The sequence below is a fragment of the Oryx dammah genome, unplaced genomic scaffold (assembly GCF_014754425.2).
Source record: "Oryx dammah isolate SB20612 unplaced genomic scaffold, SCBI_Odam_1.1 HiC_scaffold_25, whole genome shotgun sequence".
NCBI lineage: Eukaryota > Metazoa > Chordata > Mammalia > Artiodactyla > Bovidae > Oryx > Oryx dammah.
Window position 1 is genome coordinate 65,952,674 of NW_024070209.1, and position 72,089 is coordinate 66,024,762.

General features: G+C 41.5%; 1 protein-coding gene across 1 annotated transcript; it reads left to right on the forward strand.

Annotated features, from left to right (window-relative positions):
- The first annotated feature begins 13,750 nt into the window (after positions 1 to 13,750).
- PLEK (pleckstrin) lies at positions 13,751 to 41,912 on the forward strand. The gene is made up of 10 exons (XM_040224110.1): positions 13,751 to 13,823; positions 14,329 to 14,530; positions 25,486 to 25,641; positions 25,872 to 26,053; positions 27,814 to 27,905; positions 30,126 to 30,310; positions 31,978 to 32,082; positions 37,862 to 37,945; positions 38,778 to 38,847; positions 40,206 to 41,912. Exons 2-10 carry the CDS (start codon positions 14,489 to 14,491, stop codon positions 40,340 to 40,342), a joined length of 1,053 nt encoding a protein of 350 aa, XP_040080044.1. The 5' UTR covers positions 13,751 to 13,823; positions 14,329 to 14,488; the 3' UTR covers positions 40,343 to 41,912.
- The last annotated feature ends 30,177 nt before the right edge of the window (positions 41,913 to 72,089 follow it).

Consider the following 72,089-nt stretch of genomic DNA (forward strand, 5'->3'; position numbering starts at 1 on the left):
TAAAAAGCCTCTTGATGAAAGTGAAAGAGGAAAGTGAAAAAGTTGGCTTAAAGCTCAACATTCAGAAAATGAAGATCATGGCATCTGGTCCCATCACTTCATGGGAAATAGATGGGGAAACAGTGGAAACAATGTCAGACTTTATTTCGGGGGGCTCTAAAATCACTGAAGATGGTGATTGCAGCCATGAAATTAACAGACGCTTACTCCTTGGAAGAAAAGTTATGACCAACCTAGATAGCATATTGAAAAGCAGAGACATTACTTTGCCAACAAAGGTCCATCTAGTCAAGGCTGTTTTTCCAGTGGTCATGTATAGATGTGAGAGTTGGACTGTGAAGAAAGCTGAGCCCCCCAAAATTGATGCTTTTGAACTGTGGTGTTGGAGATGACTCTTGAGAGTCCCTTGGACTGCAAGAAGATCCAGCCAGTCCATTCTGAAGATCAGCCCTGGGATTTCTTTGGAGGGAATGATGCTGAAGCTGAAACTCCAGTACTTTGGCCACCTCATGCGAAGAGTTGACTCATTGGAAAAGACTCTGATGCTGGGAGGGACTGGGGGCAGGAGGAGAAGGGGACAACAGAGGATGAGATGGCTGGATGGCATCACTGACTCGATGGACGTGAATCTGAGTGAACTCCGGGAGTTGGTGATGGACAGGGAGGCCTGGAGTGCTGCAATTCATGGGGTCACAAAGAGTTGGACACGACTGAGCGACTGAACTGAACTGAAGGTCTAAAAGTCTGGTATCTGATGTCAGCTTCTACAAAACCGAGGAGACAAACTTGTAAACTCGCACATAGGTGAACCTCAGACTCTTCCTTGGTTTTGACACCTCCATTTAGGTTGAGTACTAGCAGCATTCTGATACTGAGAAGAATAAGTTTTTAGAAGTTTAAACTAAAAAAATTAAAACATCAAGGTGAAGTCATGACTTACATGTAATAAAGTGAAAACTTTATTTAGCTCATGAATTAAAGTGGGAACCAGCCCGATATCACAACTGGTTCAAAGAAGAAGTCAGAGACAAATTCATATCGAGGAAAGGAGTGGGAAAGTCAATTTACAAATGGACAGAAAGTTGGCTTTTTCCCTGGGGAGTGGAGCGGGGTTGAAACTCCATTACAATTCATTTGCGTGTTCATAGACAAGAATTGTTTGCATTGCTATCAGTTATCCACAATTTATAGGGTTGTAAAATAATTCAAATACAAGGAAAAGCACAAACTTCATAGAATTAGAGAACCTGCAAAGTTGCGCCGTAAATGATGCCTAGTTTTCCACTGGAGACACACAATAATCTTTTTTGTTTATTCCAAAGTCTTAACATTTCCTTACACCAATAAAATATACTAGAAGAATTGTTTCCAAGGTATTGATCCAGTGTGGGAGAATTAAAAGGAATATGGTTCACTCATGTCTGACTCTGTGTGACCCTATGGACTGTAGCCTGCCAGGCTCCTCTGTCCTTGGGATTCTCCAGATAAGAATACTGGGGTGGGTTGCTATACCCTCCTCAAGGGGAACTTCCCAACCCAGGGATTGAACCCATATCTCCTGCATTGCAGGCAGTTTTTTTTTTTTTTTTTACCACTTTGCGACAGGGGAGGTCCAAAAAGAATACAGAAAGAGACTTAAAAGTAAGCCTAGACACACACACATAAAAAATATATTAATAGAAAAGGTTCTAATTGTGTGATCTGGGAATGGCATCTACAGAGTAGCGGGCATGTATGTGCTAAGTCACTTCAGTCGTGTCTGACTCTTTGTGACCCCATGGACTGTAGCCCGCCAGACTCCTCTGTCCATGGGATTCTCTAGGCAAGAACTACCAGAATAGAAGATTTGCTAAATATTCTGGCAAGAGAAGTACTAGGACGTCATTGATCCAGACAGTTCACCCTATTGACCACTAGGGGTAGCTAAGCAAGCATAAGGACCTCTGGCAGGAGGAGGAGAGGCCAGAATGGTGGTATCTAACACACCCCCGGCAATGTTCAGCTGATGAGCAAGCTTGGGATGCTCCTTGGTGCCAAGACATTTTTACCTAGTCCAGGGCCTGGCACACATGGTAAGCATTCAATACAAAGTCCTTTAAAGGAATTACTTGGAGCGCAGGGGATGTTTTTACACTGTAGGCATTCAAGAGACAGATTTTGGAGAAAGGATTCTTTAAGACCTCTGGTGATATTAGGACAAAGAGAGAAAACATTATAAATTAGAAATCAGTGCATTAATTAAGCCAAAATAGATACATGTAGCCATGAAATCCGACTTGTTAAATTTATGGTGTGTTGCCTGTATAAACACCTAAGCAGCAAAATACTTGTTTCAATGCAGATGTGGCAAGTCATCCTTTTATTTGTTTCTGTTTTACTTAGATGTCATCAAATGCCAACTCTTCCTCTTCTATACCCCCAGAAAACCTTTCTACTAATTTTTTTTTTTTTTTTACTAATTTTGGTGCAGTGAGAAACTGATGGCAAGTCACCTATAATTTTAGGGAACGGATTAGGGTAAAATGAAAAGTGAAAAGTTAGAGGAACAATGACTGCTGGTGAGGAGAAGAGGGAATCAGGAAGCCCTTAGGAAACCCCAAGAACAGATTTTCTTCCTGCCCTTGACTTTCCTGGCTCCTCGCATGCCTTCTGTGGACATCTGTCAGATTTGCCTGCCTAGGGGCCCTTCACTCTTCTACTATTAATACTAGATTAATATTGATTTTACCCTGGGGATGAGTCCCTCTCCCAAGGCACTGTCCTGATGGGGCTGCTCAGATGACTGAAGGGTCAGCTCCAAGCCAAGCTAGGCCAACCAAAGGCGAGGGGCCCTGAAAACTCTTGCAGAGCCTGAAAACCACAAGTTCTTTCAGTTTAGTGGTTCAAAGAGACGGTCCCATTACCTCTTGCTTCTTAGAATCTCACAGCTGTCCAGTTTTCTGTCCTTTCAAAGACTGGAGTCTTTATTTCTTCAAGTCCATGAGCCACCCCACACTCTTCTAAGTAAGTTCCTATTTGCCTGTATAAGCCAGAGTTGGTTTCTATGTGACTGCAGCCAAAGAATGCTAACTGATATAATAGGGAAAGTGAACTAGTCAAAAATTTAGTCCGGTGTTACTTCCATAATCCCAGCTGAACTTATCATTGAAAAGGACTAGCCATAAAGAAACGGAGACTCCTTGAAAATGAGGCATTGCTAACATTTATGGGCACCTATTATGTTCCATACACTTTTCTAATCATTTACAAGTATTCTTACTTAAGAATACTTAGATAAAGAATGCTTACATACGAATGATCCCATTGAATAGATGTTATTATTCCCATCTTACACATGAGAAAACTGAGGCATAGGTGATTAATCCAATGTGGTCATTTTCACATAGCCAGATTAACATTCTCAAAGTTTGTTTTATAGAATATTAGTTTTCCAGAGTGTATTAGTTTCCTAGGGCTGCTGAAACAAAACACCAGAAACAAGGAGACATATGCAGGGGTTAAGTCAGCCGCCTGTTGCTCTGGTTAAGCCATGAGAAAATCACCATGGGAAAAGAATAAAAGCAAAATGTAGCAATACAGCATAACCCAAGTAAAAGTACACTGGGTCGATCAGTTGAGTCATGCCCTGCTAAGCTAAGGCAAAACATACGGTAGACCTTGGAATGCCTGGTCAGCGCAAGTTCAGAACACTGCTTGTGCACACACTAAGATGCTTTTCCCAAGGCATATGCAGGTCTGTGACCTCCAGCTAGGTGACAGCCTTTGTACAAGAAAATAACAAAGATTAGTTTAAAGTAATCAATAAAATGGGAGACGTGACTGGGGACACAGAGGCTGACTTCATCCTAACACAACAGATACTTTCTGCTTGCCAAGACACTAAATAAAAGTGATGTATTTCCGAGGAACAGGGCTCTTGATCCAAGAGGTCTTGAGTCCCTCGGTCCCATCTTTAAAACTTTAATTCTGTCTCTAGTTTCTTTTCCCCCTTGAACTGTGCGTTGACCACATTCGATCCCTACCTGCTGTGCTGGCTGCAGCACGTGGCGCCCAACGTGGGGCTCGAAAGTGAAGGAGAACGAAACTGAAGTTGAAATATCCCCGCACGACCCTGAGGAAGAGTGGGGTGAGGCCTCTGAAAATCCCCCTTTGCGGTAAATAACACTCCCTCAGGCATTGAAACCGGAGTTAAATACGGGAAATTCAGAGAGCTCAGAACAACCCTGACTGTATATATGCCTCTTAAGGCAGTGAAAGCAGGGGGAACAAAAAATAAGTGAGCGCTGGCTATTGGAGCTTTTACAAACCGTTGAGAAACATTGCTCACGGTTCCCTTCTCTCGGTACTTTAGATTTAGGAAAGTGGGAGAAGGTAAATAACGAATTAGAGACACTTCTTTACAAGGGAGTGCCCTTGCCTGTATTTAGCTGGTCAATTTGGATGCTGATAAAACCTATTTTTAGAACCTCTTCAGACCCCAGAAAGCTCAGAAGGAAGGGAGGATGAAGGTGAAAATCCATCAAAGGGAGAACCTGAAAATGCAAAGCCCGAGGGGATAGAAGAAAAAACGCAAGAGGCTCTGAAGGCTACAGTTCCTTCTGCACATTTGTTTGGGGAGGACGAATTTCCTTTACCTCCTCTTCCTCCCCCTCCTGTCTTAACTGCTGGAGTGACTCAAGCTTTTCCTTCCTTGCCACGGACCCCTCTTTCTGTCACCCCTCCAGAAAGGTATTTGGTGGGCTCGACGTGAGGGTGACTTGGACGCTATGTCTATGGCATTTCTAGTGACAATTCATGAACAGATAGCTCCTGGGAAAGATCCTAATAATCCTAATGGGGTGTATGAGGCTGTACACAAACAGATTCTCTTCAAAATACTAAAAAAACTTAAGCACTGTTCAAAATTATGGAGTAAATTCTCCTTTTACCTTAGAAATAGTGCAGTGACTAGCTGAGGGTTCCCATTTGATTATGGTGGCTCATGACCCAGCCAGACAGATTCTCAACTCTTTTAATTTTTTTTTTTTTTTGGTTTTTTAAAAATTAATTTATTTTAATTGGAGACTAACTACTTCACAATATTGTAGTGGCTTATGCCATATGTCGACATGAATCAGCCATGGGTGTACACGTGTCCCCCATCCTGAACCCCCCTCCCACCTCCTTCCCGATCCCATCCTTCAGTGTCATCCCAGTGCACTGGCCCTGAGCTCCCTGTCTCATGACTGAACATGTACTGGTGATCTACTTCACATACGGTAATGTACATGTTTCAATGCTATTCTGTCATATCATCCCACCCTCGCCTTCTCCCACAGAGTCCAAAAATCTGTTATCTCTGTGTCTCTTTTGCTGTCTCACATATAGGGTCATTGTTACCATCTTTCTAAATTCCATGTATATGCATTAATATGCTGTTTTTATTAGTGTTTTTCTTTCTGACTTACTTCACTCTATAATAGGCTCCAGTTTTATCCACCTCTTTAGAACTGATTCAAATGCGTTCTTTTTAATAGCTTAGTAAAAGACCCTGATGCTGGGAAAGATTGAGGGCAGGAGGAGAAGGGGACGACAGAGGATGAGATGGTTGGATGGCATCATTGACTCAATGGACATGGGTTTGGGTGGACTCTGGGAGTTGGTGATAGACAGGGAGGCCTGGTGTGCTGCGGTTCATGGGGTTGCAGAGTCAGACTGAGCGACTGAACTAAATTCCATTTTGTATATGTACCACAACTTTCTTATCCATTTGTCTGCCGATGGACATCTAGGTTGCTTCCATGTCCTAGCTGTTGTAAACAGTGCTGTGATGAATATTGGCGTACACGTGTCTCTTTCAATTCTGGTTTCCTCAGTGTGTATGCCCAGCAGTGGGATTTCTGGGACATATGACAGTTCTATTTCCAGTTTTCAAAGGAATCTCCACACTGTTCTCTATAGTGGCTGTACTAGTTTGCATTCCCACCACAGTGTAAAAGGGTTCCCTTTTCTCCATACCCTCTCCAGCATTTATTGTTTGTAGACTTTTTGACAGCAGCCATTCTGACTGGAATGAGATGGTACTTCATTGTGGTTTTGATTTGCATTTCTCTGATAATGAGTGATGTTGAGCATCTTTTCATGTGTTTGTTAGCCATCTGTACGTCTTCTTTGGAGAAATGTCTGTTTAGTTCTTTGTCCCATTTTTTAATTGGGTTATTTTTCTGGTATTGAGCCTTATGATCTGCTTGTATATTTTTGAGATTAATTCTCTGTCAGCTGCTTCATTTGCTATTATTTTCTCCCATTCTGAAGGCTGTCTTCTCACCTTGCTTATAGTTTCCTTCATTGTGCAAAAGCTTTTAAGTTTAATTAGGTCTTATTTGTTTATTTTTGCTTTTATTTCCACTACTCTGGGAGGTGGGTCATAGGGGATCCTGCTGTGATTTATGTCAGAGAGTGCTTTGCCTGTGTTTTCCTCTAGGAGTTTTATAGTTTCTGGTCTTACATTTAGATCTTTAATCCATTTCAAGTTAATTTTTGTGTATGGTGTTAGAAAGTGTTCTAGTTTTATTCTTTTACAAGTGGTTGACCAGTTTTCCCAGCACCACTTGTTAAAGAGATTGTCTTTTCTCCATTGTATATTCTTGCCTCCTTTGTCAAAAATAAGGTGTCCATAGGTGTGTGGATTTATCTCTGGGCTATTTTGTTCCATCAATCTATATTTCTGTCTTTGTGCCAGTACCATACTGTTTTGATGACTGCAGCTTTGTAGTATAGTCTGAAATCAGGCAGATTGAGTCCTCCGGTTCCATTCTTCTTCCTCAAGATAGCTTTGGCTATTCGAGGTTTTTTGTATTTCTATACAAATTTTGAAATTATTTGTTCTAGTTCTGTGAAAAAGAGCATTGGTAGCTTGATAGGGATTGCATTGAATCTATAGATTACTTTGGGTAGTATACTCATTTTCACTATATTGATTCTTCTGACCCACGTACATGGTATATTTCTCCATCTATTTGTGTCCTCTTTGATTTCTTTCATCAGTGTTTTATAGTTTTCTATATATAGGTCTTTTGTTTCTTTAGGTAGATTTATTCCTAAGTATTTTATTCTTTTCATTGCAATGGTGAATGGAATTATTTCCTTAATTTCTCTTTCTGTTTTCTCAGTATATAGGAATGCAAGGCATTTCTATGTGTTAATTTTATATCCTGCAACTTTACTATATTCATTGATTAGCTCTAGTAATTTTCTGGTGGAGTCTTTAGGGTTTTCTATGTAGAGGATCATGTCATCTGCAAACAGTGAGAGTTTTACTTCTTTTCCAATCTGGATTCCTTTTATTTCTTTTTCTTCTCTGATTGCTGTGGCTAAAACTTCCAAAACTATGTTGAATAGTAGTGATGAGAGTGGGCACCCTTGTCTTGTTCCTGACTTTAGGGGAAATGCTTTCAGTTTTTCACCATTGAGGATAATGTTTGCTGTGGGTTTTTCATATGTGGCTTTTATTATGTTGAGGTATGTTCCTTCTATTCCTGCTTTCTGGAGGGTTTTTGTCATAAATGGATGTTGAATTTTGTCAAAGGCTTTCTCTGCATCTATTGAGATAATCATATGGTTTTTATCTTTAAATTTGTTAATGTGGTGTATCACATTGATCGATTTGCAAATATTGAAGAATCCTTGCATCCCTGGGATAAAGCTCACCTGATCATGATGTATGATCTTTTTAATATGTTGTTGAATTCTGTTTGCTAGAATTTTGTTGAGGATTTTTGCATCTATGTTCATCAGTGATATTGGTCTGTAGCTTTCTTTTTTTGTGGCATCTTTGTCTGGTTTTGGTATTAGGGTGATGAGTAGAGTTTGGCAATTTACCTTCCTCCGCAATTTTCTGGAAGAGTTTGAGTAGGATATGCATTCAGTTCAGTTCAGTTCAGTCACTCAGTTGTGTCCGACTCTTTGCAACCCCATGAATTGCAGCACACCAGGCCTCCCTGTCCATCACCAACTCCTGGAGTTCACTCAAACTCATATCCATTGAGTCGGTGATGACATCCAGCCATCTCATCCTCTGTCATTCCCTTCTCCTCCTGCCCCCAATCCCTCCCAGCATCAGAGCCTTTTCCAATGAGCCAACTCTTCGCATGAGGTGGCCAAAGTACTGGAATTTTAGCTTTAGCATCATTCTTTCCAAAGAACACCCAGGATCAATCTCCTTTAGAATGAACTGGTTGGATCTCCTTGCAGTCCAAGGGACTCTCAAGAGTCTTCTCCAACACCACAGTTCAAAAGCATCAATTCTTCAGTGCTCAGCTTTCTTCACAGTCCAACTCTCACATCCATACATGACCACTGGAAAAATGATAGCCTTGACTAGACGGACCTTTGTTGGTAAAGTAATATCTCTGCTTTTCAATATGTTATCTAGGTTGCTCATAACTTTCCTTCCAAAGAGTAAGCGTCTTTTAATTTTATGGCTGCAGTCACCATCTGCAGTGATTTTGGAGCCCCTCAAAATGAAGTCTGTCACTGTTTCCACTGTTTCCCCATCTATTTTCCATGAAGTGATGGGACCAGATGCCATGATCTTCATTTTCTGAATGTTGAGCTTTAAGCCAACTCTCTCACTCTCCCCTTTCACTTTCATCAAGGGGCTTTTTAATTTCTCTTCACTTTCTGCCATAAGGGTGGTGTCGTCTGCATATCTGAGGTTATTGGTATTTCTGCTGGCAATCTTGATTCCAGCTTGTGCTTCTTCCAGCCCGTGTTTCTCATGATGTACTCTGCATATAAGTTAATTAAGCACGGTGACAATATACAGCCTTGACGTACTCCTTTTCCTATTTGAAACTAGTCTGTTGTTCCATGTCTAGTTCTAACTGTTGCCTCCGTTAGCTCTTCTCTAAATTTTTGGTAGAATTCAGCTGTGAAGCCACCTGGTCCTGGGCTTTTGTTTGTTGGAAGATTTTTTGATTAAAGTTTCAATTTCTGTGCTTGTGATGAGTCTGTTAAGATTTTCTGTTTCTTCCTGGCTCAGTTTTGGAAGGTTATACATTTCTAAGGATTTGTCCATTTCTTCCAAGTTGTCCATTTTATTGTCATATAGTTGCTGATAATAGTCTCTTATGATTCTTTGTATTTCTGTGTTGTCTGTTGTGATTTCTCTATTTTCATTTCTAATTTTGTTGATTTGATTCTTCTCCTTTTTTTATTTGATGAGTCTGGCTAATGGTTTGTCTATTTTATTTATCTTCTCAAAGAACCAGCTTCTAGTTTTGTTGATTTTTGCTATAGTCTCCTTTGTTTCTTTTTCATTTATTTCTGCCCTAATTTTTATGATTTCTTTCCTTCTACTAACCCTGGGGTTCCTCATTTCTTCTTTTTCTAGTTGCTTTAGGTGTAAAGTTAGGTTATTTATTTGATTTTTCTCTTGTTTCTTGAGGTAAGCTTGTATTGCCAGGAACCTTCCCCTTAGTACTGCTTTTACTGAATCCCATAGGTTTTGGATTGTCTTGTTTTCATGTTCATTTGTTTCTATGCATATTTTTATTTCTTCTGTGGTTTGTTGGTTATTCAGAGAAGTGTTGCTTAGCCTCCATATGTTTGTATTTTTAATAGTTTTTTTCCCTGTAGTTGACATCTAATCTTGCTGCAGTGTGATCAGAAAAGATGCTTGAAATTATTTCAATTTTTTTGAATTTACCAAAGCTGGATTTATGGCACAGGATGTGATCTATCCTGGAGAATGTTCTGTGTGCACTTGAGAAATGGGTGAAATTCATTGTTTTGGGGTGAAATGTCCTTTAGATATCAATTAGGTCTGACTGGTCCATTGTGTCATTTAAAGTTTGTGTTTTCTTGCTAATCCCCATCATTTCAGATCAATTGATAGGCAGTGGAAATTGGGGGAAAACTCAAGATCAAGTGCTTATGGAAGATCAGGCTGTAGAACAAATGAGGTGATACTGCATAAGAGCCTAGGAGAAAACAGAGGTTAAAGGACAGGTTTTCTTTACTTTAAGAGAAGACCTCATCTGCCCAGAGAGACAATCTCTGCTGGGACAACTTCTTATTAGTCTGTCCAGACCTGTCATCAGAGCCAATTTGAACATTCTCTGGTGTAATTTTTAACTATGCTACTATGCTACTATGACTACGAAAAGAAAGATGGCAGTTTTGATACTGAGTGGCCATGATATTCTTTAGACTCCAGAGAAAACTGGTTAAAATGATGTCTTTTTGAAATTGCAAAACTGGTTCTTCTTGCACATGTAATTAAAATAAAAATGTTGGCTTGTTGAAATATTTTTTTGGAGCACCAATTCTGCCTGAGAAACAAAAACAGGTCTAGGCAAAAACCTAAAGTTAAATCTTATCATGTCCTTGGGATGCACAGCCCACTCTATCTGGGACTCCAGCCATGAACAAATCGGTGGAACTCAAACCAAGAAAAAGAGAAGGGGCAAAGAGACATTTTAAATATCAAGCAGAAAACTATGAGATCTCTGTCTATACAGCTATCAAAATTTATGTGTCTCAGTGTATGTCTTTGTCCTTGGACAAAATTGCTAAAGGCTGTTTGGTCAATGAGCTCTATTTAATTGGCCTAAAGAGAAATAAGTGCTTACAAATCAATTCTAAATTCAAAAAACTTAAACTAAAATGAATTTCAGACTTGTGTAAACTGGGAAATATTCACTATTGAATTGATGCCTGGTATTAATGTTTATTTATTGACTTTGTGAAGATGTTTTTGCAAATGACATAGCTTTGAGTGGTTTATATTTACCAATCTACAGAATGATGATATAAGGTACAGTTCATGGTTGCTAAAGGAAAGTAAGCTATGTTTTTAATAAAAAGGTATAAGGAATGGAATTACATTCTATTAACAAAAAAGGAAGTACAGCTGAACTTGCATGTGGCTGTTTTCTGAATGGGCAAATAGAGTGATGAATACAGAAGTGTAAAAAAGGTTTGTGGCAAGTGAAAGAGTTTTGTGCATGATACAAGTTTCTTAAGACATTAAGCTGCCTTTGAAATCTTTTATTGTTACTTTGACTCAATGAATAACTATTGTTTAACAATGAATTTAAACTGGTACCAATCTGGAATTTGATTTTCTTTTCCTGTTAAAAAAAACAAAGTCTTCTTGGAATATGGCTTTTGATAACAGACTATGTACATTTCTTTGTCTTTAAGTGATTCATATTTGCTTTTAAAATCTTTTGTTACTTTGATAAAATGAATGTGTTATTTCACAGTGATCTATGGAGACTATGACACACATAGATAAAGCTCATTCTGCTTATACAAAATTAACCCCTCATCAGGAAATTTAAAATGGGTAAACAATGGCTATAAACCAAACAGTCAGGGCTATGGGAAATCCAAGATGGCCGCTTGGCTTTTCCCGGCTCCCTGACAAACCTTACTTTTATTTGATAGGATAAAGCCTTTCCTGGCTGTGGGGTTAATAATCTCACAATGAAAAAAAAAATGATTAAAATACATTTTCTGCAATCTCCAGTGATCAGAGCACCCACTTTGCTGGATAGGTCATACAGACACTGGCAAAAATTCCATGAGCTCCTTGGAGACCATTACTTTCACTGATGTCCTTTGTTGTCAGGCAAGGACCATAGAACTGGTTACATGAGATTAAACAGACTGCTGAATATGAATACAATTTTCATGACTTTTTGTCTGACACATTACTGGCTTCTAATCTTTGTTTTCAGATATAAAAAAGCTTTTCTCCTCGAGTCACTGATGGTTTAAAACAACTTAGTGATTTACACCTGTGGGCAAAATTAAAACATTTTTCTTTTCTCTCAGCCTCATCCCTCCAGAAATTGAATACACATGAGTTCTGAACAGCTTCATCAAGGTAAAAAAGACTGTCTCCAGACATATACAAAAATCTCAGAGTATACTGGGGAGCCCAAACTCATATAGATGAGATTAACAACAGGTTGGTGGATTTAAAAAATGCAATGCTACCCTTAGAAGATGAAGTACCATGTCTTAAATTATAAATATATTTAAAGTGTGATTGGAACATTACTACTTTCGGTGTAACCCCCCAGGAATATAACCAATCTGAACACTCCTGGGAAAAAGTTAGACGGCACTTGCAGGGCCATATAGCTGACAACTTTCCTCTAGGTATTAAAAAGCTACAGGCAAAAATCATTGGCATGCAGCATGGTTCTCTTAGACTATTAACAGGTATAGATAAACTTCAAGGAATAGCAGAGAGCCTTAATTCATTGAGTCTTCTTGATGGATCAAAGGCATCGGAGGTGGTCTTACTGAAACACTAGCTATGTTTTGCTGTTTGTTGTTTTAGCTATAATCTTCTGTTTAGTCCTCAAATACATGCAAAAATCCCTCCAAGAACTAATGAAGAAAGAAATTGTGAGAGCAACACATCTTCTGCTACAAAAACAAAAAAGGGTATATGCAAGGGTTACTAGTCAAGCCACCTGTTGTTTTGGCTAAGCTGTGAGAAAATCACCATGGGAAAATAATAAAAGCAAAATATAGCAATACAGCATAACCCAAATAAAAGTACATTGGGTTGATCAGTTGAGGTTGTCATGCCCTGCTAAGCTAAGGAAAAACATAGTGAGGACCTTGGAATGCCAGGTCAGCATAAGTTCAGAACACCGTGCACACCCTAAGATGTTTTCCCAAGGCATATGCGTGTCTATGTACAAGGAAATAACAAAGATGGTTTAAAGTAATCAATAAAATGGGAGACGTGACCGGGGATACAGGAGGCTGATCACTTCATTGTAGCACCACAGATACTTTCTGCTTGCCAAGACATCAGTAAAAGTGATGTGGCACTGAGGAATGGGGCCCTTGACTCAAGAGGTCTTGAGTTTTGTTTTTCCCAAACTGTGCATCAACCACTTTTGATCCCTAACTGCTGTGCTGGCCGCAGCAGACATAAAACACCAGAAAATGATCATTTCACAATCCTGGAGGTTAGAAGGCTGAAATCAACTGGCAGGGCCATGTTCTCTATGACTGCTGTAGAAGAGAAACTTGCCTGCCTCTTCCAGCTTCTGGTATTTGCTGACAGTCCTTGACATTCTTTGGCATGTAGAGATATCACTCCAATTCTGCCTTTGCTCTCACATAACTGCTTTCTTTTTTTGTGTCTCTCTCCTCCTCCTTTTTTTTTTTTTTTTTTTTGATGTGGCCATTTTAAGAGTCTTTATTGAATTTGTAACAATATTCTTTTTTATGTTTTGGTTTTTTGGCCACAAGGCATGTGGGATCTTAGTTTCCTGATCAGAGATCAAACCTGCACCCACTGCATTGGAGGGTGAAGTCTTAATCATTGGGTGACCTGGGAAGTCCCCTTACTCTTCTTTTCAAGGAAACCAGTCATGCTGGATTAAAGGCCAACCTACTCCAGTATGACCTCATCCTAACTAATTACATCTTCAATAACACTATTGCCAAATAAGGTCGCATTCTGAAGTACTGGGCATTAGGACTTTTTTTTTGTGGTTGAGGGTCATTTTTAGATATTCATGCTAAATGTGTTTTTGAGTTTTTTTTTCAATTCAACTTATAACAAGAATGTTGATAGAAATTGCTCAAAAAAAATTCTGTGGTCAAATGAATTTGAATAACATATTTTAAACACCATGACAGTAGGATTCTTGGCTGTAGTACTTGTGGGTGTGTGTGTGGGGGGAGGGGGATCTTTAATTTGTACAGCTTCTCAGACATGTTTGAGTACTGGCTTCTTTTTACTGTGGGATTAACATTCTGTGTGACAAATGCTTCTCGCGCCAGATAGGAGACCCAGCACCCTGGTAAGGACGCTCCCTACTCTTCTGTCCCTTACCTGCTGTGTATCCTCAAGACAACTCTTTTATTCTCTGAGCACAAGTGTCCTTACGTCTTGAGAGTTTTACAAAGGAACAGTATACTGTCCCCTATGGGTTTCTTGTAACAGCTACATTAAATGAGGTCGGCTGAAACACACCTAAGAGAATACCTGGGACAGACCTTCACTTAATAGTAGTTGCCTTTATGTTCAACCAGACAGTTTTGAATTTCTTGGCATTTTTATTAAGCATTTTGAGGCTTTCAGGAATAATTCCTAAGCCAGGACAATTTCCATGAGTAGGACTTTCTTTTTCACTTTCGCCTTCGTTTCACCATTTTTATCCCTTTAGGAGAACGCTTTCCTTTTTGGTAATAAAAATTGACCCTCAGGTAAATATTCAACCCAACTGTACTTATGGTAAGTCTCCAGCATTAGCAAAGAATGGGTTGTTTCAAGCTGCAGTTCCTTATTCTGATCTTCCACCCCAGTTAGGAGAAGAGGATGTGATCACGAGATCGCCCGCAGAGGGGAAATTGTGAAAGAGACCTCACTCTAGAAAAGCAGCCCACAACTGCACCAGCTCTCAGAGGAGGGTGAGCTTCTGAGACGACTCATCTGTGAGGGCACCCGGCTGTCTGTCCATCCGACATGGAGCCAAAGCGTATCAGGGAGGGCTATCTTGTGAAGAGGGTAAGCTAAGCATCACCTGTGATGGTGACCCTGGGCATGGTTGGGGGGAGGATTGGGGTCCAGCTTTACACTCTCTACCGCTGAAATAGGAGAGTACTGCAGGTTGTGGAAGGTTGTGGGGAGAAGCCAGTATGCATTCCACTGCCTTCTGGTTCTTAAAGGTGGAAGGTTCCACCCCAGGTGTCAGCATAGCTTGATTATGTGGGACTTAGAATTCCAGAATGCAGGGTCTGGAAATCCTTCATGATTTAGAACATCCTTTTCAAGAGTCATGCATGTGTGTTATGCCAGAAGACTCAAACTCTTCTGCTATAGAGGTTACTAGGAGAAACTACTCATTTGTTAGTTGAATTCTTCCTCCCCGCTTTTAATTTTTTTGGAAAGGAAGAAGAAGCGAATGATTAAAGATGAGCTGATATAGTGATACAGTAATGGTAGCTTATTTATCTTTTTTTATTGAACTGAAATCTCTTTATTTGCAGTTCTTAGTGAATTTGTATAACATGTTGTTAAGACGGTAGGTAGATATACCATTTTAAAGGTTAGAAAATAGAGACAGGAGTTTACTCAAAAAAGCTTAGTTTCACTGGTTAAGCATCAGGAAACTGAATTTCATTAACACTGCTGGTTTATGTTCTGATGGTGGGTGTGTGCTGTGTCACTGTGAATCTTCCCAGGAGGTTGAGTTCTCACGTAGGCTTGTTTGCATCCTGTGGACAACATCTTTATGAGCAAGTAACTCACACTGACCCAAGTGAGCTCAGGGTGTTAGAAGTGAACCGAATTCAGTACATTCCTTTAGAGGCACAGTTTTTTAATTGATGGAGTGCATAGTGGGACTTTGTTTAGGCCATTCATGGTTTAACCTGAATTTTAGCCTGAAGTGTTCTACTAAGAGGGGGTCAAACTGCTCACATTGCTGCCTGATTCCGTTCTGATTTAAATCTAGAAGGGACCTTAGACCATCTGACCTCATTCCCTCATTTCCACAAGAGTAAGCTGAGACCCAGAATCTGGTGACTGCTCAAAGTCACATGGCTGTGATAGTGTTGGGATCAGAAACTCACTCCCCGTCTCCTGGCACTGAGCCTGTCTCCAGTAAATTTCAGAGTAAACCCAATTAGGGTTCGTAATGTGTCTGTGGTTGTGAGAGTTACAAGTAGGTTCCGGAGAATAAATGAGCCCTCAGCTGGTATTCTGTCTCATTAGCCATATTTTGAAACATCCTTTGGAAAAGATGCACATATATACACAGAGGTGTATGTAGATACTTTGCTGCTGCTGCTGCTGCTGCTGCTAAGTTGCTTCAGTCTTGTCCGACTCTGTGCAACCCCATAGGTGGCAGCCCACCAGGCTCCCACCATCCCTGGGATTCTCCAGGCAAGAACACTTTGCAGTAGGCCCTAATAATCTCTTTGAGAACCAGTAATAATTAATGTTGCTATTTCTTTCCTGCTCGCTTAGGCTAGTATCCTGACAAGAGCAGGTGAATGGAAACATTTTCTGCAAAAGTTTTCTGTTTGTTTTTAAAACAATTTAAGCATCTTGTAATTAAAATTGCTCTTATATTGTATACTTGTATTTTTAACTCTATAAATTAGTTTCTCAGAAAGAGTAAGTGACTTGCCCATATCCAACAACTGATAAGAGGACGAGACCTGGGATTCAAACCCAGGCTTGCCTAACTGCAAAGCCTACCACCATCTCGTTGATCCCAGGCAGCCTTCTGAAAGGCAGGTTTCCCCCAGCTATAGGGAGGTGAGATGAACTTTGCAGAGCCAGAGTGGGGCCTGGACAAATTGGACTGTGAGCAAGAGTGTGTGCAGTGACCTCAACCTCTCTTTGTCTCTGATTAGGGGGTTACTATAAGCATAAACATATTTTAGAGGTCCTTGAAAGTATACCACTGATTTGAATATGTTTGTAATCATAGCTTAAAAGAAGAGAGAGGAGCAGGTTATATGCAACCAATAACTTAGACTCCACCAAGTCACCTCCCAAACTAACCTCATTTCTACACAATTTATGGAACCAACTTTGTTTCTATGACAACCATTCCAGCCATCATGTTGAATGGCAGGACTGATCCAAAGAGTGTATTAGGAATTCAGATGGCCTGTGAGGCTGGGGAAAGCACAGGATAGGAGTGGTGAGAGAGAGGACAAGGGACTTTTTAAGGAAAGAAAATGGCTGCAAAAGATGGAAGCAGAAGGAGAAAAGCCGGGGGCAAAACAGAGAGCAGGACTCGATGGTCTCCACCCAGCAATTCTTCCAAACCTTGTCTTCCAGATGCCATGAGATAATCCCCTATGATCTGCACCCATTGAATTATCATTGTCAGAGTGTGGCCCTTACCTTGTAGCAGGAACAGATCTAACCATTTAATGCACTTTATGTACATATAATGGGTACAACTATTACCTTTACTTTATGGAAGAGGAAACTAAGATCTGACTTTCGTGGATTGTAGCCTGCCACGCTCCTCTGTTCATGAGATTTCCCAGGCAAGAATACTGGAGTGGATTGCCATTTCCTTCTCCAGGGGATCTTCCTGATCCAGGAATTGAACCCACGTCTTCTGCATAAACAGGCAGATTCATTACCACTGAATCACCAGAAAGTAAGGTACAGAGAGGTAAAGGGCCTTGCCTAAGGTCACACAGCTGTTAAGTGGCAGAGCTGGACTGGAACCCAGCAGTGTGATCCTAGTGTCACAGAAAGCCATGCCTAACCATGTTTTATGTGGCCCTCATGGGCTCACACTGCAGTGATTTTCTTTTCCTAAGTGCTGTTGTTGTGATGGGTGGTACCCAGGAGAACCTTAGGCCAGAATGACTTCACAGTATTGCCTACAAAACTGTGTTATCTTATCTGCCTATACGGTTACCATTTTTTAAGCATCTACTATAAGCTATATGTAAGTTATCAGCCCTTTAAGTGTATTATCTCATTTAATTTTTATAGTAATGGGAAATTGGTACTGTATTATTTTCATTTTACAAGTGAGGAGACTAAGGTTTGGAAAAAATGAAATAACTTGCCTATGGTCATATAACCCAGAAGAGACAAAGTTGAAATTTGCACCTAAATCCCTAAGACCCCAGAAACCATGCTGTTAAACATTTGTGTCATCTCTCTATTGTTAACATAATATGTTTTCATTGAGAAACTGTCCAACCTGGAAAAGTTTATTTATATAAAAAAATATGCTGCTGAACAAATTAGTTTCCTTGCTTTCAAAGTATTCAAACAGGAACAAAATGACCATTGATCTGGGACATTACACCCGTGATGTCATGGATCAGACTGGATGACTAAATGATGCAATCTGACACGACTGAAGCGACTTAGCAGCAGCAGCAGCAGTATGATGTAGCAGAAATAAGGACTTCATTGACTGTAACACCAAACCTAAAATAACATTTCCCACGAGCATGGGAGAATAGACAATACTGACTCACAGTTCTGCTTTAGTTCAATACGTAGTTTTTGACCATCAAATAGTTTTCCTTTGAATTCTAGCTGTATGTCAACATGGGAAAAGAGAAGTTTGAGGAAAAGGAGAAGTGAAGGGAGGTGTCTGGGAGGGGGTTCCACACAAAATCAAGCTTCTCCACCTTCAGCAATGAGTCATGACTTCTTTCTGTGAAATTGCCCATGTGTAGGAAGGCCCCTCTCAGTTTGTGCATTATCACACTGACCTGGAGTTGCAGGTCAAGGTCACTCTCTCCCCGGTTAGACTATGAGCATTTTGAGAGTAAAGATAGCATTTTATTCTTTTTTTTTTTTTTTTACCACAGTACAAAGGCAAATGTCTGAAATGTACAGGCTGCTTTATCATCATTTGTAGAGAAACCAATTAACAGGGCAAAGGCTAATAGAGTTTTGGCAAGAAAATACACTGGTCATAGCAAACACCCTCTTCCAACAACACAAGAAAAGACTCTACACACAGACATCTCCAGATGGTCAATATCAAAATCAGATTGATTATATTCTTTGCAGCCAAAGATGGAGAAGCTCTACACAGTCAGCAAAAACAAGACTGGGAGCTGACTGTGGCTCAGAGCATGAACTCCTTCTTGTCAAATTCAGACTTCAAGTGAAGAAAGTAGGGAAAACCTCTAGACCATTTAGGTATGACCTAAATCAAATCCCTTACAATTATATAGTAGAAGTAGCAAATAGATTTAAGGGACTAGATCTGATAGACAAAGTGCTTGAAGAACTATGGATGGAGGTTCGTGACCTTGTATAGGAGGCAGCGATCAACACCACGCCCAAGAAAAAGAAATGCAAAACGCAAAATGGTTGTCTGAGGAGGCCTTACAAATAGCTGTGAATAGAAGAGAAAGTGAAAGTGAAGTCGCTCAGTCCTGTCCGACTCTTTGTGACTGGGCTCCTCCATCCATGGGATTCTCCAGGCAAGAATACTGGAGTGGGTTGCCATTTCCTTCTCCAGCAGATCTTCCCAACCCAGGGATTGAACCCAGGTCTCCCGGATTGCAGGCAGATGCTTTAACCTCTGAACCACCAGCTCAAATTGAATAGGAGAGAAGGGAAAGGCAAAGGAGAATAGGAAAGATATACCCATCTGAATGCAGAGTTCCAAAGAATAGCAAGGAGAGATAAGAAAGCCTTCCTCAGCGATCAATGCAAAGAAATAGAGGAAAACAATAGAATGGGAAAGACTAGAGATCGCTTCAAGAATATTAGAGATACCACGGGAACATTTCATGCAAAGATAGCCTCAATAAAGGACAGAAATGGTGTGAACCTAACAGAAGCAGAAGATATTAAGAAGAGGTGGCAAGAATACACAGAAGAACTATATAAAAAAGATCTTCATGACCCAGATAATTACTATGGTGTAATCACTCACCTAGAGCCAGACATCTTGGAATGCGAAGTCAAGTGGGCCCTAGGAAGCATCACTATGAACAAAGCTAGTGGAGGTGATGGAATTCCAGTTGAGCTATTTCAAATCCTGAAAGATGATGCTGTGAAAGTGTTGCACTCAATATGCCAGCAAATTTGGAAAACTCAGCAGTGGCCACAGGACTGGAAAAGGTCAGTTTTCATTCCAATCCTTAAGAAAAGCAATGCCTAAGAATGCTCAAACTACTGCACAATTGTACTCATCTCACATGCTAGCAAAGTAATGCTCAAAATTCTCCTAGTTAGGCTTCAACAGTACGTGAACCATGAACTTCCAGAAGTTCAAGCTGGATTTAGAAAAGGCAGAGGAACCAGAGATCAGATTACCAACACCCGCCAACATCTGGAGAAATATAGCTGAGACTAGGAATTGGGGCAGAAAGCAAAGAACTAAAGAGCCTCTTGATGAAAGTGAAAGAGGAGAGTGAAAAGCTGGCTTAAAATTCAACATTCAGAAAACTAAGATCATGGCATCTGGTCCCATCAATTCATAGCAAATAGATGGGGAAACAATGGAAACAAAGACAGACTTTATTTTTTTGGGCTCCAAAATCACTGCAGATGGTGCCTGCGGCCATGAAATTAAAAGACGCTTACTCCTTGGAAGAAAAGTTATGACCAACCTAGATAGCATGTTAAAAAGCAGAGACATTACTTTGCCAACAAAGGTCAGTCTAGTCAAAGCTATGATTTTTCCAGTAATCATGTACGGATGTGAGAGTTGGACTATAAAGAAAGCTGAGCCCCAAAGAACTGATGCTTTTGAACTGTGGTGTTGGAAAAGACTCTTGGGAATTCCTTGGACAGCAAGGAGATCCAACCCGTCCATCCTAAAGGAAATCAATCCTGAGTATTCACTGGAAGGACTGATGGCTGAAACTGAAACTCCAATACTTAGGCCAGCTGATGCGAAGAACTGACTCATTTGAAAAGAGCCTGATGCTGGGAAAGATTGAAGGCAGGAGAAAGGGACGACAGAGGATGAGATGGTTGGATGGCATCACCAACTCAATGGACATGAGTTTGAGTAAGCTCTGGGAGTTGGTGATGGACAGGGAAAGCTGGTGTGCTGCAGTCCATGGGGTCACAAAGAATAGGACATGACTGAGTGACTGAACTGAGCTAAACTGTAGAGAAACTAAAATGTCAGGGGTTCATATTATAGTAACTTAAAAAATTTCTAATGAAGTCATTTTTAGACATTCATGTTAAGCAGGTTTTGAGGGTCTTGTGTGGGTTGTTTTTTTATTGTTATTCTTGCAGATGAGGCCCAAATGTTTAGATGAGGATAAGGAATTAGAAGACTAAAGGCACAATAAGGACAACAGGTTTTTGGAACAGATGTGTAGCATCTGAGGATTGAAAGAAATGTGAAGTATTTTGCTAAGTATTGAATTGAAGTTCTCATCTGTGGCCTGCATTTCTTTTACTAATCTGTTCACAAACATGCTAGAAGACCTCTTGTGCCAGGGAACTCACTAATTTGACTTTCTCCCGTAAGTTATGCAACAAACTGTTTTTTTTTTCCTGAAACTTTCACCTGCTGGGACTTCAAAACAATTTAGTGTTTCACACCTCTGAAGACAGCCCTCATCTACTCTGTCTGTCCCCTTTTGAGCCCAAACTTGTGAGTTCCAATAATTCCCCAAGAGAGATGCCATTTTCTCTCTCTCTTTAAAAAAAATTTTCATTGGAGTATAGAACAGGCTTCACTTCATCTGTAACTTCGAGGTTTCCTGAGCTCAGTTTCATTCTCCAGTTATATCTATATGGTTAGTCAATCAGTCGTGTCTGACTCTTTTGTGACCCCAAGGACTGTAGCTCTCCAGGCTCCTCTGTCCATAGGATTTCCTAAGCAAGAATATTGGAGTGAGTTGCTATTTCCTTCTCCAGGGGATCTTCCCAACCCAGGGTTCGAACTAGTGTCTCTGGTGTCTCCTGCACTGCAGGTAAATTCTTTACCCACCGAGCCACCAGGAAAGCCCTGAGGTATATCTATAAACAGAATTACAGAGACTAAGTAGGTTTTATTGGGTGCTTATTATGTTCTGGATATTGCCCTTAGCAATTTACATGGATTATTTTAGTTAATCTCCCAATCATCCTAAGAAATATGTAGTAGCATTATTTCCATTTGCCAGATGTAGCAAATGAGGTTTAAACAGTCCTCAAGGTCACATTCCTAGAATGAGGCAGAGCTGGGATTTGAGTTTGGGCCACCTATCTCCATGGTCACTACTGGTTAGGCTTCATTTAAAGTTAGAACTTTTCTTACTTTCCTATGCTTCTATTTATATAGCCCACAATTGACTTCACTCATTTTGACATCCCACATCAAAGTGCTGACTCATAGAGCTTCTTTTTGTCCTCCACATGCCAATTTCCCCAAATCTTCATATATTTTATAAATCTTTTAAAAAGACATATTAAAGAACAAGATTATATTTTATTTAATTTGCATTTGTTTGAATGCTGTGGAAGCAGTGCATTTTTACATTTCCTGGACCCAGATGTTTCTTCTCTTGAAAATTGCCTGCTTATATCGGTTGCCCATCTAAAAAAATTGATAGGGTTTGTATATTTCTTATTGATTCTAAAGGGTTAAAAATATGTTAAAGATATTAATCTTTAATTATATGATAATTTGTTATAAATATCCACACCTTTTAATTTGTTTTTCAGTTGTTCAGCATTTTTGTTGTTATTGTTGCTGTTTATTCATTTGCTTTCTTACTGTACAAAAATTCAATTTTTTTATATGGTCAAGTATCTTGACCTTTAAGTTTTCTTCTTTTGGTGTGATTCAGTGTCAGACTTTTATGCACAAAACTAGCCATTTCCATGGTGATGTACAGTGACTCACTTGGAAACTTTAAATTTGATTCAACACCTAAAACCTGCTGGTTCTGACATGTAATTGTATAGATTTTGGCCTATAATGGAAGAAAGCTGACATGTGCCACATACATATTTATTTATAAGTATAAACCTTATATATGTACAGTCTCATAAAACATGTCTTTTATATGTGATCATGCTATGATGTGATTTATGATTTAGATATGTTTTATGATTGATGGAGTCATAGTCAGACATGACTGATTAACTAAGTACACACACACACACACACACACACATACACACACATGATTTTATACACACACACGTATATATGAGGTTATATATATATATAGCTGGCTAAGTGACCTAAAAATTGATTTAGATTCCAATATGACTGAATGGCAACCCACTCCAGTTTTCTTGCCTGGAAAATCCCATGGACAGAGAAGCCCTGTAGGCTACAGTCCATGGGGTCACAAGGAGTCGGACACGACTGAGTGACTTCACTTTCACATGACTGAAGTTTATGTGAGACCCAGAATGGAGATAGCATCTAAGAGGAAGTAGAAAGAACATAAAGTTAGGTGTCAGGAGACCTGGATTCTAATTTTGGTCTCACATTAACTGGTCGAGTATACCAGGCCCAGTTACTTAAACTAGCTTCAACTTTCTTACTTGTGTGATGAGGGTGATGGTAGATGATACTAAAAGTCTTTCTAGCATGGACACTCTGTGATCACACTTCAGGGTTCGCTCTTGTGTGAGCACCAAGAGAGTTAAGGACACAGAAGGGTAAATACAGGGATCGTGGAGGGGAGGTGCTGTCAGGTTACTCAAGGGAGATGCAGAGAGTGATGACCCAGAATTCCATCATCCTAACCTAACTAACCACTACCAAGCCTGGAAGAAAGTCCCCGCTTTATAAGCTCTCTGGGTTTCTCTTGCTTTTACCAAAATCAGCCTCCTCAATGAAGATAAAGGCCCCGAATCCCAAATGACACCCTCCTCTGAGTGAGCAGACAGACCCTGAGGCTACATTTGAATTAGGAGTGCACAAGCTCATTTTGAACAGTTGGCTGCATAGTAGTTTTATTTAAACTGTCTACAGAAGGAATGCAGTGTTGGCTGACTTCTCATTCTATGCCAGTTCCAAGGTCAAAAGCCCTGAGTGACGCTGGCATTTAAATCTTTGATAGGTGTGAAGTAGAATCTAAAATTTGAGCCTTGACAGGCATTTCAGCAGTCATCTGGTCCAACTTCTACTCCTAGCTCTGCGAATAGATCTTTTACTAGTTTCAGATACTTGATTTTTTTAGACTTGTCTATATATTTCCCTAAAAGCACATCCCAAATTTTAATATGTAATGTCTGACCTTGCCCATTTTTATTTTAAAGGGAAATATCCAGTGTTAGCATGAATAGTTATTCTGCCTGTACAGAAAAGAGATAGTGTGTTTTAATTAGTGTCATATTGTTAATTTATTTATTACTTTTCCCCAATTATTTTGAAAAATTTCAAACTCACAGAGAACTGGGAAAAATAGTGCAATTAGCTATATACTCTTTCCCTAGATTTATTAATTGTTACTGCGTGGCTACGTTTGCCTTATCACTCCATATTCCTATATAAATATATACACATATTTTTTTGCTGAGATATTTGACAATAAGTTTCAGACATCTTGCTCCCTTGTGTCTAAGTGTATCAACATATATATTCTAAGAATTAGAACATTCTCCACAGTTTTCCTAATTGAATGTACCATATTGCTCTCCTGCCAGCCATGTATGGGATTTTCCAGTTATCATCTTTGTGAAGTCTTGCTTTTCTTAATCTTTCAGAATGTTAGCCGCTCTAGTGCGTGTGCAGAGGTATTTCATTGTGGTTTTAATCTGAGTTTCCCTGATCGATTGTGATATTGAACATATTTTCAGAGTCTTTTTGGATACCATCTCTAATGAAATGCCTCTTCCAGTTTTTTTCCCATTAAAAAATAGATAATTTGTATTTTTTCTTATTGATTTGCAGGAGTGTTTTATATTCTGAGTTTCTCTCCAGTAGATGTAAAACAGAAAGACATTTGATTGAAATCATTTCATGTGTTGGAATAGTGTCTGACCTAGCCCATTTTTTTTTAAAAAAGGGAAATAATCCAGTGTTAGCATGAATAGTTATTCTGCCTGTACCGAAAAGAGATAGTGTGTTTTAATCAGAAACTTTTTTTTCGTTCAGTAACTAAAGCAAAGGAAACACTTGGACCGGCAAAATGATAGTTCCATGAGTATTTATCTTCACTGCATAAATAGTCTTCCTTTTGGGCAACTGGACCTTTATATAGAGGCTCTTGGTATTTTAAGATAAGCAGAAGGATCTTCTGGGAACTGGTTGATAATTCCATTTTTGTGATAGTCATGACAGGGTGACAATCAGGAGTTAAAAGACGAGAGACAAAGAGCCCTCTTCTCTTCTTTTTCGAAAGTCCTCCTAAAGTGCAGACAAGAAAGAGAGACTTCCTAGTCAGAATGGTTATCTGTTACTAAAGGCGCAGTTGGCATCAACCCAAACTGAAAACTTTTAAAGTAAGAATTGACATGATAGCATCATGCTGGCATCAGACACCATTCTGAAAGTGATTTTCATCCCTCTTAAGCCATGCTTATACACAAGGCTGTGCTCTGAGTCTCTTCTTGACATTCATACCCAGATAAAATCTGATTAGACCAGGAAGTAAGTGGAGCTTCCATGCTGCCATTAATGGCTCTTTTCCAGTGAGTCCAGCTTCAAGCACCAGCTACTATGCAGTCTGAGCTGGCACTTGAGGTAGATTCTTCTGCCATCCTTAAGCTGAACTGAAAACAAGGGGCAGGGTTAGGAGCAGAAAACATACCGCAGAAAGTCAGTCTGAAATGCACAAGAAGGAGAGTGGAGATCCTACCATATTCCCTTGGTAATGGCCCAGGAGAGGCTTATGGGCTAATGATAGATGTGTATACATTTTATATTAAAAATTTTAAAGAAGTACCAGAAGAATGGCATTCCCCTTCTCCCCTGGTCACACACATGTGGATCGCCTGTGTCCACACTGGCCAAAGTTAGGCTGTTCACCGAGTCCTGTGGCATCTACAGAAGAGCTTTAGAAAACATCCTTACCCGAATCTTTCTGTTGGTATCACAGGGGAGCATGTTCAACTCTTGGAAACCCATGTGGGTTCTATTGTTAGAAGATGGAATTGAATTCTATAAGAAGAAGAGTGACAACAGCCCCAAGGGAATGATTCCCTTGAAAGGAAGCACTCTGACTAGCCCTTGTCAGGACTTTGGAAAAAGGATGGTGAGTTGATGTCATTAACTGTGATGAATACCTTGTCAGGCGCTGACCTCTGCATAGCCTACAAATTGAGCTCCCTGGGCCAGTCCCTCTCCCCACCACTCATCCTGAACCCTGGGCATTTGGGTCTTTCTTGGCTAAGCATTTCCAGAATAGGGTTGGCTCAACTCCTGTGCTTCATAAAGGCCCTCACCCCCTTGAAAGGAGTCTAATGGGATGTGTTTTGATTTCAGTTTGTGTTTAAGATCACTACGACCAAACAGCAGGACCACTTCTTCCAGGCAGCCTTCCTGGAGGAGAGAGATGCCTGGGTTCGGGACATCAAGAAGGCCACTAAATGCATTGAAGGAGGCCAGAAGTTTGCGAGAAAATCCACCAGGAGGTCCATTCGACTGCCAGAAACAATTGACTTAGGGTGACTTTCTATGTTTACTTTCCTTCACTCTTCCTTCCTTCCACCCCACTCCTTGAGGCAATCTCACAGCAGACCCTACTCCAAGGCCTGCTTTGGGCACCTTTGAAGGCTGTGCACACCCTTACCAGTCCTTAGTACTTTCACTTGATGTATTAAGATGTTTACCTGGCTCTGAGGGAGTGGTCATGGCGTCTCCAAAGCCTAACAGCTGAGGAGAGGAGGCTTGGGAATTCCCTCATGTCTGTGTAATCTTTGCAGAGGGAGGCACAGGGAGAAGGAGAGAGAGAGAAAAAGGAGGGAGGAGAGAAAGAGATAATAAATCATTGCATTTATATAGTAGCTGTAGTAAATTACTCTTAAAAGAAAGCTTTGGGATCTATAGATAGGAAAAGATGGGAGCTATGTGTTCAAGCAGGTAAGGTTTTTCAAGTTTAAGTTCACATATTCAGCAGGAGTGAATATCTCTCCTAGGCAGAAACCATTTGTGGGCCAACCTAGCTTAGTGACCTCTGATGTTGACTGGTGATAGTTGACAGGTGATAGTTGTTGCCTAAAGATTAATATCACTTAAGTCCCTTTCTTTAGGAGTCTTTATTTTTTACCGGTTTTTGCTTTTATGTGGCACGTACCCTGTAACAGGAGCTCTGCCAGGAAGAATTTCATATTGACTACTTACAGCATCTATCCAGGATTCTGTTTACCAAATGCAGAGAGTCCCTAGGAAGAGAATAGAAAAAGCTCCATGCACACTTAATGCAGGATTTGGCAGGTCATAGGAGTTTGATGAAGTTTGTACATTGAGCTTAGAGAGAATGAGTGCTTTCTCTCACCAAGAAAGCTTTCTGGTAAAGACCCAAGAGGAGTGGCCTAGTCCAGCTGTAGCTGCTGGGTGGGTGGTCCAGTGACAGCATTTCTGGCCACAACTGTCAGAGCTAAGTGGGAATGATGTTTCTGCTATATGGAGCCACAAGACACACAAAATTGTTGCTTGCATTTTTTCTGATAAGGCTATCGTTATTATTCAAGGACAAAAATGAGAACATCTCACTATTTTGTTTTATCTCTTACAAATTTTAGGATAAAGAATAAGTTTAGTCAAAACATTCACTTTCTTGGGACTTCCGTGATGGTCCACTGGTTAAGACTTCACCTTCAAATGCCAAGGGTTTGATCCCTGGTTGTGGAGCTAAGATACCACACGCCTTGCAGCCAAAAAACCGAAATGTTAAAAAAAGAAGCAATATTGTAACAAATTCAATAAAGACTTTAAAAATGGTCCACATTAAAAAACAACAACAACAACAAAACACTTTGACCCCTTGTCACTCCCCCCTACACCCCACCAAAACACATTCACTTTCTTGGAGTCAAATGTCTACACCAGATGGTCTCTTAAAGGGCACAAAGAGCTGGGACATAAGTATTGAGGCCTGAGAACCTTTAATCTTTTGACACCTAACTGGGGACAACTCTCCATCTCACATACTAAAAGTTAAATCAACAGAATTTAGTGAATTTAAGAGCTATTAAATACCTTCCCAGTACATTTTGCTGAATGCCGTGCAGGTCACAGAGTTCATGCAAGTATGAGCTCTGCCTTCTAATGACCTTCTTATGATCCAGTGGAGAGATTAGGCTCAGGTTTCACCTGGGGACGGGGAAGCTTGTACTCAGGGCCAGCCCCTCCAAGCTGGCGAGTCCCAGAGAGGACTGGCTATACTGAACTGCTCCTGCTCATCCATGTGTTTTCATCTGTGCAGTGCCTTGTATTTGTCCATGAAAGACACTGAAAAAGGAGTAAAAGAACTGAACCTAGAGAAGGACAAGAAGATTTTCAATCACTGCTTCACAGGTAAAAGGCTTTGTGGGTCTGATGTGGGGCTTCTGGGGCAGGCAATATGGAGGTCTCCCTCAGCCTTGAGTGTGTGTAGGGGGATGTGGAGCGAGGTGGGGAGGGGGGGTTGGTGTCATGGAACACAGACCGATGTACATTCCCCAGCATGGAAAGAGAAAGAAAGGTAGGCCCATACTTTGTGGTTCAAGGTAAAATTTTAGAAGTTCTAGCTATATCAATCAAAGGGTCATTTTTTGCCAGAAAATGGCAGGATGTTGAAATAGACACAGAGTTGAGCAAGATGATAAATAGGAATCAAGACACCTAATGTTAGATTTAAGTGACAAATTAGGGATGTCTGAGGCTGAAGGCAATGGCACCCCACTCCAGTACTCTTGCCTGGAAAATCCCATGGATGGAGGAGCCTGGAGGGCTGCAGTCCATGGGGTCATTGAGGGTCAGACACAACTGAGCGACTTCACTTTCACTTTTCACTTTCATGCATTGGAGAAGCAAATGGCAACCCACTCCAGTGTTCTTGCCTGGAGAATCCCAGGGATGTGGGAGCCTACAGGGTCGCACAGAGTTGGACACGACTGAAGTGACTTAGCAGCAGCAGCAGCAGCAAAGGCTGCATAGTGTTTTGTTGGTGTTCAGTTGCTAAGTCATGTCTGACCCTCTGTGACCCCATGGACTGTAACATGCCAGGATCCCCTATCCTTCACTATCTCCCAGAGTTCGCTCAAATTCATGTCCAATGAGTCATTCTTAAAAGAGGTCTGTACTTACCTCCCTACCTCTTTTACAGGGTCACTGCAAGGATTAAAAGCAGAAATGCAGTATTAATTAGTTTTTCCTTCCAGAGAAAGAAAACTGGGCAAAGCCTTTTGTATATGAAATTCATGAAAGGTGCTCTTATCAACTAACTGCTTGCATTCTTGTTTCAAAGATGGTATACCTTACTGCTTTGATGACCTGGGGCCTGTTAAGTTGGCTCTTTGGTTGGCTATATTTGTACAGTATATATTGTAGAGCACAGGGAAGTATACTCAGTATTTTGTAATAATGTATAAGTATATTTAATAACATAAATATATATATAATATATATAAATGTTTGAAAGAAATGTGTTTTATTTATTTACTTTTATTGAAGTATGGTTGATTTACAATATTGTGTTAGTTTTAGATGTATACATACACACACACACACACACATATATTCTTTTTCAGATTCTTTTCCCTTATACGTTATTACAAAATACTGAGTATAGTCCCCTATGCTATACAATAGGTCCTTGTTGGTTGTACAAAATATTTTTACTACAGAGCTTCATTGTAGCCTGCTAATAATCCAGTTGGTGGGTCAATTTCATTTTATTCTCCTCACAGTCCTCCCTTGATTCAGAAGGCTGATTGAATGACTTCTGAATGACTTTGCTAGACCCTGCAAAGGTGTGACATTTGATGTCAGGAACTGCATAAATTCTAAATTAGGACATACACATACTAGCACATGTTGTTTTCTGCTTAAAAACTTGCAACAGCTCCTCATTGCCAAATTCTTAATGTACCATCAAAGCTCTCCCCACCCACCGCACGTCTTCCTCTCTCTCCTCTTTTGTCTCCTTTCCACCAGCCCGGCTCCCACCAGCCCCCAGCAGGGATCCTTCATGCCTGTCTGAGTCTGTTCACACTGCTGCTCCCTCAGCTCTTGCTCCCCTCTTGGCCTCTGCCTAAGCAAATGCTTGATAAACGTTGTCACTTCCTCTGTGAAACAGTACCCATTGCCCCACCCACCCCTCCACGCCTTTCTGCAGATCTGACCCAGTAGCTTCACTGCGCTGACCCCACAGCAAGGCACTTGTTACAACACTTACTCATTACCCAGATCTTCCTTTTAGACTCCCCCCGGGGGGGGCCTCTCCAATAGCCATTACTGAACTTAGCTCTCAGCAGAAGTTCTGGGTCATTAATGGAAGAAATGAGTGGGTTAGTAAAAAGCAACTTCTTTACACATGCATTGCTCCTTAAGGAGCATGTAGATTTTTTTAAAACTGTTTACATGGTTCCTTTTGTTTCCAGTATCTATCTCAATAATTTCATTTTTCCTTTTTGGAGTAACAGGGAAGATGAAACAAGTAAGACACCTGAGTGCTCTGCAGCTCTCTAGGGGAAACTGTCTGTGCCTTGTTCTTTGAAAAAGAGAGTTAACCTTCTTTCTGATGGTCCCATCCAGGTAACTGTGTCATTGACTGGCTTGTTTCCAATAAATCTGTTCGGAACCGCCAGGAAGGCCTCGTGATCGCCTCCTCCTTGCTCAACGAAGGGTACCTGCAACCCGCTGGAGACCTCTCCAAGAATGCGGTGGATGGGACTGCTGAAAACCCTTTCCTGGACAACGCTGATGCCTTCTACTACTTTGTGAGTGAGGGAACTACCCATCTACTCCTCCGGGCAGGAGGGTTGACCTGGGTGGGTTCTAGGTTGATTTCAGTTCATATCTGCTGGTGTAAAAGAAAGCACCTATCCCTATAGCTTTGGTCCATGTCCTTGATTTGACAGCTGTCCCTCTCCATAATGCCTATCACATCCAGTAAGTTAGTCTAAAGGAAAATACTGTTTACCTTAATAGTTTTCTTTATTTTTGTTTAAAAATTTGCTATATTTATTTCTATTTTAAGCAAGAATTTCTTTTGTAAAAGCTTATTAGGTGGGGCTTCCCACCTAATGCCAGGTGGGGCTTCCCTGGTGGCTCAGTGGTAAAGAATCTGCCTGCCAATGCAGGAGATGAGGGTTCATCGCTGGGTTGGGAAGATCCCCTGGAGAAGGAAATGGCAACCCACTCCAGTATTCTTGCCTGGGAAATCCCAAGGACAGAGGAGCCTGGTGAGCTACAGTCTATGGGGTCATTAAGAGTTGGGTGTGACTTAGGGACTGAGAACATGTCAGGCACCCATTTAGTCAAAGTCGATCCAGTAGTGGAAGGAAAAATAACCGGCAAAATTATGGCCCCTGGGAGTCCAAAGATACACTGAAATATGTGACTCAATACAAAGTATGTTCATCCTTATTCCTTCCCTCTGTCATCATGGGTACCTCCAGTGGCATGCTTCCCACACACTGGGAAACACTGTATGGTACAACATGGACTTAATCTTGGGTCACATGAACATCTGGCAACAGTGGATTTCTAGGGGGATTCTGGCAATTTTATTTCTATTTGGGGTCAGAGCACAAAAGTAAGGAAGCTACTTATAAAAATGAAGTGAATGTACCAAAGAGAGTTTCATTTCACTTTGGGGAAGTTCCTCTGTCAGAATTTTTTTTTTTCTTTTCAGAATTTCAACCTGGTTGTTTATAGCTATTTAAATGTAGGACTCTAAAAAAAAAAAAATGTAGGTCTAAAAATACCGAGCACAGTGGCTTGTGTGATTCATTGGTCTCGTTTAGCTGAGCGAGGCCCAGTTCCTGCCTGAATTCAAAGGATGTGGCTGGACCTGAGCTCTTGGTTTCTTAAAGCTGGGGAGCCGAGTGGCAGGGGGCATATGGAGGTTATGTTGTATGCACAGTGTCTTATAAACCAGCCAGCTCACTTTCAGTGGTGTGGCCATGAGGTCCCCAGAGAAGGAAGGCTTTGAAGGGAGAGATGTGCTGAGCTAGACTTCCAATACAGCTTGGGGAACCCAGGAAAATGAAAGTATATTGACAAGATCATACTTGCATGGAGACAAGGGAGCATCTAGCAACAAGAAATAAACATCTAGATGGGACTTCCCTGGTGGTCCAGCAGTCAAGACTCTGTGCTTCCACCGCAGGGGGTTCTGGTTTGATCCCTTGTCGGGAAACTAAGATCCCACATGCTGCATGGTGCAGCCAAAACAAAACAAAAAAAAAAAGAAGAAGAAATAAGCATCTAGAAATAAGAAAAGTGGGGAGGGGAAACAAACTAACCAAGGATAACCTTTAACATTCAGGTTGGGATGTGAATCACAGAAGGAGTGGCTAGAGGGAAGAGGGAGATGAAGGTGGTATAATTAGCACTATGCCTAAGACTGGAAAAATAAACTGGTTCTTTGGTTCCCCAACAGCCAGACAGTGGGTTCTTCTGTGAAGAGAATTCCAGTGATGATGATGTGATTTTGAAAGAAGAATTCAGAGGAGTCATTATCAAGCAGGGATGTTTACTGAAGCAGGTGAGTGGTCACTATATTCTACCCTAGGCTTTCTCCTTAACCAGGCCCTTTGTATTTTATAGGATCAAATGGTGTTTTGTATTCTATAGGATCAAATGGTATTTTGTTTGTTTGGTGAATAGTCAGCTAGAGAATGAAACTGATCTAGTGAAAGAGAGACAAATAATTAAGTAGATGATCAAAGTGGCATTAGGTCAGGAGGATTGTGGCAGGCAGGGCAGAAGCACCTAAAAATAGGGAAATTTCTATCAATGTTTCAGGAAAATGCTGACCTTTTCATTAGTTGGAGGATATCAGTTGGCAAAGAGATGCCATCGAAAAGACAGAGATGTTTCACAATGAAAGTTCTTCCATTGGCCTATCCTTCCTCCCTACAAAGTAACCAGGAAATAGAAACAAGCTGCACCCAGAAGAGAAGCATCATAAACCACTGAGAGCAAGGAAGTACCATTCCAGACTGTGGTAGGTCACAGTGAGACCATAGCCAGGCCAACTCTGCAGGAGCAGCAACAGATGAAGGTCAAGTCCAGTCAGAGGGCATAGGCTCAGTCATTAGCAGGTATCATCAGGTACCGGCCACTGTCAGTCTGGGAGACAGGGGCTGGGGTGAGCTGAAGAGCTCTGGTCAGTTACCAAGTGCAAAAGCATGGGACACCAAGAGGTAAGAGAACCCAATGGCAGGAGCTGAGTGAGGAAGCCAGGGTCAGCACCTGGTAGAGAAGAAGCAATTGGAAAACAGGAATATTCAGAGTGAAACAACTGATGCTAGTATATGTTGTCATAGAAGCCTAAGTTGCTTTATGAGGCCAAGGTCTTGCCCCTTGTGATTGTGCCATGCACTGTCTCAAAGGCACTGCTCTGTATATGTTAATAAAAGAGAGGATCTGGCTGCTGCAAGATTTCTGTGCATTGTGTACAGACCTCACGGGACTGAGAGATTTGACTCACCTCATGATAGAAGCCTGAACTTCTGAGTAAAGAGGGAAGAACCAAAGCGGAGCATGCATTTGCTTTTAAAAAGGAGAACTTTGGGTTGACTAAGTATAGATAGAGAGTTTTGAGTTTCACTAGAAGTAGAGCATTAATGTGGAAAACTTACCTTCATATTATATTTTGAGAGAACAGGGTTCTAAGAAATAAAAAAGCCATAGTTTTAGAAAGAATTCCGGACTATTCTAATAACTTCTATGCCCACTGACTAGATTAAAGAATGAGCAAAGGAGCAGTGTCGCCTTACACAGGGTAGGTTCTGGAGGTTGACCGTAGGCAGAGTTTGCACATCACCTGCTTCCTCACTGGTTCTGAAAAATGTTTGTATGTATATGGCTCTGATCATAGGCTGTTAAGGCAGGAGTCACTTGGAAAGGAGTTTCACTATTTCCTTATGATATCTTCTATAATTCTATGCTACTATCAGCCATGAATGACTTTTGTGGACTTCGTTGATCTGACAAGCCTTAATTTAGAGTGGATCCCTGAGAAAACTGAACATGAAGGTTGAATAGGGATAGATGAAGTCCAGGCTGGACTGGAGTGAGGTCTGGGCAAAGGATGCAATGGAGATGTTGGATGGTCAAAAGTCGGCTGAGGGTTGTGGTATGAGTGTGTTGAAAGTAGTGGGACTAGATGTAGGCTTACTCTTCTATTTGTCTTCATCTTCTTTACATGGCCTTTGATAGGTACAGGTCAGCCTTCAATAGCTCAGGTGGTGTATATTTGAATCCTCCAGGGATCTGTTAAAATTGCACCCCAGGCCAGTTAAATCAGAGTCTCTGTATGTTACAGGTCCCCAAGAGATTCTGGTGTGTGGCCAATGTAAAGAATTACAGAGCTAACCATTTTCTTAAAAGTTAGTTCATCAAAATATTATCAAAATATCACTGTTTAAATAGTCATAAACCTCCTTGTAACATGAAGAAAACAATATTTTTTCATTCAGGAATTTTGTTCTTTTTCAATATTCCCCCCACCTCTAATTTTTGGGGGAGGGAGAGGGAAGAAAAACCTCTTCTACTTGAATTGATAGTCCCCCTTTAATGCTTCCCATCCCTCATCTCAGTGGTTTATAATCCTAGCTCATAGCAGGTTCATCTGAGAGATTTTTGAAAGTCTTTTTAAGTACCAAAAAAACTAATCAACCCTATGGCTTCTGTTGTGACTTAGCCCACGTTACCTGGTAGAAGCCTTATCTCAAAAAAGGGCACCTGTGCTCCACACTTCATAGGTGGGAAGTAGATGCATCCACTTGGGGGTCATCCCTACCCTCATTCTACCCCCTTCACTGGTTCCAGAGGCCTTAATTCTGTTTGGGGGACATAGCCAGTTTGAGGATGAATGATACTGGATTATATTCAGCATAATCCTTTTTATATAATTCATTCTGTGACTACGCTGAATAAGATACCTCATTTCTCAACCACATGTAGATTCTTTGATGAGAAAGGACAATGTATTATACATATTTTTCTTGTATCTGCTGCAGAGTTCAGCATCCTTCTTAGTCTGTAATAGACAACAAACATTTTTAGAGTGAATTAAGTTGAATGTAAGTACACCCGTTCCTCAGTACCCACAGAGGACTGGTTCTACGACCCGCCATGGATACTGAAATCTATTGATGCTCAAGTCCGTTATATAAAATGGTGTTGCACAAAGAAGATGTTGACAGAGCAGCAACAATTCTTGGAAACCCCTGCTGTGCATGCATTCCTTAAAGTGCCTCAGGAAACACTCATCGTGTGCCAGTGAGGACCTCAAGACAACGTGGTAGTTGGCCAGGCCTGGCTGATTTCACAGCCTCCTGTGCCTTCCTCTTCCACTGACTCCTGAGTACTTGATACTCACCCAGTGATTGTGTAAGAGAACATGATTTGCGTGCCTGTAGATCTGGAGAAAATGGTGTGGGGCAGCAACCTTAGTGTTCTTAGCTTATGGGTAACATCAATTAAGGCAAAGAGCAGGGACTCATAACAAGAAATTTAGAAGCTGATGCTTTGCAAAAGCCATATAATATTGCAGATAGAAATATTCTGTTTTCTCCCATGTGACTCTGCAGTGTTCTTGGCTCCATCCTTCAGGCAAGTAAAGTGTTCTTTGGAGATGAGCTCCTTGACCAAATGCTCTGCCAAATAACTTAAACCCATTCTTGAAAGTGCTCTGACCTGGCATTATGAAGGAGACATCGTCTGCTAAAATTGCAGACGTTCCATTGGTTTCTATGCAAACACAGTGAAAAACTTTGGAAGCTTTCTGTATGTGCCTCTTAATACGTGGTGCTTCGAAATAACACAGAATATTCTTCATGTTGGCAACATGGAAACTATATATTTTCTAATTTAATATTTTCAACTTCTGGAGTTAAAAATCGCTTGAATTTACTGTAGGAAATCATAGAATCAGGCTTAGCACAACATTTTAAACAACTACAATCAGCTAATTGAAATAACTGGGTAATTCAAGGCAATTACAAACATACGAAGTGGCTCCCACATGCCAGGCACAGTGTTGGGCACAGGAGGAACAAAGAGAAACAGACACAAATCCTGTCTCAAAACCCACAGTCTAGACAATGTCAGTGTTTGACCCTGGAAGAGTCAATGGTTCTCTAGGGAAAGGCCACGTCCTGTTCTTCCTCATCGTGTCTGTTACAACCACTACTGCTTCCAGTTTCCATTGCTGCTCCCTGTTGTTCAGTTCAGTCGCTCAGTCGTGTCCGACTCTTTGTGACCCCGTGAATTGCAGCACGCCAGGCCTCCCTGTCCATCACCAACTCCCGGAGTTCACTCAGACTCATATCCATCGGGTCGGTGATGCCATCCAGCCATCTGGTCCTCTGTCGTCCCCTTCTCCTCCTGCCTAATCCCTCCCAGCATCAGAGTCTTTTCCAATGAGTCAACTCTTCACATGAGGTGGCCAAAGTACTGGAGTTTCAGGTTTAGCATCAGTCCTTCCAAAGAAATCCCAGAGCTGATCTCCTTCAGAATGGACTGGTTGGATCTCCTTGCAGTCCAAGGGACTCTCAGGAGTCTTCTCCAACACCACAGTTCAAAAGCATCAATTCTTCAGTGCTAGGTCTTCTTCATAGTCCAGCTCTCACATCCATACATGACTACTGGAAAAACCATAGCCTTGACTAGACGGACCTTAGTCGGCAAAATAATGTCTCTGCTTTTCAATATGATATCTAGGTTGGTCATAACTTTTCTTCCAAGGAGTAAGCGTCTTTTAATTTCATGGCTGAAATCACCATCTGCAGTGATTTTGAAGCCCCCAAAATAAAGTCTGACACTGTTTCCACTGTTTCCCCATCTATTTTCCATGAAGTGATGGGACCGGATGCCATGATCTTCGTTTTCTGAATGTTGAGCTTTAAGCCAACTTTTTCACTCTCCTCTTTCACTTTCATCAAGAGGCTTTCTAGCTCCTCTTCACTTTCTGCCATAACGGTGGTGTCATCTGCATATCTGAGGCTATTGATATTTCTCCCGGCAATCTTGATTCCCTGTTGTTAGTCCTTACTAATTTTTGCTGGGATTGTTGTAATCATTTCTTGATGGTCTTCTTTCTACCTTATTCTAGTTCCCCTGGCTTTATCTTTAACCCCTAGCTGATCCATCCTGTATGTTGTCACCATATTAATCTTCCTGAAATGTTACAGTAATCTTTTTGCTTCCAACTCAAAAGCTGTCAGAGACAACAACCCCTGTGTCTTATTTTTACTATCTCCTTCCACTTTTCCAAACTTACCTCTACTATACCTGCCTTCTAGCCTGATGGTCTTACTCATCAGGGTCTGAATATGCCTTAGACATTCCCACCACTGCTTTTTTGTTGTCAATGGTCTTCCCACCTCTTTCCCACCCGTCTAACTCCTGTGTGTCACACATGGATAAGTGAAGGTTTTTATGAGGCTCTCTTTGACATGCCAAACCACAGTTATATATCTCTCATTTAAATCCTTTGAAACTAGGACCTACTGAATAGCACAGGGAACTATACTCAATATCTTGTAATAACCTATAATGGAAAAGTATCTAAAAAAGAATAATATACGTGTGTGTGTGTATATAACTGAATCACTTTGCTGTATACCAGAAACTAACACAACATTGTAAATCAACTATATTTCAATGAAAAAAAAACCTCAAATGAAGTTTCCAAATAATAAATAGTAAATTTAAAAAGTCCTTTGAATCTGTATATATGGGATCTAGAAAAATGGTACCGAAGAATTTATTTGCAGGGCAGCAGTGGAGAAACAGACATAGAGAATAGACTTATGGTCATGGGGAGAGGGGAGGAGAGGGTGAGATGAATGGAGAGGGTACCATGGAAATTTACATTACCATATGTAAAATAAAATGAAAAATCCTTTGAAAAACTCTTATCTATAAAGATTATTTGATTTGGACATTTGCTATTTTATATTTCCATATAGATTATAAACTCTTTGAAGAGCAGGGCCATGTCTTAAATCTCCTGATAGCCCCACATTACCTAACATAGTATGTTATCCATAGTGCTGTCTTATATGATGCTAAAGCTGCGAGATGATCTTAGAAATAATTTAACCCACAATTTAATAACATCTAAATTGTTCATTGGTTCTAGAGCTATCTCTGACAAGGCCTGGGTTGTGACCTGAATTCTCCTGGAGATAGAATGTCATCTTTATTTTTTTTCTTCTTTCAATTCAACAAGACTTATCCTGTAGGGACTGTGTATACTGAGTGGGACTAAAAGCTCATCCTTCCTTTTTCTATGTTGATCCTGGATATAGGGCCATAGGCGGAAGAACTGGAAAGTGAGGAAGTTCATTCTGAGAGAAGATCCTGCCTATTTGCATTACTACGACCCTGCTGGGGTAAGAAACTGTGCTCCATAAACCCTCCCAGTAGAAGCTTGCACTGCTCCTAATCACGGGGCTGCCAGGGACCTTCCTGCTCTGCTCCCTTCATCTTCACCCTCCCTCTTCTTTTTCCTCATCCTCCTCTACCTTTTCCAACCCCTTCTTATTGCAAAGATCTGAGACCTTAGGCTTTGAGGCCAGCAGAATCTCAGGGGATGGAAGAAAATATCATTATATGGTCATTTATTTGATCAATACAACATAACTTTTTATTATTTATCCCAAGATGATATTTTCAGAGGAACTCAACCAACTCAACACTGTGCTCTTGGTTTAATGTGCAAAAAAGTGATAATTCCTCTTGTAGGCCTATTTCGACGAGAGCATCTTTTGAGCCCAACCGTTTAGGCTGTTGACTATTCAGAAGAGGGCTTTTTCCTTAATAAGTTGAGTCATGTCCATCTGGGTTGGGTCCTCAGCTTCTGCAGGGCTCTCTTGATTCCCTCCTATGAGGATTCTACTACTGTGTCTGTTGCCTGGGGCCAAAGGACTCTGGAAACACCTGGCCATTCTCCAGCAGGAAGATGATTCGGCCTCCCTACCTCCCCCAGCTGTCACTTTCCTCCAGATGTGAAGCTCAGGTTGACTTGCATCTCCTCGTCCAGCTCCCCACTTCCCCGCTGTGTGAAGTGGGAAGAGGGGTGGAGGATCCAGAACGGGTTCCCTTTAATCTCCTTCCGCTCTTCTTTAAACCACAGTGAGTCTGTGTGGCTTTTGCACCAAGAGGATCAAGTATACGCCTATATTTTACTTTGGAAACATAATGAAGGACTCCTTTCTCCTTTAGGGGGAAGATCCCTTGGGAGCGATTCGCTTGAGAGGCTGTGTGGTGACCTCAGTGGAGAGCAACCCAGATGGTAAGAATGAATTTTGGGGGGAGAGAGGTGTGTCTCCCCGGGCTCCCTTGCCACACCTGTGCACCCTGAGCCAACAGCAACCACTCCCTCACTCACTCCCTTTCTCAGGCATGAATGAGTTCACTGTCTGAAAACTTCAGAGAGACCCAAAGCTGTTCTCTCTCAACTGCTGTCCTGGCTCTCTGGGTCTTGGGGAGCTGTAATGGTTTTGTGGATGCCTTGAATAAATCCTAGCACAGTGCTGAGAAAAACCTGTCACCTCAGAATCGGCTTGGGTGGGGAGACTTTTTACCTCCTCATGCCTGTGATGGAGCCAACATTCCTCAAAGTGCACCTGTACAGAATAGGAAATGCCCCACAACAAAAGGAACATTTGTGCCGGGAGGCAGTGTGGGGAACAGGAAGTGCTCTGGGGTTATGTTAGGCCTAGGTTACTTAGTTAGGGGCACAACTTTGAGTGAGTTGCCTAACTAATCTGGGTTTTGGTTCCTTCTCTGAGAATGATGGAGTCCTACCAGCTGACCCTTGGGTCCTGATCACAAGTCTATGACTCGGTGATGAAATGACCATCTTCTCAGGTGTAGGAATGAGTGAGTAGTGTCAGCAGGAAGATGTGGTTCAGACCCCCCAGACCCTGGTTTCTCTTGTCATTTTGGGCTAGTGATGCTATCGAGGGGGACTGGAAATGTGGCAGCTGCAAGTGCCTAGATTTTAACTATTCCTGGATCTGCTCCCTCCTCTCTCCCCTTAGAGTCATCCTTTACTGTCAGGGTGGGCAGTGTGCTTCTTTTTGATCTGAGATGGATGTGTTTTGAGTCTTGTCACAGTATCGGCCAGTTTTCTGCCTTCTGATCTTTCAGTAGAGACGCTCACTTAGCGCTTGATAAAAACTAGTTTAGACTACACTGATGGGACTGGTGGCACATCTTTTTTTTTTTTTTTTCTTTTTTAAGAAAACTAATATTGAGGTCAGCTTTTGATTTATATTTTGAGTGGAGGAAAGGTACTCACTGGACACTATTACAGGTTACTCATTATACACTGTGTGCAAAAATGATAAATTTAGTTTGCTTATAAAAGAAAATGTTTCTCCTTGAGTGTTTTACTTACTTCTTAAACACACAAACACAATCATACTACATACTGGTCTGTATAAGTACTATATATATACACACACACACATATATATAAATCATACATATATAAATGTACAAGCATACAAAATGGTAAGTTTGAAAATCACATTTAATTTACTTAGAACACTTGGAAAATGGGGATTTTATTGCTTGCAGAAGGAGGGCAAGCTAGGTGGCCTTTCTGGTGCCCATGCTCATTGTCATCACTTTCTGTCTCACCAGGCAAGAAGAGTGAAGAAGAGAACCTCTTTGAGATCATCACGGCTGATGAAGTTCACTATTTCCTGCAAGCAGCCACCCCCAAGGAGCGCATTGAGTGGATCAAAGCCATCCAGGTGGCCTCCCGGACGGGGAAGTGAAGACACTCCCTCCCAAGGGAACCACATGGATAAGCTCAGTCCAGGGCCTGGCCACGTCTGCAACAGAAGGCCCAGGGGTGGGATATTGTCATCCTCGGGGATCCTGGATGTAACTAACCACATGCCGCGTGATGTCCACCCACACTGACCACATCACTCGCTGAAGCCTCTCTGCCACTCTCTGTGTCCCCTGGGCAGACATGCCAAGCGGTGTGGCCTAGGGACGTTGCTTACCCTCTCAGGCCTCAGGTTCCTCCTCTGGAAAATGAAGGAGTTGAACTAGGGGAGACCTGTCCTCCCTAGCTTCAAAAGCCTGCCAATCTAATACACATGGCAGGGCAGCTGGAGTCCCTCCATGACCAGGTCTTGGCCTTCAGAACCTGAAACAACTGTTCCCTTTGAAGCCATTGCCCATCTGTACTAAGAGCATTAGCATAAACCTCTTTTGTTCCCTTTTGCTGCCTTCCCCTGCTCTTGGCACAAGTTCAGGTATCAACACCAAGGAGAACCCTCTTCTTCCTTCTTTGTCCTCACCAGAAACTTCCCGACAGCCAGTACTGCAGTGGTGGTTTTTAGCTTGAAGCCTTGTGACTTCAGTCTGGAAAGTTTTGTCTTCTGAGAAAAAGACCCGAGGAAGCTAGGAGTAGCTGAGGGTCCTGTCCTCTCCCTGAGGCCTCCCAGAGCAGGTGTGTTGCACTCTACTGGGGGCTGGTCAGACAAGAAGCTATCTTTGCCTCTTACCAGAGAGCATTTCTAATTAGGAGCAGGAACTCCAAATGTGTGAGATTCTGTTTCATTTGAGTGTTTACAGAAAAAAGTGGCCAGAGGGGTTTTCTCTATGGGGTCTCTGCTTGGGTGAGGGGGCTGGACAGCTGCCTGATTGAAATGCCCTCTCCCCGCCCCACTTCAGCTCCAGAGGGTGGAGGGCCTAGATCACAGGCCAGCTGATGGGATGATGAGTTTTATACAAAGATAGCTCTGAAAGGACTTACGTTTAGCTTGCAAGTGGAGGTGGCCATCACATCACACCGTGCCTTCAGTGCTCAAGTTGTTGAGATTGTGGTCACGCCTTAAAGCATGTGCTTTAAGCACAAGCTGTCCCATCTCCTGCTTGGCCAACAAGGGGCCTCATAGGCCCATCATCATTCAGAGGGGTCTGATCTAGATTCAGATTGTGTATCTGTTTCCAGTTTTGTTTTTTTTTTTAATCCTGTCTGCCAACTAATGATTCTAAACCAAAATTGAGAAAGAAATTAAATACGTTTGTGAAGGTGTATTTTCCAACTTTCAATGTTTAATTTTAAGTCCTTAGTGAGGAAAGAAGAGTAGAAAGTTCTTGATTTTAGCAGCTCCTTCTCCCCTCCCCCAATTCCACACAATATCCTTGAGGCTATTCTTACCCCCAGATTGTTTTCTCATTGGCCAAGAGGTGAAAGACTGCCTTTTCTGTGATTCTTTAGTAAACTGTATTAGAACATGCACAGTAGTTTTTCTACATTCAGTGTTAGAAGTATTTATTAACGTGGAGTCAATTATAAGTTTTGAAATAAACATTACCATGTTGAGTGTCGTCTCAGTGTGATGACTCTGACGTTTTGCCTGTCGCTAGTGACTCTCCTTTTCTACCACCTGCTTTCCCTTACTGATTTCCACACCATCTGTCATCTACCAAGTCATCCCAATGGCTTTAAAATTGTCTTAAAAACAAAGTCAGTGTATTCTAGGGAGCAAGATTATAGGGAAAATAAAGATAAGGCTTCAGGAATAGAAAGATATATGGACAGCATATCTTTCTGTTCCCTAAACCTTTGTCAGTGATTTAAAAAATGAATTACTTGCATTATACACTTTTTTCTTTTCTTTTTTTTAATTTATTTGGCTGCATCGGGTCTTAGTTGTGGCATGTGGGATCTTCACTGAATCATACAGGATCTTTCATTGTAGCACTCAAACTGTAGCTGTGGCCTTAGTTGCTGCTCAGCATGTAGGATTTTAGTTCCCCAACCAGGGATCAAAAAAACATCCCCTGCATTGCAAGGCAAATTCTTAACCACAGGACCACTAACGAAGTCCCACTAATTTTTAACTTATGAGAACTTGATTATAATGTTTAGGCAAGCAAAAGAGTCCATACATGGCCATTACCTATTAAGAATGCTGAAAACTATTTACATTAGGGGGAAAGAAGTTTCTCACTGAAAGGCTGCTCAGTATGGTTGAGCAGGATGTGCACTGCTCAACTTCAGGGGGCCTTATTCACTCTGTAGTCTAGGCAACTGTCATCCCTTGGAATTTGCATTATACAATTTGCATTACATATTTGAATATTGTGGTCTGCAAAGAATTCAAAGCATCATTATGGCTTCCTAATGGGGGCAACTGGAATGAAGGTATCACTTGCCAAAGTAGATATTTAGAGTATAGATATAGATATTATCCCATGGACAGAGGAGCCTGGTGGGCTACAGCCCATGGGGTCGCAAAGAGTCAGACACAACTGAGTGACTGAGCATGCATAGATATTATGTCTGAATTGCTTTGGCTTAGAAATCATCCGTGTGAGCATGCTTAGTGGCTCAGTTGTGTCTGACTCTTTGCAATCCCATGAACTGTAGCCTGCCAGGCTCCTCTATCCATGGAACTTTCCAGACAAGAATACTGGAGAGAGTTGCCATTTCCTACTCCAGGAGATCTTCCCGATCCCTGGAGTAGAGACCCAGGGATCCAACCTGAGTCTTTTGCATCTCTTGCATTGGCAGGCATTGCATTCTTTACTACTAGTAAACAATCAGCCTTTCAGTGCAGAAATAAGCAAACCACACAGGGCAGAGCCCCAGAACGATGAATATTGCCTTCAGTGATGTGGGTGAAGGAGTGTACTACCTGTCATTCCATTTGAAGAACATAAGAAGCTGGGAAAAGGGCTGCTCAGCATTTACCCAGGATTCCCATTTTGAGTGGGGAGAAAAAAAAATTGGAAAAGAATAATTTATGAGAGAATTAGGAGAATATATATAAAGGGGGAAAATGGATGCTTACATAATGTAACTGACAGCAAGTCAGAAAAATAAAGCATTAAGTCTGCTAAATCTAACACCCTTCTGGGAAAAAAAAAAAATAGAAGGAGAACTTGTAAGGTGAGGGCTTCCCTGGTGGCTCAGCTGGTAAAGAATTTGCCTGCAATGCAGGAGACCCCAGTTCGATTGCTGGGTCAGGAAGATCCCCTGGAGAAGGGATAGGCTACCCACTCCTGTATTCTTGGGCTTCCCTGGTGGCTCAGATGGTATAGAATCTGCCAGCAATGCAGGAGACCTGGGTTCAATCCCTGGGTTGGGAAGGTCCCCTGGAGAAGGGAACAGCTTACCCACTCCAGTATTCTTGCCTGGAGAATTCCACGGACAGAGGAGCCTGGCAGGCTACAGTCCGTGGGGTCACAAAGAGTCTGACACAACTGAGAGACTTTTAGTTTTTGAGGTGAGAATCTTACATGCAAGTGGAGAACCCAAGACTAATTTAAGGAAAGATGTTAAGTGTCTCTTGTAGACACATAGGCACACATAGAGTAGCTAAAACCCTACCAATGGGAGTTGTCTTTCAAACCAGAATGAGGAACAGGCTTAGATTAAAACAACAATCAGTTTCCAGTGCTTGCTGGTAGACATGTGAGAGAGCTAAACAGCGCATCCATGTCATTTCCTGTGGATTTCAGGTGAAGTCCCCTATGGACAAACCCCCTCCCATCCCCGGCTACCACCCACGTTACCCTTAGGGTAAAAAGAAAACCACAAAAAGAATTATTTAAGATTTCATGTTCCATTTGTGTCCTGCTCTAAATAAGAAGTTTCATGACTGCATAGGGTGCTTCCCCATGTACACTGCAGTATTATTTACAAAAACCAAGATCTGGAAGCAACCAGAGTGCCCACTGATTGATGAATAGATAAAGAGGATATGATGTATATGTACAATGAAATGCTACTCTGTCATAAAAAGGAGTGAAATCTTGTCATTTGCAATAACATGGATAGACATTAAGGGTATTACACTGATTGAAATAAGTCAGAGAAAGACAAATACAGTCTGATTTTACTCATATGTGGCATCTAAAATAAAAAAAAGCAAAATACAACAAAATCTCTTACATACAGAGATCAGATTAGTGGTTACCACAGGGGAAGTGGGTTATGGGTTGGATAAAATGGGTGAAGAGGGTCAGCTGGATGGTAATAGATGGTAACTAGATTCATGGTGATTATTCTGTAGTGTATATAGATGTTGAACCATCACGCTGTACACCAGAAACTTTACAAAACAAAACTGCATAGAATAGATTAGGAGATGTCACAGAGAAAAGAGTGGAAGAAAAAGAAAGTTGGAATAAGCTTGATTATAGAAATGGCAACCCACTCCAGTATTCATGCCTGGAATATCCCATAGACCGAGGAGCATTATGGGCTACAGTCCATGGGGTCGCAAAGAGTCGGACACGACTGAGTGACTTCTCTCTCTTCTATAAGAATAAACTCCACTTGAAATGATGGCCCTCAGTGATTTTGGCTCAGCTTCAGGGCAAAGGGAAGGTAAACTCAGATTTCACTGGAGGAGAGAAATGGGGATGGGGGAGAGGGTTTATGATGCCACTTTTGCTACTGGACTTTGAACTGCACTAAGATACAGGGGAAAGATGTATTGGGTGTTTCTGGGGCAATCAGGTGATACAGTACAAAGTACAGTCACTTTGACTCTTGGGACTTGGCTTTGAAAACCCCCACCATGACTTACAGGCATCCCTTGTGGTTCAGCTGGTAAGGAATCCGCCTGCAATGCGGGAGACCTGGGTTCAATCCCTGTGTTGGAAAGATCCCCTGGAGAAGAGAACGGCTACCCACTCCAGTTTTCTGGCCTGGAGAACTCCATGGACTGTATAGTTCATGGGTTCACAAAGAGTCAGACACGACTGAGTGATTTTCACTTCACTTCTGTGACTTACATATCTGAGTATTGACTTCTTTATCCCTGAAATGAGAATCAGAAAGTACCCTTCCACTGGACTGTTGTTAGGACTCAATGGAAAAATACCTGTCAGTCCCCTGGCCCGTGTGGGTGCTCAGCAAATCCTAGTTTTCTTCCTCCTGACCCCTCTGCCAGAGAAGTTGTCATGGTAATCTAAGTTTTAAAGGCTTTGTAGCAATGGACTTCAACTTCTGGTTTATATCAGAACAGCCTGTGGAATTCTTTCCCTGAGCCTCTGTCAGGAATTCTGATTTCTTAAGTGTGCAGTAGGATCTATAGGTTTGCATTTCTACTTTTTAACAAAAACAAGCCTGGTAATTTTAATCAACATTAAAGTTAAAAACTAGCGATAAAGTACTTGAATCCCCGCTGCTTCTAGTGTAGGCGGCTTTAAAGACTTTTTAGACTAAAGACTTTTCAAGAGCTGGCCCCCAGTACGTTTCCTAAGTAATTGCTCCTTTGTCCCCAACTCCAGACATCTGCCCTCTCTCTGATTCTGAGAGACCAGCACCACCATGGGACCCTTGAGGCCCAGAACACTCTTTGCTCCCTGTTTCTTTGGCCCTCTCATTCTTCTTCATCCTTCAGGGTCCAGCTGGATTCCTTAGCGCCTCATCCTTCTCTCATATTCCTCTCCCCACAGCTGTGGTTGACCTTACACCTCTGAACTTCTCCTTTATCTGCTTGCATCAGGCATTTATGAACAGTTGCATACTGTGTTGGCTGAAGTTACCAACTCTGCTTCCTGTTTTAGGGTTCGTGTTCTTTGGGGTCAGAGAAGTTCCTGTGTCTTAGGACTCTTTCAATCCTTCCTAACACTTGTGTAGAAGGCACACTATAAATAGCTGCTAGTTAAGTGATGTGAATGAATTAATTACTAGTCACAATCAGGAGGCTGCAGATACACCATCTTGAGCTTAGAGAGATCACTGCCGCTGTTAACAGCAAACATTTCCTGTTTGCTACCACCATTCTAAAAACTGCAGACATGAACTCAGCTAATGTTCGGAATAAATCTAGGAGGTTTATCTCATATTATTCCCATTTTATGGATGAGAAAATTGTGCCTGGAATGGTGACGATATTGTCCAAGGACACACAGCTAGGAATTGTCCAAGTTGAAATTCTAGCCAGGTTGGGCTGACCCCAGAGTCCATGCTTTACCCCTACTTTAAATTTCCCCTTCATAAGAGCTGGAGTTTAATTAGCGCTGACTATGAATGCTAGGAACTTGGCTACATACCACACGAATTTTCCACTTAATTTGTACAATTCATTTTTTCTAAAATTTGGAGATATATTTGAGTCCAGGTTTTGATTTTAACTTGCATCATTTCACTGTAGTTAATAGCAGTTTATGGTAGAATGGCCACACTTTGAATTAACCCAAGCCTGTTGTGACTCCCTGTCTCCCTTTTTCTAAGTGAATGCTATTTTGCATCATCTTTTTCAAACTGATCTGATAAGCTCTCAAAAAAAATTAGCTTCCTTATACTCAATCTACAAGTAATGGAAGACATTACTTTGATTGGAAAGAAGAGAGAAGTTGCATGGTCTAGAAGTATTCCCTGTGGCACAGAGTGGAGGAATGATTGGAAATGAGTTAGGTATTTACTGGGTTGCGTCCCCAGTTTGCAAATGAAGGAAATGAGTTTAGTCATATTGGGGAAGAGCCCCAAGCTGGTCGCCCAAGGAGATTCAAACACAGATCAGCCTGGCTTCTGAATCCCCGTGCTTAAGTGCTCTGTTCTGTAGTGGATAGATCTCCTCTTTATCTTGTTGCCAAGGGAACACCTGGCTTACTCCACCCACCCGCCTGCCCTATCAAGTGCAGCCCACGTTTCCTGTCAGGCCACTGCTACCTTCTAGGCTTTTCTTAAGGAAAACCTCTACAGTTAGATACAGCTATGCAAATAGCTCTGCCCTCCTGATAACTGGTTTTGAGGCTTTTGAAGATTGTATTCTTAATGTTACATGTGGCAAAACATTTCCCTAGTTGATTACTGTGTATGTGTCTATATATGGACACATATGCAGTATATATATTTATTTGTATGCTTATGCGCCTATTTAAAGTTTTTAAACCTAACTACTGATATCACTGGGTGGATGCACATGAAAAATTGCTATGTGGTCAAAAGCCAAGTTTTGTCAATAATAAGAAACTAAAACATAACTCGGTAAAGAATCCACCTACAGTGCAGGAGACCCCAGTTTGATTCCTGGGTCCGGAAGATCCACTGAAGAAGGGATGGGCTACTCACTCCAGTGTTCTTGGGCTTCCCTTGTGGCTCAGCTGGTAAAGAATCTGCCTGCAATGTGGGAGACCTGTGTTCGATCCCTGGGTTGGGAAGACCTCCTGGAGAAGGGAAAGGCTACCCACTCCAGTATTCTGGCCCAGAGAATTCCATGGACTGTATAGTCCATGGGGTCGGAAAGAGTTGGACACGACTGAGTGACTTTCACTTTCAAAACATAATAAAAAGGGGGACATTGTGCTGAAGATGTATGGTTGGCAAATAAGCACATGAAAAGATGCTCAGCATCATTGCTAAGTCACTCCAGTCGTGTCCGACTCTAGTGTCCGACTCTATGTGACCCCATAGACGGCAGCCCACCAGGCTCCCTCATCCCTGCGATTCTCCAGGCAAGAACACTGGAGTGGGTTGCCATTTCCTTCTCCAATGTATGAAAGTGAAAAGTGAAAGTGAAGTCGTTCAGTCATGTCCGACCCTTAGCGACCCCATGGACTGCAGCCCACCAGGCTCCTCCGTCCATGGGATTTTCCAGGCAAGAGTACTGGAGTGGGGTGCCATTAGGGAAATGCAAATTAAAACTGCAATGAGATACCAAGGCATTTCTAGTAGAAAGTCCAGAATTACAAAGACTGATCACTCCAAGTGTGTGCAAAGTGCAGAGGAACTGAAACTCTCATATGCTGCTGGTGGGATAGTAAAATTATTACAACCACTTTGGAGAACAGTTGGAGAGCTCCTAAAAAAACTTGAACATACACCAGCCATTCCACTCCTGGATATATTTTAAGAGAAATGAACGCATATGACTATACAAAATTTATATATGAATGTTCATAACAGCTTTACTTGTAATAATCAAAAACTGGAAACAACCCAAATACACAATAAAAGGTTCATAGAGAGACAAATTATGTATACTTATACCAGGGAATATTACTCAGCAATAAAAAGAAATGAATACTCAACATGGTGGTGTTGGTTTAGTTGCTAAGTTGTGTCTGACTCTTGTGACCCCAAGGACTGTAGCCTGCTAGACTCCTCTGTCCATGGGATTCTCTAGGCAAGAATACTTGAGGGGGTTGCCATTTCCTTCTCCAGGGGATCTTCCTGACCCAGGAATTGAACCTGGGTCTCCTGCATTGCAGGCAGATTCTTTACTGACTGAGCTACGAGGGAAGCCATGACATTCAACATGGGGTGAATGTCAAAATAAATTGTGGTGAGTGAAAAAAGCTAGACAAAAAAGTGTACCTACGGGACTCCTCTGGTGGTCCAGTGGTTAGGAACCCACCTACCAATGCAGGGGCCACAGGCTCAACCCCTGGTCTAGGAAGATTCCACATGCTGTGGAGCAACTGAACCCATGAGCCACCACTACTGTGCCCTCGTGACGCAACTACTGAAGCCCACACACTTTAGGGCCCACGAACTACTGCTTCTGAGCTCGCATGCTGCTCCTGAAGCCTGTGCACTTACAGCCTGTACTCTGCAACTGTAGGAGCCACGCAATGAAAAGCCCACACCCTGCAGCTACTAGGAAACTTTCCCTCGAGTACCCCATGTCCCTGCTCCGCACCCAATCTCTCACATTGACCTGCTGTCTTGTGACTTGCTGCTTTATTTTAGACTGGAATATAGAAGAGAGTTCCTGTTATCTTGAAGTTCTGGTCAGTTGGGTTTTGTTCAGTCAAATGTTTCCTCTAATTTCAATAATCAAGTTCCCTTTGAATGGCAGTTCAGAGGAAATAGATTGTCTGATGTGCACAAATCTTGAAGCTGAACACACTTCTAAGAAAGGCCAGCATGACAGAGAAATGTTGAGTTAGCTGGTGAGCACACATTAAAATTGAAGTGTGTTTGGCTTCAGACAAGGAAGCCTGAAGTTCCTCCCAACAGCACATGTCTAATAGATCAACCCACTGAAGTTGAATTATTTTAAATAATTGTGAATTTTTCTACCCCTACTACAAAAAGGGATTTTACCCATAGTCAATAGGCAGATCAGATGCCAGACTTCCTCCACCAAATCCTAACCTCTCTGAGCCTTGCATATACATCTGTAATGTGGAGAGATCGACACTGACATTGCACCATTCACGTGACAACTAAATAAGATCAGGGAAATGAAACGACTGATGTGGGCGTGAATGGTCAATATATAGTAGTTTAGCAACATGTTAAAATGGGATGTTTTTTTCCTATTTGGGTGACGCCCTTAAAATGTCCTTGTACTGTACTCAGAACAACGCTAGACTTGCAAAACGTAGACAAAAGCCAGATGTAGGACTTTTTGTCCTCCTCCCGTCTAAGAGATCTAAACAGGAAGAATTTAGAAATATCATTTGGAAATCAGGGAGACTGTTTCTTTGGGGAAGGCACTTGCAGTGCAATGGAATTTTCTCTTTTCACTCCATGAGGGTACTTCCCTTTACCCCAAATAGACCGTGAAGGGCTTTAAGAAGCCTCACCTTGACCTGAATCTGGTGGAATCTGTGTAGCCCAGAAGTTGATGGCAGATCACACCTGGAAATAGCCTAAGGGCAGAGGCTGTGCCAAAGATGGAAAAGCTCTATACAGTCAGCAAAAACAAGACCAGGAACTGACTGTGACTCAGATCATGAACTCCTTATTGCCAAATTTAGACTTAAATTGAAAAAAGTAGGGAAAACCACTGGACCGTTCAGGTATGACCTAAATCAAATCCCTTATGATTATACAGTGGAAGTGAGAAATAGATTTAAGGGACTAGATCTGATAGACAGAGTGCCTGATGAACTATGGATGGAGGTTCATGACATTGTACAGGAAACAGGGATCAAGACCATTTCCCCATGGAAAAGAAATGCAAAAAAGCAAAATGGCTATCTGAGGAGGCCTTACAAATAGCTGTGAAAAGAAGAGAAGTGAAAAGCAAAGGAGAAAAGGAAAGATATAAGCATCTCAAATGCAGAGTTCCAAAGAATAGCAAGGAGAGATAAGAAAGCCTACCTCAGCAATCAATGCAAAGAAATAGAGGAAAACAACAGAATGGGAAAGACTAGAGACCTCTTCAAGAAAATTAGAGATACCAAGGGAATATTTCATGCAAAGATGGGCTCGATAAAGGACAGAAATGGTATGGACCTAACAGAAGCAGAAGATATTAAGAAGAGGTGGCAAGAATACACAGAAGAACTGTACAAAAAAGATCTTCAAGACCCAGATAATCACGATGGTGTGATCACTCACCTAGAGCCAGACATCCTGGAATGCAAAGTCAAGTGGGCCTTAGGAAGCATCACTACGAACAAAGCTAGCGGAGGTGATGGAATTCCAGTGGAGCTATTTCAAATCCTGAAAGATGATGCTGTGAAAGTGCTGCATTCAATATGCCAGTAAATTTGGAAAACTCAGCAGTGGCCACAGGACTGGAAAAGGTCAGTTTTCATTCTAATCCCAAAGAAAGGCAATGCCAAAGAATGTTCAAACTACCACACAATTGCATTCATCTCACATGCTGTGGGGCCCTAAATGGGAAACCTTAAAAAAGATGGGTTAGCTTTGCAGTCGGAAACTAAGATGGTGCCTGGTGGAAGAGATAGGGGCGTGGTCTATGTTAAAGTTTTTGATTGGCTCTCTTGATTTCCCTGCACTGGACAGTGCATGATCACCGTAGACTCCTGTTATAACAAAGGCACATGACGATTTGACCTTTAACGTGATTGGTGCAACTATGGCATATTACGATTTGACCTTTAACATGATTGGTGCAACTATGGCACATGATGATTTGACCTTTAATGTGATTGGTGCAACTATGGAAAGTCCCTCGCAAAACCCCCCTGCTTGCCTATATAAACCAAGAGCTTGTGGCAATAAAGCGGAACTGCTCAGAGGGAACCCCTGTCGTGTCTGATTGTCTCTTGCTAGCAGAGGGGCTGGGTTGGCGGACAGCAGGCTCACCTCTCCTCAGGACCCCTCCGCTTTGCTGAGGGAAGTTCCACTGCCTCTCTCTTTCTGCGGAGCGCCCCCCGCAACACGCTAGTAAAGTAATACTCAAAGTTCTCCAAGCCAGGCTTCAGCAATACATGAACCGTGAACTTCCAGTTGTTCAAGCTGGATTTAGAAAAGGTAGAGGAACCAGAGATCAAATTGCCAACATCTGCTAGATCATGGAAAAAGCAAGAGAGTTCCAGAAAAACATCTATTTCTGCTTTATTGATTATGCCAAAGCCTTTGACTGTGTGGATCACAATAAACTGTGGAAAATTCTTCAAGAGATGGGAATACCAGACCACCTGACCTGCCTCTTGAGATACCTGTATGCAGGTCAGGAAGCAACAGTTAGAACTGGACATGGAACAACAGACTGGTTCCAAATAGGAAAAGGAGTACGTCAAGGTTGTATACTGTCACCCTGCTTATTTAACTTCTATGCAGAGTACATCATGAGAAATGCTGGGTTGGAAGAAACACAAGCTGGAATCAAGATTGCCAGGAGAAATATCAATAGCCTCAGATATGCAGATGACACCACCCTTATGGCAGAAAGTGAAGAGGAGCTAAAAGGCCTCTTGATGAAAGTGAAAGAGGAGAGTGAAAAAGTTGGCTTAAAGCTCAACATTCAGAAAACGAAGATCATAGCATCTGTTTCCATCACTTCATGGGAAATTGATGGGGAAACAGTGGAAACAACGTCAGACTTTATTTCTTTGGTCTCCAAAATCACTGCAAATGGTGATTGCAGCCATGAAATTAAAAGATGCTCACTCCTTGGAAGGAAAGTTATGACCAACCTAGATAGCATATTGAAAAGCAGGGACATTACTTTGCCAACAAAGGTCTGTCTAGTCAAGGCTATGGTTTTTCCTGTGATCATGTATGGATGTGAGAGTTGGACTGTGAAGAAAGCTGAGCACGGAAGAATTGATGCTTTTGAACTGTGGTGTTGGAGAAGACTCTTGAGTCCCTTGGACTGCAAGGAGATCCAACCAGTCCATTCTAAAGGTCAGTCCTGGGTGTTCTTTGGAAGGAATGATGCTAAAGCTGAAACTCCAATACTTTGGCCACTTCATGCGAAGAGTTAACTCATTGGAAAAGACTCTGATGCTGGGAAGGATTGGGGGCAGGAGGAGAAGGGGACAACAGAAGACGAGATGGCTGGATGGCATCACCGACTCGATGGACGTGAGTTTGAGTGAACTCCGGGAGTTGGTGATGGACAGGGAGGCCTGGCGTGCTGCTATTCATGGGGTCGCAGAGTCGGACACGACTGAGCGACTGAACTGAACTGAGAGGCTGCAACTGGTGTGTCCTGGTGGCAGAAGCAAGGAGCAAAGGTTATACTGGAATTGGGCTCTGCTCCTGGATTGCTGGGGCAATGGCTATTTGAATGAGTGTGTCCCAGTGTGGGCCACAGGCAGGAGAGGGCCATGTGGAGCTTTAAAAAATTCTGCCAGAGAGGACTGCCTGAATGGAAAAACATGACCTCAACAAATGGAACAGGCCATCGGATTGTCATGGGTAAAATGAGAAATGTAGGCAGACAGCCATGGGAACACACATGGCAGGCTTCATGAAAAGTTCATCTTAATGTTGCTGGGGGTGTCTATGAGGGCAGTGTCTTTGCAAACCCACCAAAACCTCCCCGAAGAGGCAGCTTTGAACTTGTACAAGTTGCGAGGAGAGTAATACAAGATAAGACTGGTGACCAGAATGCGAAACCTTTCCTTCCCTTGTCTCCTACCTCCCCCAACACTTTTTACTTCTGGAGGAGCTGGAGGAAGCAGGGGTAGGGGTACAGGGCAAGGAAAGGGAGAGGACTTCACCTACCGTCACCCTTTCTCCTGCAGAGTTGTCAAGCCCCCCAAGACTGATCTGTGAAGGCAGCCTCCTTACCTCGAGATGAGTTTTGGAGTACTGTGTGGAACATTGCATTTTAATTACCCAGTTGAGATGGTTTTGTGACTTGAAGTACCTGGAGGATTCTTCATTACCCCGGAGACTGAAAATATGATGGAAGCCTGCCTGATAGTCCATCAAGAGTAGAGAAAGATGTAGGCCCAGAGAACTGATTTAGATGGGTTATGGGAGTGGGGCTTATCATGATTGCCTCCTAGGAGACCAGCTTTCCAACATAATGGTTACAGTAGCTGTGGTTATGACAGGAAGACGTTATTCCTGAAAGGCATATGTGGCAGTCCTGAAGGCTGCTCACTCTATGGGCTCAACTCTTTCTCTTCCGGAAACCTGGAAGGACTGCACTTCTCAGCCCCTCAGGGTTGGGGTTGTCGTGTAGCAGGTTCTGGGTTGAGCATTTCAATGTAGTGTAAGCCCTTTCAGTTCAGTTCAGTTCAGTGCTTTCAGTCGTGTCCGACTCTTTGCAACCCCGTGAATTGCAGCACGCTAGGCCTCCCTGTCCATCACCATCTTCCAGAGTTCACTCAGACTCACGTCCATCGAGTCTGTGATGCCATCCAGCCATCTCATCCTGAGTCGTCCCCTTGTCCTCCTGCCCCCAATCCCTCCCAGCATCAGAGTCTTTTCCAATGAGTCAACTCTTCGCATGAGGTGGCCAAAGTACTGGAGTTTCAGCTTTAACATCATTCCTTCCAAAGAAATCCCAGGGTTGATCTCCTTCAGAATGGACTGGTTGGATCTCCTTGCAGTCCAAGGGACTCTCAAGAGTCTTCTCCAACACCACAGTTCAAAAGCCTCAATTCTTCGGTGCTCAGCTTTCTTCACAGTCCAACTCTCACATCCATACATGACCACAGGAAAAACCATAGCCTTGACTAGATGGACCTTAGTCGGCAAAGTAATGTCTCTGCTTTTGAATATACTATCTAGATTGGTCATAACTTTTCTTTCAAGCCCTTTAGGGTTCTCTTTTTTCTTATCAGTGTCCAGATCCACCCTGTAGCCACTGTGTAGTCACATGGAGCCCCTGAGCACTCAAAAGTGGCTAGGCTAAACTGAGATGTAAGTGTAAAAGACATATCAGATTTCAAGGACTTAGTATGCCCCAATGCTTGTAAATATCTCACTAATAATTCTTACATTTATTACTTGTTGAAAAGATACTAGTTTGAATGCAGTGGGTTGAATGAAAACATTCTTAATTTCATCTGTTTCTTTTTACTATTTAAAATATGACTATGAGAAAAACTTAAATGTACATACAACTTGCTTTATGTTTTTTAAAATTTATTTTATTGAAGAGTAGTTGATTTACAGTGTTGTGTTAATTTCTGCTGTACAGCAAACTGCATTATGTTTTTATTGGATTGTTTCCTGTATCAGTCTCGAGGGTTTCCAAAGTGAAGATATCAGAAATATGAAGATCCTACAGTCAACCTATAATGAAAGTGTCATGTGAGCAAGAAATAAATGTTTGCTGTTTTAAACCATTGGGGTTTGGGGTTATTTGTTATGGCAGCATTAATAACATAGCTATTCTGCTTGGTTCAACGTGGAAGAGAAAAAGCAGCAGAAGTGAATTTCCTATCATCCCAAATCTCCATGAACGTCTATTTTTCTTCTTTGGACTCCACGTCTGCAGGGCCAACAACGAAAGATGTCAAAAAAGGATTTTCCTTGTCTTCTGAAAAGAATTTTGTTCTAGTAGTCATTCAAAAGGAGAATAGCAGATCCAACATCACTGTGGATTTTCCTTTTTTGGCAGTATCTTGACATACGAGAAGATAACTTTCCAGTTGTCTTTGGGTTAGTAAGTGAGTCAACATAAAAACGGACGACTCAGTGACCCGGTTTGGTCACTTGTTTCCTGCCACAGTGAGTGATCCAGTTGGATAAACAGTTGCTGTTTCTGTTATGCCTTCCTTCCTGTTCCTCTGGCTCTCTAGGCCTGTCTGTGAATGGTTTGCATTAGCATTTTACAAGCTCATTCTGACCGCTGTGTGGGTATCTGGAGCTGACTGAGCATCTTTGGGAGACTAGTGGCAGTAAAGCTCATTACTGTAATCCAGGTGAAAGGTAACAGAATCACAGCCATCAAGGTGAGACAAGTGAGAGTCCATTTCAGTCAACAGTTGAAGAAATATCCATAGAAGGTGCATCATATGTCTGGATCTGTGCTAGAAGGAGAAGTACCTACACCTTACTCTCTGCCCTCAAAGAGCTCATAAACTGATGATTTCAATACCCTGTGACTGGCTGAGTGTTCTGATGGGCAGATTAAGAAGGGAAAATGGGCTGTTTAGGGTAGAATTCCTGGAGGTGGTGATAACTGAGTGAAACCTTGAAAGATGGGTAGGATTTACTAAGGCAAAGAGTGTAGGAGACAGATTTGACAGATACTTTTAGGAGAAAGAATCAATCTTTTCATTAAGAAAATCTAATATGATTTCCAGTTTCTGACATAGCAACCTGGAATTCCGATGACCATTTTGTTGATGAGTATAAGAAATACAAAAATCTGCAGCCTGGTTCCTGGAAAGGATAACACATTTAGATGGAAAAATATTGAATTTAAAGTCCTATTTAGGAATCTAGGAGTGACTGCTCAGTAGGAATTAGGAATCTATAGGACTAGAGCAAAGAAGAAGAGTCAAAGTGGAGTTTGAGGTTTTGGAGTCATGAACTTGTCTGTGGGCATTTGAAGCTGTAGTAATAAGGGAGAACATGAGTCCACGTATTCATTCACTCACATATTCAACATTTACTGCGTGCCCACTGTGTGGTAACTGAAGAACTGTGAGATCAATCTGGGTCAGTGTTTTAATGACAAACAAGAGTTTAGACTCTTCTTTCAAGACTCTTGATAGTGTAGAGAAATAGATAAATAGCTGATAATTAGAGATGGGATAGAAAACCAAGAGAACACTCTTTAAGGATGAGATAGACTTTATGGAGTTGAAAAGTTGAATATAACCTACACTTGAAAAAATTTTTTGCCAGTGAGAGAATATAACTTAAAAATTTTAATTGATTGTACACATACTTGTTAATATTGTTAAATTTGCAGAGATTTCAATAACTTTTATTAATGATTGTAATTAACTCATTTACATCTATGCATTTTCTGATTCTTCTGTTTTGCACATGGGCACAGAGGACTTCTGCTTCAAAAGAAACTGGCTGGACCAACTTTAATTGACCAACTCCTGAGGTAGGTCTCATGCAGAGGCACAAAAGTCAAGACCCAATCATGCCCTCTGGGGCATAGTGTCTGTTTATAAAGCTTAACATGAGTGAACTGTATAGATGATCCCTGTGATGAGACCACAGTTGTACTTAATACCATAAAAAGTAAGAAAGCAGACATATCAAGAAAAATCTAGAAATTTGGCTTGTGGCTCTATTTATACTGAATTAGTAAGTAAGGAATTTGAGCTTTCCCTCTTTCTTTGGAGGCAATGGGGAGCCATTTATTCAAGGGGTCCTGGATGGAGGTAACTTGGGAGAAGGTGACCCATGGACTAGGAATTTAGGTAGTGAACTTTTGTTTATTTGAATTGCTGGTATTAAGAGTGTAGGCAATAGAAATAAGGAAGAAGATAGCCATTTCAGAGAAAGAATCCACAGGTAGTATAGACTGAATAAGGTGGTGAGAGTTGAGAAGTACTTAGAGAGAACTGTAGTATTTTGATCCTCTGAGAACAGCAGCTCTTTAGCAGAAAAAGGAAAATCATAGCATGAAGGTGGGTTTGGGACATGAATTTGCTCTAAGGAGAGTGGAGTTGTAGGGGTCTACTTAGACTTATAGGCAAAGAAGGGTTGCAGTCCTAGGAGATGGGTTCCCCAAAGGAGAACGTGTTGAATTAAGATATGAACACAGCTTTATGTTGAAGAACTGGAACTACCTATGGATGGAGTTCAGGAGCAGGAAGAGGATCCAGCAAAGGGGTCGGTCAAGATGTGGTCAACAGAAGAAGGCTTTCAGAAGCCTTGGGAGAAGCATGATTCTGCAAGAAAGCGGAAGTGGTCAACAGTGTCAAAGGCATGCTGGGTGGCTTGTGGGTGAGAAGGCTGAGGCCTCTAGAAGCCAATTGGATGTGGTCATGAAAGCATGCAGTGATGAAGTTTCAAAAGGATGGTGAAGGGGAAAAGTCACAACAGAGTGAAAATGGGGTGCGTAGTATTAATTAAAAAGGGAAGCAGTGGTTGCAGATGATTCATTCTAGAACTTTGTTACATTGCATTATAGGGCAGAGAGTTGGGCTGTAGCTTCCAGAAGTATACTAACTCACAGTAACTCATTCATTATTTGTGCAATGATCCCACATTAATTAGAGTCTATGAGTGCTTGTTCACTGCTAGGTGAGTAAGGCAGGTAAGATCCCCAGGATTAGGGAGTTTTCATTCTAGTGTAGAGGAATAGGATGTAAACACTCAAGACAATTTCAGATACTGAAAGTGCTTTTGATGAAAATAAAACAAAGCAAAAAATAAGTACATACTAGTCTGTGGAAAGAGAAACTGCATAGATCTGGAGGCAGGACTGAGTGTTGCATGATCAAGGAACAAAAAAAAGGCCCATTGTATCTGATGCTTGATAAACTAGGGGGAAAGTGATAGGAGAGATCATAGAGACAAGGAAGGAACTTGGGTTATATTCTCAGTGCAAGAGAGGACATCACTGATGGATTTTAAGGAAGTGACATGTTCAGATTGACAACTTGCAAATTCTCATTGGCTTCCTCCAAAATGGACCATAGAAGGAAAGAATTAAATCTTGGGAACATGGGAAGTTGCTGACTCATTCAGGCAAGGGGTAAGGTTGGCTTATCCAGACTGGTAGCACTGAAAATGGAGAGAAAGAGTCAGAATGAGGATATGTTTTGGTGGTAGAAAGATCAATTAGGATCTGCTAAACAAGTTGGGATAAAGGGAAAAGACAAATGAAGGATGACTTCTAGGTTTTTGACCTGAGTGGCTGGACAAATGGTAGAGCATTTGCTGATATGAGGAGCACAGAGGAAGTACAAATGTGGGGTGTGGTAGGATGTTAGCATCAGGGGTTTTGTTTTTCTCACAGTGGCCTGTTCTGAGTCATCCAAGTAGAGCTGGGGTCCAAAGGATTGGTCAAAACCAAGTGAAAGATTTTTTTCTAAGTGGAACACTGAATCTTTGTAAATTGTAGGCTGAGGGTAGGAATATGTTGAAGGAAGGTTTTGAAGGTGGTGATGAAGGGTTGTATCATGGGACCAGACAGAACATTTTCATGGCAAGCAGGAGTGATACCACTAACATGAACAAGGAAATAGAGACAGATATAGAAATAGATTTCTTTAGAAGTTGAGAGGAAGAAAGAGGTTACGCTGATTGCCCTTGACATCTCTCTAAAGCAAGAGAGGAAGTCACTGCAAAGGGGGGTTTGAGTGAGAGGAATTCTTGGGGAGCTTGAGGAGAATGGTTTGGAACAGATGTTTTGGAGACTTGGTTGAGAATAAAGAGCATCCATCACCATGTAGTTCAAGGAGGGAGAAAATCTTTTTGACTTCTTTCAGAAGTTCTATCACTAAGATCCTAAAGTAAGAATGAGGAATCCGATGGAAATGAACCTGGGCACAGAGGTTGGGTGAGTTACTAGCAGGAGGTCAAGCACATGTCGGTAGACTAGATGCAGAGCATGTATGGGATCTGACCAGGGGTTCTCGAGTAACCAGAAAAGCCATGTGTGCTGAAATGGGTTGAGGAACCCATTAGGTTCATAATGTAGGCCAACATGGAGTGAGTTCACTGTGGGACAGAGATGTGAAAGTCTGGCTATAAGAGTGGGCCACAGACTGGCAGCCTTAGCACCCCCTGCAAGTCTGTTAGAAATGCAGAAGATGGAGTTCCAGTCCAAATCTCTGAGTCAGAGCATGAGTTTTAACTAGATTCATCGGATGATGTCCTATGCATATTCAGTTCAGTTCAGTTCAGTTCAGTCGCTCAGTCATGTCCGACTCTTTGCGACCCCATGAATCGCAGCACGTCATGCCTCCCTGTCCGTCACCATCTCCCGGAGTTCACTCAAACTCACGTCCATCGAGTTGGTGATACCATCCAGCCATTTCATCCTCTGTCGTCCCCTTTTCCTCCTGCCCCCAATCCCTCCCAGCATCAGAGTCTTTTCCAGTGAGTCAACTCTTTGCATCAGGTGGCCAAAGTACTGGAGTTTCAGCTTTAGCATCATTCCTTCCAAAGAACACCCAGGGCTGATATCCTTCAGAATGGACTAGTTGGATCTCCTTGCAGTCCAAGGGACCCTCAAGAGTCTTCTCCAACATCACAGTTCAAAAGCATCAATTCTTTGGTGCTCAGCTTTCTTCACAGTTCAACTCTCACATCCATACATGACCACTGGAAAAACCATAGCCTTGACTAGACACCTTTGTTGGCAAAGTAATGTCTCTGCGTTTCAATATGCTATCTAGGTTGGTCATAACTTTCCTTCCAAGGAGTGAGTGTCTTTTAATTTCATGGCTGCAGTCACCAACTGCAGTGATTTTGGAGCCCCCCAAAATAAAGTCTGACACTGTTTCCACTACAATTGGTAGTAAGCTGCTCTAGGGAATGAGCTTGCAAAGGTTAAATATTTTTAAAAATAAGACCTGTGTGTTTCTGCTGAAGATCAGAAGATCTCTTAGGTTCAGTCATTCAGTCGTGTCTGACTCTTTGCGACCCCATGGACTGCAGCACACCAGGATTCCCTGTCCATCACCAACTCTCAGAGCTTACTCAAACTCATGTCCATCGAGTTGGTGATGCCATCCAACCATCTCATCCTCTGCTATCCCCTTCTATGCCTTCAGTCTTTCCCAACATCAGGGTCTTTTCCAGTGAGTCAGTTCTTCCCATCACATGACCAATGTACTGAAGTTTCAGCTTCAACATAAGTTCTTCCAATGAATATTCAGGACTGATTTCCTTTAGGATTGACTGGTTTGATATCCTTGCAGTCCAAGGGACTTTCAAGAGTCTTCTCCAAAGCCACAGTTCAAAAGCATCAATTCTTTAGCATTCAGCTTTCCTTATAGTCCAACACTCACATCCATACATGACTACTGGAAAAACCATAACTTTGACTGGATGGATCTTTGTCAGCAAAGTAATGTCTCTGCTTTTTAATATGCTGTCTAGGTTGGTCATATCTTGTCTTCCAAGAAGCAAGCTTCAGTCACCATCTGGAGTGATTTTCAGTTCTGTTCAGTTCATTTCAGTCGCTCAGTCATGTCCGACTCTTTGCGACCCCATGAATCGCAGCACGCCAGGCCTCCCTGTCCATCACCATCTCCCGGAGTTCACTCAAACTCATGTCCATCGAGTTGGTGATGCCATCCAGCCATCTCATCCTCTGTCGTCCCCTTTTCCTCCTACCCTCAATCCCTCCCAGCATCAGTCTTTTCCAATGAGTCAACACTTTGCATGAGGTGGAGTGATTTTAGAACCCAATAAAATAAAGTCTCTCACTGTTTCCATTGTTTCTCCATCTACTTGTCATGAAGTGATGGGGCCGGATGCCATGATATTCGTTTTTTGAATGTTGATTTTAAGCCAGTCTTTTCACTCTCTTCTTTCATTTTCATCAAGGGGCTCTTCAGTTTCTCTTCACTTTCTGCCATAAGGGTGGTATCATCTGTGTATCTAAGGTTATTATTATTTCTCCCAGCAACCTTAATTTCAGCTTGTGCTTCATCCATCCCAGCATTTTGCATGATGTACTCTGGAGAGAAGTTTAATAAGCAGGGTGACAATATACAGCCTTGACGTACTCCTTTCCTCATTTGGAACCAGTCTGCTGTTCCATGTCCAGTTCTAGTTGTTACTTCAGTACTCTTGCCTGGAAAATCCTGTGGATGGAAAAGCCTGGTAGGCTACAGTCCATGGGGTCTTGAAGAGTCGGACACGACTGAGCGACTTCACTTTCACTTTTCACTTTTCACTTTCATGTGTTGGAGAAGGTAATGGCAACCCACTCCAGTGTTCTTGCCTGGAGAATCCCAGGGACGGCGGAGCCTGGTGGGCTGCCGTCTACAGGGTCGCACAGAGCCGGACATGACTGAAGCGACTCAGCAGCAGCAGCAGACCTGCATACAAATTTCTCAGGAGGCGGGTCAGGTGGCCTGGGATTCCCATCTCTTTCAGAATTTTCCACAGGTTGTTGTGATCCACACAGTCAAAGGCTTTGGTGTAGTCAATGAGCAGAAATAGATGTTTTTCTGGAACTCTCTTGCTTTTTCTATGATCCAACGGATATTGGCAATTTGATCTCTGGTTCTTCTGCCTTTTCTAAATCCAGCTTGAACATCTGGAATTTCACGGTTCACGTCCTGTTGAAGCCTAACTTGGAGAATTTTGAACATTACCTTGCTAGTGTGTGAGATAAGTGCAATTGTGCAGTAGGTTGAACATTCTCTGGCATTGTTCTTCTTTGGGCTGGAATGAAAACTGGCCTTTTCCAGTCTTGTGTCCATTGCTGAGTTTTCCAAATTTGCTAGCATATTGAGTCCAGCACTCTCAGAGCATCATCTTTTACGATTTGAAATAGCTCAACTGGAATTTCTTCACTTCCACTAGTTTTGTTCATAATGATGCTTCCTAAGGTCCACTTGACTTTGCATTCCAGGATGTTTGGCTCTAGGTGAGTGATCACACCATTGTGATTATCTTGGTCTTGAAGATCTGTTTTGTACAGTTCTTCTGTGTATTCTTGCCACCTCTTCCTAATATCTTCTGCTTCTGTTAGTTCCAGACCATTTCTGTTCTTTATCGAGTCCATCTTTGCATGAAATGTTCCCTTGGTATCTCTAATTTTCTTGAAGAGATCTCTAGTCTTTCCCATTCTGTTCTTTTCCTCTATTTCTTTGCATTGATTGCTGAGGAAGGCTTTCTTATTTCCCCTTGCTATTCTTTGGAATTCTGCATTTAAATGGGTATATCTTTCCTTTTTCTCCTTTGCCTTTTGCTTCTCTTCTTTTCACAGCTATTTGTAAGGCCTCCTCAGACAACCATTTTGCCTTTTTGCATTTCTTTTTCTTGGAGATGGTCTTGATTCCTGCTTCCTATACAATGTCACAAACCTCCATCCATAGTTTTTCAGGCACTCTATCTATCAGATCGAGTCCCTTGAATCTATTTGTCACTTCCACTGTATAATCATAAGGGATTTGATTTAGGTCATACCTGAATGGTCTAGTGGTTTTCCCTACTTTCTTTGATTTCAGTCTGAATTTGGCAATAAGGAGTTCATGATCTGAGCCACAGTCAGCTTTCAGTCTTGTTTTTCCTGACTATACAGAGCTTCTCCATCTTTGGGTGAAAAGAATATAATCAATCTGATTTTGGTATTGACCATCTGGTGATGTCCATGAGCAGAGTCTTCTCTTGTGTTATTGGAAGAGGGTATTTGCTATGACCAGTGTGTTCTCTTGGAAAAATTGTTAGCCTTTGCCCTGTTTCATTTTGCACTCCAAGGCCAAATTTGCTGGTTAGTCCAGGTGTCTCTTGACTTCCTACTTTTGCATTCTAGTACCTTATGATGAAAAGGATATCTTTTTTCGATGTTAGTTCTAGAAGGTCTTGTAGGTCTTCATAGAATCATTCAACTTTAGCTTCTTCAAGGCATAGATTTGGATTACTGTGATATTGATTGGTTTGCCTTGGAAATGAACAGAGATCATTCTGTCATTTTTGAGATTGCACCCAAGTACTGTATTTCAGACTCTTTTGTTGACTATGAGGGCTACTCCATTTCTTCTAAGGGATTCTTTTCCACAGTAGTACATACAGTAATGGTTATCTGTTAATCTCTTAGAGATTAACATATTTTACTTTTAAATATATCTATGTTTTTCTGATTTTAAAAAAGAATGTATACTTCTTTTGGAAGTGGGAAATACAGATGTGTGTGAAGAAAACCATAATTCAATAAGATACATGCACCTTAATGTTCCTTGCAGCACTGTTTACAATAGCCAACTGCATGGAAACAACCTAAATGTCCATTGGCAGATGAATGGATAAAGAAGATGTGGGTCTTCCCAAGTAGTCCTTGTTGTAAAGAACCCACCTGCTAATACAGGAGACAAAGGGACCTGGCTCAGTTCCTGGGTCGGGAAGATCCTCTGGAGGAAGGCTTGGCAACCCATTCCAGTATTCTTGCCTGGAAAATTTCATGGACAGAGGAGCCTGTCCATGGGGTGGCAAAGAGTCAAACACGACTGAAGTGAATTAGTCCACACACACACATGATGGAATACTCCTCAGCCACAGGAAAAGAATGCCTGGATTTTATCAAGATCTCCTAACTGTTTTTTTTTTTTTTTTGCCTCATTATTGGCTCCCTTCAACATATTTTCTGTTCAGAGTCAAATATTTTAACTCTAAACTCCTCCTTTTGAATGCAAACTAGTACAGCCAATATGGAGAACACATTCCTTAAAAAACTGGAAATAGAACTGCCATATGACCCAGCAATCCCACTGCTGAGCATACACACCGAGGAAACCAGAATTGAAAGACACGTGTACCCCAATGTTCATCGCAGCACTGTTTATAATAGCTAGGACATGGAAACAACCTCGATGTCCATCGGCAGACAAATGGATAAGAAAGCTGTGGTACATATACACAATGGAGTATTACTCAGCCATTGAGAAGAATACATTTGAATCAGTTCTAATGAGGTGGATGAAACTGGATGGATGAAAGAAAAACACCAATACAGTATCCTAACACATGTATATGGAATTTAGAAAGATGGTAATGATAACCCTGTATGCGAGACAGCAAAAGAGACACAGATGTATAGAACAGTCGTTTGGACTCTGTGGGAGAGGGTGAGGGTGGGATGATTTGGGAGAATGGCAATGAAACATGTATAATATCATATGTGAAATGAATCGCCAGTCCAGGTTCAATGCATGAGACAAGGTGCCCGGGGCTGGTGCACTGGGATGACCCAGAGGGACGGTACGGGGAGAGAGGTGGGAGGGGGGTTCAGGATGGGGAACACGTGTACACCCGTGGCAGATTCATGTTGATGTATGGCAAAACCACTACAATATTGTAAAGTAAAAAATAAATAAATAAACTCCTCCACTTGGGATGAAGGACACGAGGATTTAATCCCATGTATTTTACAAATCTCAGCCCTCCCCTCTAACCATCCCTTGCTTAAACTCGACACTCGTGAACTATAGGGAGTCCACCTTAGTCAAACACTAATGATTTCAATCACCAAATCGAGAAGGTTCTATCGGACAGAAAACCAATCCAGTATGGAAGTTTTTACTGAAAAGCAGACTATTTAAAAAAATTATGCCCCTCTCAAACATCCTTCCCGCTTAAACTAAAACCCATGTCCTCCCATCACATGAGTGTATTGTTGGTCAGCCACGATGTTGTCTGGGATAAACATCTGGTAATAGGGTGAAAAAAATTACAAGAGTTCCAAAGGATGTGAGATTCTAAGAGACTAATAAAAGTATTTCAATAGCAGCTCCAAGAATATGAAAGCCAATGATAAAGGTTATCTAGGAAGAAGCAGAAATCAGCAGGGTGATGTGAGATAGTCACTTCAAAGGAACATGATCTGAAGATCAAGATGTTAAAGCCACAAAGATTTCTACAAAATATCTTAAGTTCACACTGAAAAGAACGATCTTGTGTTATGGAATCATACTATTAAGTCACAAAAATTAGGCCCTTAGAAAAAGAATCTTTCTGGATTCTCTTCTCATTTGCTCTAAATATTAAAAATGCCCGCCTTTTCCCTTAGGATATAGTCAAGCAAAATGAATGACTGTAAAAGTCAGAATATTGATTACTTTAAGGGGTGTGGTATATAATATGGGAAATTGCAGGAAGGAAATTTGTAGGATGCTGGAATGTTCGATAACTAGGAGTTGTATACATTAATATGTGAAAGTGTTAGTCATTCAGTCGTGCCTGACTCTTTGTGATTCAATGGACTATAGCCTGTCAGGCTCCTCTGTCCATGGAATTCTCTAGGCAAGAATACATTCCTTTCTCCAGGGAGGTCTTCCTGGGTTTCCTGCATTTTAGGCAGATTCTTTACCATTCCCTGTGGCTCAGATAGTATTAATATGTGAAAGAGAAAATTTTGATGCTTTTAAAATTTAATTGTATGCTGTTTTTAAATAAAAATTTATTATGTTAATTTCCTGCTGTTGTTGTAATAAATTACCACAAGTTTAATGACTTAAAATAGCACACAGTTATTATCTTTTAATTCTGAAAGTTAGAAGTCCAAATGGGCCTTACTGGGCTAAAATCACAGTGTTGGCAGGGCAGTGCTCCCCTCTGAAGGCTCTAGAGGAAGAAGTTGTATTTTATTTTGCCTTTGTGAGCTTCTAGAGGCTTCCTCGGAGACGGCAACGGCAACCCACTCCAGTACTCTTGCCTGGAAAATCCCATGGATGGATGAGCCTGGTAGGCTGCAGTCCATGGGGTCTCGAAGTCGGACACGACTGAGCAACTTCACTTTCACTTTTCACTTTCATGCATTGGAGAAGGAAATGGCAACCCACTCCAGTGTTCTTGCCTGGAGAATCCCAGGTACGGGGGACCCTTGGTGGGCTGCCATCTATGGGGTCGCACAGACTTGGACACGACTGAAGCAACTTAGCAGCAGTAGCAGCAGCAGAGGCTTCCTACATTCTGTAGCTCAGAATCTCTCTCCATTTTCAAAGCCAAAAACGGCCATATGATGCCATCTGCTTGTTTTTGACTCTTCTGCCTCCCACTTCCCCCATTTAGTACCCTTGTGATTACACTGGGTCCACCTGAATATCCAGTAGAGTTTCTCTTTTTTAAAGTCAGTTGGTTAATGAGACTTCCCTGGTAGTCCAGTGACTAAGACTCTGTGTTTCCACTGGGGGCACAGGTTCAGTCTCTGATGGAGGAACTAAGATCCTGCATGCTATGTGGTACGGATCCCCTGCCAAAACCCCCAAAACAAGCAAAAAACCTGAAAAAGAAAGGCAGTTGGTTAACAACCTTCATTCTCTCTTACCAAGGATCCTGATATACTCATATGTTCCAGGGGATAGGATATAAATGTCATTGAAAGGCTTGTTATCTTACCATAATTATTATCCTATTAGGCTTCCTTGTGTTGTTGAAAGAGGGTGTTTGCTATGATCAGTGCGTTCTCTTGGCAAAACTCTATTAGCCTTTGCCCTGCTTCATTCTGTACTCCAAGGCCAAATTTTCTTGTTGCTCCTGGTATTTCTTGACTTCCCACTTTTGCATTCCAGTCCCCTATAAAAAAGCGGACATCTTTTTTTGGGTGTTAGTTCTAGAAGGTCTTGCAGGTCTTCACAGAACCATTCAACTTCAGCTTCTTCTGCATAGACTTGAATCACTGTGATATTGAATGGTTTGCCTTGGAAATGAACAAAGATCATTCTAGTCATTTTTGAGATTGTATCCAACTATTGCATTTCGGACTCTTCTGTTGACTATAATGGCTACTCCATTTCTTCCAAGGGATTCTTGCCCACAGTAGTAGATATAATGGTCGTCTGTGTTAAACTCACCCATTCCAGTCAATCTTTGTTCACTGATTCCTAAAATGTCAACATTCAGTCTTGCCATCTCCTATTTGACCACTTCAAATTTGCTTTGATTCATGGACCTAACATTCCAGGTTCCTATGCAATATTGCTCTTTGCAGCATTGGACTGTACTTCTGTCACCAGTCACATCCACAATTGCATCTTGTTTTTGCTTTGGCTTCTTCTCTTCATTCTTTCTGGAGTTATTTCTCCACTGAGCTCTAGTAGCATATTGGGCACCTATCAACCTGGGGAGTCCATCTTTCAGCGTCCTATGCTTTTACCTTTTCATACTGTTCATGGGGTTCTCAAGGCAAGAATACTGAAGTGTTTTGCCATTCCTTTCTCCAGTGGACCACATTTTGTGAGAACCCTGACAAAATAAGACTGGGAGCTAACTGTGGCTCAGATCATGAACTCCTTATTACCAAATTCAGACTGAAATTGAAGAAAGTAGGGAAAACCACTAGACCATTCAGGTATGACCTAAATCAAATCCCTTACGATTATACAGTGGAAGTGACAAATAGATTCAAGGGATTAGGTCTGGTAGACAGAATGCCTGAGAACTATGGATGAAGGTTCATGACATTATACAGGAGGCAGGGATCAAGACCTCCCCAAGAAAAAGAAATGCAAAAAGGCAAAATGGCTGTCTGAGGAGGCCTTACAAACAGCTGTGAAAAGAAGAGAAGCAAAAGGCAAAGGAGAAAAGGAAAGATACAAGCATCTCAAATGCAGAGTTTCAAAGAATAGCAAAGAGAGATAAGAAAGCCTTCCTCAGCGATCAGTGCAAAGAAATAGAGGAAAAGAACAGAATGGGAAAGACTAGAGATCTCTTCAAGAAAATTAGAGATACCAAGGGAATATTTCATGCAAAGATGGGCACAATAAAGGACAGAAATGGTATGAACCTAACAGAAGCAGAGATATTAAGAAGAGGTGGCAAGAATACACAGAAGAACTGTGCAAAAAAGATCTTAATGACCCAGATAACCACGATGGTGTGATCACTCACCTAGAGCCAGACATCTTGGAATGCAAAGTCAAGCCGGCCTTAGGAAACATCATTATGAACAAAGCTAGTGGAGGTGATGGAATTCCAGTTGAGCTAATTCCAAATCCTAAATGATGATGCTTTGAGGGTGCTGCACTCAATATGCCAAAAATTTGGAAAGCTCAGTAGTGGCCACAGGACTGGAAAAGGTCAGTTTTCATTTCAGCCCAAAGAAGGACAATGCCAAAGAATGTTCAAACTACCGCACAATTGCACTCATCTCACATGCTAGCAAAGTAATGCTCAAAATTCGCCAAGTTAGGCTTCAACAGGCCGTGAACCATGAACTTCCAGATGTTCAAGCTGGATTTAGAAAAGGCAGAAGAACCAGAGATCAAATTGCCAATATCCATTAGATCATAGAAAAAGCAAGAGAATTCCAGAAAAATTCTACTTCTACTTTATTAACTATGCTAAAGCCTTTGACTGTGTGGATCACAACAAACTGGAAAATTTTCAAGAGATGGGAATACCAGACCGCCTGACCTGCCTCCTGAGAAATCTGTATGCAGGTCAGGAAGCAACAGTTAGAACTGGATATGGAATAACAGACTGGTTCCAAATTGGGAAAGGAGTACGTCAAGGCTGTATTGTCATCCTGCTTATTAAACTTGTCTGTAGAGTACATCATGCAAAATGCTGGGCTGGATGAAGCACAAGATGAAATTAAGATTGCTGGGAGAAATATCAATAACCTCAGATACACAGATGATACCACCCTTATGGCAGAAAGCGAAGAAGAACTAAAGAGCCTCTTGATGCAAGTGAAAGAGGAGTGTGAAAAGTTAGCTTAAAACTCAACTTTCAGAAAACCAAGATCATGGCATCCTGTCCTATCACTTCATGGCAAATAGATGGGGAAACAGCGGAAACAGTGACAGACTTTATTTTGGGGGCCTCCAGAATCACTGCAGATGGTGACTGCAGCCATGAAATTAAAAAACGTTTGCTCCTTGGAAGAAAAGTTATGACCAAACTAAACAGCATATTAAAAAGCAGAGACAAAGGTCAGTCTAGTCAAAGCTATGGTTTTTCCAGTAGTTATGTATGAATGTAAGAGTTGGACTATAAAGAAAGCTGAGTGCCAAAGAATCTATGCTTTTGAACTGTGGTGTTGGAGAAGACTCTTGAGAGTTCCTTGGACTGCAAGGAGATCCAACCAGTCCATCCTAAAGGAAATCAGTCCTGAATATTCATTGGAAGGACTGATACTGAACCTGAAGCTCCAATACTTGGCCACCTGATATGAAGAACTGACTCGTTTGGAAAGAGCCTGATGCTGGGAAAGATTGAAGGCGGGAGAAGGGGATGACAGAGGATGAGATGGTTGGATGGCATCAGTGACTCAATGGACATGAGTTTGAGTAAACTCCAGGTGTTGGTGATGGACAGGGAGGGTTGGTGTGGTGCAGTCCATGGGGTTGCAAAGAGTCCAACACGACTTGAGTGACTGAACTGACTGAACCGACTGAGACTACCTTACTTTACAATTAAAGTTTTCAAGATGAAGTCTTGATCAAAAAAATTTCTTAACTATTCACTATCATATTTGATCGCATTTTCAAGTGGCATCTCCTTAAATAGACTTTTCCTAGTACTAGTTACTCTTGGATAAAAGAGTCGCTCTGACTCTAGTGCTCCCATGTCAATAACATGCCTCATGACGATCCAATCTCTTGTCCTGGCCATTCTTTGAAATGCAATAGAGAAATTTTAGCTATAAAGAATGAGCTACACAGGTTTCTGTGGGGAAAAACATGGCAAAATGCATATCAAGAAAGAAAAAAAAAATCGGCTATGACTTCCCTCTTCAGGAGCTCAAAAGTCAATTCACCCGTCAAGGAGCAGAGGCTGTTTGACCACCTTGACCACTCCCAGAAACTTGGCTCTGTCATTGGTGTTGATTGGGCCTTTGTTTTCTGAGAGTTCTGCACTTTACCTGTACTTTGAACACCTGTACCCCTGTGTCCTGGAGAGACAGTCCAGCAAATGTTCTTTGGCGGTAATGATCCAGCATACATGGAAAGGTTTCCAAAATTTTACACAGTACTTAGAAAAAAAATATTTTCTGGGTAAGACAAGGCACACAGGTAAGGTGATTATATGGCTTTGATTTTAAACAAGATTGACTGGTGAGTCCTCATTCTGTTAACTACATAAGTTCTCTAAATTCCATTGTTGAAGCACTGCAGTTATGATGCTGGAGTGGATGGTGCTAAACTACCTGGTAATTTTGTTTTTGTTTTGTTTTGGGGCGGGCCATATAGTTTGTGGGATCTTAGTTCTTACATCAGGGTTTGAACTCTTGCCCCCTGCAGTGGATACATGGAGTTTTAACCACTGGATCACCAGGGAAGTCCCCTACCTGGTAATTTTGTAATCGTCTGTAATTTCTGGTAATTTTTTAATCCTCTATAATTTCTGGTAACTTTTTAATCCTCTGTCATTTACAGGTAAAAAAAAAAACCAACATGAGGTTTCATCACAAATAAGGCAATGGACGAATGGTGAAAAAATCCTAAGCTTGGATTTGACTTACACTTAAAAAAATAAAGAGCTTATGGTATAAAAATGGAAGCTTTTAAACAGAGTGTAGTATTGATTTTTCTAGGCCCATCATTGTGAAATTCAAGAAGATCAGAGGAACAACAACAACAAAAAACTGGGCACACAGATGGAACTGGAAATAAGAATGTTATTGGATTCCTCAACAGAAACATTGAAACTGTAAGACAATGGATCAATGCCTTCAAAATTCTGAGTGGAGTTTATTTTTGACCTGGAATTCTCTATTTGTCTCCCTTAAGGCATTGTACCTTCAATTTCTGAGCCATTCTGAATTTCCACTATGCTTCTCACTCAGGTTCTTTCTGGTAGCTCCCCCTGCAGGCACTTAAGATTCCCCCTCCTCTTCCTCTGCTAAACCATTTCACATTCCTCTAGCTACTTTCTATTCCCATATCATGTCTTTCTCTTTTTTCCCTTTGAGAAAATCTTTATTACACATCGTTGAATTAATTTGTTTGAAAAAACAGCACACAAAGATTTATGTTGTGACTGTAGACTTTGGTTTTGTGTCTTTTAAAGGCATACATCTCCCATTTATTTTAAAATTTTGAACATAATTGTTTTCCAAAATATTTTTGATGTCAGTTATAGAACTTCTCCCCATGAAACCGCAGTTCCTGACCCTTGAAATACTACTCTTTTCTCTGAGACTGAATGTGCCCCCAAGGGACCTGGTGCATCATGAGCTTTTCACAAGGCTGAGTAAATACTAATAAATTAATCCTTGTGGGATCGAATATTCATTTGGTATGCACTTTAATTTTCATAGATATATTGAATACTCTTTCAGCTTTGTCCTTTAATATTAAAGGAAAGGAGAAAACCTATACACAAGTACTAAAAAATCTGATCTTCTCCAGAAATCAAAAGAGTATCAAATAACAGTTGTCCTTCAGAACCAAATATGTGACTGTTGGCTGATGATTGTTTTTCCTTTCTCCTTCTTTCTTTTGAAAGTGAAATTCACTTAGCTGTGTATGACTTGTGCGACCCCATGGACTGTTGTAGCCTGCCATGCTCCTCTGTCCATGGAATTTTCCAGGCAAGAATACTGTAGTGGATTGCCATTTCCTACTCAACCATACCACATCTTCATGCAGTCTTAATGAAGATGCAATTTGTATTGCTGTTTCTTTTACTTCTTCTTGTTTTGGGGTAATCTGCAAGGAAGCCCATAAGTCTTTCCCTTGCTCCCTTAAGATGGAAAGTTGATTTTTCTTTGTATTACATATTCATTCAGTCTTTCAGCAGATACTGATTGCTGTCCTCAGCAAGCCTGAGAAAATAAAACAAAGGTAAGCTCCTAATGGCTTTATTACGACCAATTGACAATTCTACTTCCA

Excerpts from the sequence above, each read along its gene's own strand:
- PLEK (XM_040224110.1), top strand. The coding sequence starts at position 14,489 with ATGGAGCCAAAGCGTATCAGGGAGGGCTATCTTGTGAAGAGG. Across the intron at positions 26,054-27,813 it reads CCAGAAACAATTGACTTAGG|TGCCTTGTATTTGTCCATGA; the intron begins GTGACTTTCTAT and ends TCATCTGTGCAG. Across the intron at positions 27,906-30,125 it reads TTTCAATCACTGCTTCACAG|GTAACTGTGTCATTGACTGG; the intron begins GTAAAAGGCTTT and ends GGTCCCATCCAG.